A 72,089-nucleotide genomic window follows, 5' to 3' on the forward strand; every position below is an offset into this window, starting at 1 on the left:
TAGCTTAGAGCAGTTCCTATGGAATAAACAAACTCAGAGTTTGTTCATTTTTCTCCCACTATGGAATGAACAAACATGAAAAATGGATGTTCAAATCAACAGATTTGTTTATTTAAACATTGAGTCGGAACATCCAGCGCGCGTCTAATGGAAGAGCGCGCGATGGTGCCACAAACGCGGGCGTTGGATTTACAAACGCGGGCGCTCAAGCTTCCAACGCCCATAGCAAATTCTCTCTCCAAATACAGTTATTATGCGTAGGGTTTATATTTTATTATTTGTTTTATTATTAAATAATCCTGTGGGACCCAATTTATATTAATAAAATCATTAGTGGGACCCAATTTATATTAATAAAATCATTAGTGGGACCCAACTCTGATTAGTTTATATTAATAAAATCACTAGTGGGACCCTAAAACATCAAATTTGTTCATTTTGCCTTGTTTTCCATAATGGAGAATTCCGTTTGACCATCCACGTGGCTCAACAAACAACTTCATTTGAACATTGTGATAGGAATTGCCCTTAGTTAAGTTAGCCAAATTACCTTATATAATGTATAAATGTGAAATGTCCATCTACTCCAACGGACAAAAAGATGCCATGGAACCTTAAATGGCTGATCATGAAATGAAATGTTTAATAGCATTAAGTCACATTCTAACCTGCCTTACCTCTCCATACAAAAGTCACTAATTTGAACTACCGTTCTGCTTGCGGTACTTACCATTTGAACTTTGCAGTACGGCAATAACTACTCAGACGTCAGATAAATTAAGAAGCTGAAAATTGGAGACAGCTTCCCAATTGTACTTCACAAATATTTTTCTTTGCATATGGTCCAAGATTGTAAGTCAAGATAATCTAAACTATCTAGTGGGCGTCTAATATGGAATGGCATCAACCTAGATTCTAGAATTGTACTCTCATAATATAAGATCGATCCTACCTCTACTACCATCTTTTGGGAAGATCAAATCATCAAACTAGCTGGCTGAAAAAAAGTTTAGCCGTTGCGTTGGCTTGGTAAATATCGATTTTGGCTTCTCCAATACACCGAAGTAGGCTTCCATATCCTCCCGTAGTTTTACTCTATAAAGTGACGATTGGTACTAATTTCGTAAATGATCAACATCTTCATTACGCGTTCTCGTATTGTTAATCATTTTCGTCTCAATCATGTAAAAAGTCTAACAATTTAAAATTTCTTGACATTTTTAATTCACCTTAGGTTAGAAATTTCGGACTAGAGCATCTGAAGAGTGAAAGATAACCATTGACATTTGATATTGAAATTATAAGTATGCGCATATTCTCAGTTTTTTATCGACCAAAATAATTTGTCAACTTATTCATTATCATACTTAATATTGGATATAGCAGCTGACAGTTTCGTAAGAGCAACTACTGCAAGGTGGGATTCCACTAATTAAATTATCTCCATTTTGATATAGAAATGTCTGACATTGTCAAGGATTTATGGATGTACAATTATAGATAAAAATGTCGTCTGCAGCACCAATTAGGCTTAACAGTTCATTAATCGGAATTAGAAGCTTTTAAAAGCATAAAAAAGATTTTTCTATATGAGTTACGAGTATATTCTTTGATACTGATCTCTATATAATGGAAAGACTCTCTGCATTTTCGAAGTACAACCTTCCCTCAATTTTTTCAGCAACAACAACCATCTCTCTTGCTCTCCCTCTCTTGAACCTGAAAGAGAAGGGCAAAAAATAAAAAAACAAAGTTGGAGTTGCCGAGAGTCATCATGGGGAAGGAAGGATTAGAAGTGCTTAAAGCACTTGATGTAGCTAAGACACAATTGTACCATTTCACGGCCATCGTGATTGCTGGTATGGGTTTCTTTACAGATGCTTACGACCTCTTTTGCATCTCTCTTGTCACCAAATTGCTCGGCAGGATTTACTACACTGTCGAAGGAGCGGAAAAACCTGGGAGTTTGCCACCAAATGTTGCTGCGGCTGTTAATGGTGTGGCTCTGGTCGGTACACTTGCTGGTCAGCTCTTCTTTGGTTGGTTAGGTGATCGAATGGGTAGGAAGCGTGTCTACGGTCTTACCCTACTTATTATGGTTACTTGTTCAGTAGCGTCTGGTCTCTCCTTGGGGAACCAGCCAAAAGCAGTGATGGCTACACTATGTTTCTTCCGTTTCTGGCTTGGATTTGGAATTGGTGGTGACTATCCACTTTCTGCAACTATCATGGCTGAGTACGCCAACAAGAAAACTCGAGGTGCTTTTATCGCTGCTGTCTTTGCGATGCAAGGAACGGGAATTCTAGCTGGTGGAATTATAGCCATTATAGTTTCTTCAATATTTGAGAAGCAGTTCCCTGCTCCAGCTTATCAAGTTGATGCTAAGGGATCCCTTCCACCTCAGATGGACTACATTTGGCGTATAATTGTGATTTTCGGTGCAATTCCAGCCGCTTTGACCTACTACTGGCGTATGAAAATGCCTGAAACTGCTCGTTACACTGCTCTTGTAGAAAAGAACGCGGAAAGGGCAGCTGCCGATATGTCAAAGGTTTTAAATAAGGAGATTAAAGCTGAAACAGCAAGGGTAGAGAGATTAACCACGGATAATTCATTCGGTTTATTTTCAATGGAATTTCTTAAACGACATGGACTTCCTTTACTTGGAACCACAAGTACTTGGTTCTTGCTGGACATAGCTTTTTACAGTCAAAACTTGTTCCAAAAGGATATTTTTACCGCAATTGGGTGGATTCCACCGGCAAAAACTATGAGTGCTGCTGAAGAAGTTTTCAAGATCGCGAGGGCACAAACTTTAATTGCTCTATGCAGTACTGTTCCTGGGTACTGGTTTACAGTGGCTTTCATTGATATTATGGGGAGATGGGCAATTCAAATGATGGGTTTCTTCTTCATGACAGTCTTCATGTTTGCCATTGCGTTTCCTTACAACTACTGGAGTAAAAAGGAGAACAGAATCGGATTCGTTATTATGTATGCATTGACTTTCTTTTTTGCAAACTTCGGACCCAACAGTACAACCTTCATTGTGCCAGCTGAGATATTCCCAGCTAGGTTGCGTTCGACATGTCATGGTATATCAGCAGCCGCAGGGAAAGCAGGTGCCATCATTGGTGCATTTGGGTTCTTATATGCTGCACAGAATCAAGATCCTAAAAAGACTGATCACGGGTACCCGGCTGGTATTGGTGTTAAGAACTCCTTGATCGTGCTCGGAGTTATCAACTTCATAGGCATGATGTTTACATTCCTGGTACCAGAACCAAATGGTAAATCTTTGGAGGACTTGTCTGGTGAGAACGACGGAGACACGTATGAAGAAGAGATTGAAGGGCCCGGACAAGGAAATAACAGATCAGTGCCTGTTTGATTCTCTTGGTTTGTCTAAAATTTTTTTTTCTGGTTTTCAGCATGATAATTTTACTTGTGATGTATATGATGCTCAAACTCCCTCTCCATGTGTGCCAAAAAGATTGGGATGGGGAAATGAGTCAAATCGAAGTGGATGTATTGTAAATCAAATTATTTCTGTTATTTATTTAATATTTTTATTTGGATCTATTTGTTTATTTTGCATATTTCTCTTTAATGGTGTAATGAATTACTGGACTATGAGTTGTTTGTTGAAAACCAAGTGGGGTTAGCCCAGTTGGCCAGGAGTCTGACTCTCAAATAGGAGGTTAGCAGTTCGAGTCTCCGCTCAGACCTAATTATACTAACTTTAACATGGGTTTTAAGAGGGTCGAGTTTGCTCAGTGGGAGTAAGTCGGTGGCTACGCTGCCAGGGGGCGGGACGGGCCTATGCCTAGCATCAAAAAAAAAAAAGTTGTTTGTTGAATATATTCAAAGTTACCGAATCTATCTTCCATGAGGGACAAACCAGTACATAGAGGAATTGTTCAATTTTGACCATTGAGTATAAGCTCATGTGCAACAGAATTACAATAGCAGAGTTGATAGAAAAAAAAATACAATCTACTAAACTAGAAGAGAAAGGTAGAATATCCTTAAAGATAGCATTCGTTCTTAAGTTACCATCGAAAATGTCAGAAGAAAATTGATCAATGAGACCTTCAGCATCACTCTCAATGATGATGTGTGTGAATTTTTCCTCCATAGATTTCTTCAAGACTGCCAGATAGCTCTAGTTTCAGCTTCTTCAGCAGACTTTACTTCAAAAACCTGGGAAGCACAAAAGGAAGCTTTTCTTGCGAAGTCCCGCATCACATATCCTGCACCATTAGCTCCAGAGATAACATCATAGGTTCCATCAGTGTTACATTTAATCCAACCAAAAGAGGGGGGCATCCATTTGTCACACAGACTCACAGAAGTAGTAGGAGTGATAGTTAAACAAGATTTCCTGGTCAAGAGCATAGCTCTAGCTCTAGCTAAGACTGCTATGTGAGTTTCTTTAAGGTTTTGGAAAACAAGGTTGTTTCTACTACTCCAGATAGACCAAAGGACAGTAACAAAGAAACATTGATCCTCATAAGGAAGTTTAGTCAAAGGGTCAGTAAGCCAATAAATAAACCAATCAATGAAAGACTTATTTTGAAAGACTTAAGTGTTAACACAAAAGGAACTGAGAAACCAAACCCTACTAGCAAAGGGGAAGAGGACTAAAGCATGCATAACATACTCATGAGGATCAGTACATCTAGCACAATCAATACTATGCATGGGAATTCTAGTATGTAAAATAGTTCTGACAGGTAGAGCATTTCTAGCAGCTTTCCAAAGAAAGACTTGGATTCTATAAGGAACCCTGATTTTCCAAATGCGCTTCCAAAGATTGATACATGGGGAGGGCCTAAGACCTCTGATTCCCATGTAGGCAGACTTAGAAGAAAATCTACCATTCTTTGAAAGTTCCCATACCCTCATGTCAGGAGTGCATAACTGGCTTAAGAGAATATTGATAATATTCTTAACAGAAGCATCATCAAGATGATGATTTAGTCTATTAACATTCCAAGTTCTAGTCTGGTTATTAATGAAGTAAGAGTCGACTTTAACAATGGATCAGGTGGGACTAAGAGGTTTGGTGAGGCAGAACCCAAATCTGGGATCCATTTATCACACCAAGCATCAATAATTTGACCATCCCTTACAATCCAAGAGATAAGAGGTTTGATCAACTCCTTAATAGCATGCATACACTTCCAGGTCCAGGTACACTTACTAGTGCACTTGGCATTCAAGAAATCAGTTCTAGGAAAGTACTTGGCTTTAAGGACCGTGGCTAACATATAATTAGGATTTTCAATAATTCTCCAAACATTTCTAGCAAGCATATTTCTCTTTATCAGAAATGCTCCTCTTAGGTATAAAGGAACTTTGATTTTGGGAGATAATGTCATGACGGACAAAGTTGAATGCATAAAGTGGAGCTTGTATTAACTCCAGTAGCTGTAATTGTGTTATGCCTACAAATGAGAGATGGTTTTCGCAATACAGGGTTTGAGGTGTGCAATAATATACCCAGCTCATTTCAAGACATAGTCTGTTAGGAGGTGGCCTAGGAATGAGAAATTTTCTGCAACAGGACTTAAAAGCAAGCCCGTATACCTCAAGCTAAAACTTTTCCTTCCTATAAGTCCTTTCTCTGAAAGTGATTGTCTATGGACTGCGTCTAGACAATACAAAAAATCGGTTCACACTTCGTGTGATCGTCTATGGATACGAGATCAAGACAATACAACAACGAAGTATGTTTACTTGATACAAAGGTTCGGACTTAACCAAACACAATAGGATTTCTTATCAAGTAAATAGGAATTAACGTTTGTGTAATTTACTTTAATTATAATAAAACAATTATAATGCGGAAATATAAAGTAAATGACACAACAAGATTTTGTTAACTAGGAAAACTGCAAATGCAGAAAAACTTCGGGACCTAGTCCAGAATTGAATACTCTCAGGACTAAGCCGCTATACAAAATAAACCAACTTCGTATAGTTGAGACCAAGCAACTAAACCTATAGTTCACCTAGTTCCGTCTGTATTCCCACGCCTCCGACCTGTAAACAAGTCGCGTACTTGGACCAATTCCTTTGGTTCGTATTCCAAACAGTAAAAGAACAACATATCTGTTTGGTATCAACTCTCTTCAACCAAGTGATATGAGTTGGACAAAGGCTCTTCTGTTTATCTTAACATAAACTCCTTTGCCAGGTTCCAATATCTATCTTATATTCAATTACCAAAAGGTAATTGTTAAGATTTTGCAATCAATACCTTTAATCCCAAGGAAACATATTGATGCCGATCTACATAACTATTCTATCAAAATACCACAAGGATAAATCGATTATAGTTGGATCCTCTTTTACCGAAACAAGTATTGTGCACACCAAAGATTTATATAACCAAGTCAGAAATTTGTCTCTCTTCTTTGTCTTCAAATCTTCTTAGATCTTCAATAAACACCTGCACACAACTACTTGAATCTCTTGTGATCAATCGTACACAGAACGGAGTCTGTTAAAAATGGATTATCACAAGATCGTCTTTAGCACTAATAACAGTCTAAAGATCCCTGTCAAAACCTTGAACTAGTTTGAGTGAATCTTATATCAGAAGAGAAGATTCTCAAGCATAAACAAACTAGGTGCAATCAAATTTCAACCACCGTTAGTCAATCAAATCAATATGAAAACAAAAGATAAACCGCAATTATCTAGTTTCTCACCAACGGTACGCGCTAGAGCTTCTCAATCCCAAAGAAGACTTTAAACTGAGCGGTCGTAAGAGATTTCGCCTAATTAGGTTACTCTCCTCTCCGAATAGGCGGCTTCACCAGTAATAGTACAACAGAGGAAGTTTACTATCAAGAAGGATTAGTTTGATAGAAAGGAAAACTTCAAGTATTTATAGACAAGATAGTGTTTGGACACCACGGAATTTCCAAAACCAAAAATATTCTCAAGATATTCTATAATAATTTCCATATTCGGTTTTCATAATTCCTGAGAATGCTCTGTCCAAAATAATGATCGAAAATCTCCTTGGAAAATCTTTAACTAGCAAATGTACATTACTAATTATTATTTTCCATATATAATTAAAAACCTTAATTAAAAGATTCTTAACTTATTTAATTTCGATGTTGGGATTTACTTCCTTCTTAGTCGTTAAGGAATATCTTTGAACAATAAAAAAATATACGCATTACTGCATGTGTTCAAAGTGTGTCGACATCCTTTCTTTGTAAGTCCTCTTTCATACTTACTCACTTGAAACCGATTTACCACACTTCCAAACAAGTTTAGAATTGGTTCATCTGACTTTCAAGAGCTATGCGATTGATTAAGAACTTATCAATCACAAATCATGGGTTTAACGGTTCTACCTCCATGTGAGTACTGTGCATAGTCACACTAGCTTCCCAAAATTCGGTTGACTAGGTACTAGGATAGGTTCCCCACATATATATGGTATCTAACTCATATGTGTTGCACATGTCCATATGATCGGTTCCCCTTTGCCTAAAAACGTGTTGCATATATCCATAGGATCGGTTCCCCTTTCTGTTATAAACCTTGTTGCACCCCATACAAGGATCGATTCCCCTTTGTGATGTGTTGCACCTCTTACTAGGATCGGTTCCCCTTTACCCAGTGTTAGGCCTTACAAACTACACAAACTCGATCATACCAACAGGTGATTAGTTAAGATAGGTTTCACTAATAAAAGTCATACCAATACAAAATTCATGCCTCATGTGAATAGTTTTACCAAAAACACAATAAGTCATGAGCGGTTATACTAATCACACATATTGGTCGTTCATAAGATATACAATGAAGAACAACAACCATACTCAATATTTCTACCAATTGAAAAAGTGGGGGTACAACCATACCCAATATTTCGCTTAGCAATCTGTATGGACAAACTCCAATATACTTTCTAGAGAATCAACTAGACAGTCAGACTCAATCTAGATAAAAAGTATATCAAACAGTTTATATCTCAATCTCTCGATTTGATATATACTCAAGCAAATAGAAATCTGCGAGTCTTTATCAAATACTAGAGAGATAACTTGGATGGTACCAAAGACCAATATCCAAGTGTCAATCAATTTAAATCAACAACCAAAAGGTCGGATATTCTAAATGATTGAACAACGCACAACCTGTGATATTTCAATTATATAACAAAATATAATGCGGAAAAGAAATAACACAGACACCCGAATTTTGTTAACGAGGAAACCGCAAATGCAGAAAAACCCCGGGACCTAGTCTAGATTGAACACACATTGTATTAATCCGCTACAGACACTAGCTTACTCCAAATTAACTTCTGTCTGGACTGTAGTTGAACCCCAATCAATCTCACACTGATCCAAGGTACAGTTATGCTCCTACGTCTCTGATCCCAGCAGGATGCTACGTACTTGATTCCCTTACCTGATCTCACCCACAACTAAGAGTTGCTACGACCCAAAGTCGAAGACTTTAATAAACAAATATGTATCACACAGAAAAGTCTACGGTATTAGATAAATATGTCTCCCACAAATATACCTACGAGTGTTTTTCCGTCTTTTGATAAATCAAGGTGAACAGGAACCAATTAATAAACCGGACTTATATTCCCGAAGAATAGCCTAGTATTATCAATCACCTCACAATAATCTTAATCGACGCAGCGAAAAAAGATATTGCGGAATCACAAACGATGAGACGAAGTGTTTGTGATTACTTTTATATCTTGCCTATCGTAGATATCAATCTCAAGTCAATTATTACAATTGTACTCGTACGATAGAGACAACAAGATCAGATCACACAACTAAAAGAAAGTAGTATCGGTCTGGCTTCACAATCCCAATGAAGTCTTTAAGTCGTTAACCTGGTTTAGAAGAAGAAACCAAAGGTTAAAGGAGAATCGACTCTATCTTAGCACAACTAGTATCACACAGAAGGTGCGGGGATTAGGTTTCCTAGTTGTTAGAGTTCTCCCTTATATAGTCTTTCAAATCAGGGTTTGCAATCAATGTTAGCTTGGTAACAAAGCATTCAATATTCACCGTTATATGAAAACCTGATTAGATTCAAGCTAATATCTTTCAACCGTTAGATCGAAAACTAGCTTGTTACACACAAATGAAATGCACGTTTCTAGGCTTTTGTAACCGTACCCAAACTTGTACATTTGTTGGTTCAACAATTGTCAACCAAATGGTTAGCCATATGATCACTTTCATATCAACCATATTCTTCTTCACCATAACTAGTTCAAGTGACTCAAATGAACTAGTTAGAGAGTTGTTCAATTGCAAGGAAATCTTATGTAACTACACAAGACACAATTGAAGAAAAAACGATTTGATTCCCTCGAATCGGTTCATGAACTATATAGCCACGGTTTGAAATTTTCATTCCTTAGTTTATATAAGAATAAGTTCAGAAACATCGTTTTTAGATATAACGACTCAAGTTCGCGGACTGGGTTTGCGGACTTAAGTTCCCGGACGGAGTTCAAAAACTCCAGCAGAATTTCTCGGGTCGAGAACTTCCGCCAGTTCGCGGACTTGGCTCACGCCACTATTCATGTTCTCTTGATCAACAAAGTTCGCAAACTTCGGTTCAAGGAATAAGTACTTATACATATATGTGTTTCCACAACAATGCTTATATCCTCCAATGGTTATTTATCTAAACTCTCATTTCAGTCATTTGAAACATTCTTAGAGAACGTTGATGTAGATAGTGAATATTTGCCTAATTTAGAGGACGAGGTTAGAATAAAAGACACTACTTATTTAGATAAGGTTCAATCATCTTCGTACTATGATGATGAGGATAGCAGTAATGAAGAATCTGAAATATGTAGGCATAGTGATCAGGAATCTAGTAATCCAATTGAGCTGTATAGTGATTATATTATTTATAGTTCAAATCCAAATAATTTTTATGATTATTCACCTATTCAAAAGTACGAGGATTTGATTAGGGATACCACCGTTTTAGACGATGTAGTTTTTCCTTTTGATTACGAAGCCGATAGTGGTTTAGAGGAACGGGTTCAATTCGAAAATACTGTTTTAGAGTCTAGCGACTTAGAAACAATAGTCTTGGAAGAAGAAGATAGACCCGTAGAGATGAGTAAAGATGCACTACCTGATAATAACTTAGAAGAATCTCTTGAATATTTTAAGGACTCTGAAGATACGGAAATTCAAGAAATAATTAGAGGTCTATCTAGAGACACTGAAAACTCTAAGTTTGGGGGTGATTATCACTTCCCTAGTGCCTTACTTTTAACTCTCAGAAAGTCCCCACACTTAGGACTTGATATCTGTGCCTCGACCATTTTACAAGATTACCTTCATACTCGTTTTCCCGAGCCTAATGATGTCCATGAAGGAGTTCAGTTATTAGAAACCCATCCTCTGGTTGATGTGGTTTGGCCAGGCTATGATACCCAGATTGACTTTGTTTTCCCACCAAATAGTTTTCTTCCAACTGTGGGAACGTTTCAAATGAGTCGAATATTAAGTTCTGAGACTAAGCCTAAGTATTTTAGGTTAATAGAATCGACACATTTTCCTAAGAATGACCACTACTCTCACTGTGGTCAACTATGTAAGTCATATCTGATTGACTTAGAGGATCCGCAATTATTTAGGTTATTACTTCGTGATTCTAAGTTCGTATTTGAGTTTTTACAGACTCTAAGACCTAGTGATTCGGATCCCATCTATGAAGAAACGCAGCCAATGAAAATATTCTATTTAGACCCTTTCATAGAACCTGAACCTGAACCTGAACCGCAATTAGCGATAGTTTTCAGGAAACTAGGTAAGGGCATGTTATTCTTGCCCATTTTCTTGGTTCACTGCAGTTTCCTATGGTCAGCTCTATTTGGTTTTGAAGACCCACAGTTATTTCAACTGTTACTTTATGGTTCGAGTTGACCAATCCTTTTCTAAGTCTGGGTGAAGACTTTAAACTTAGCACTTCTTGGGAGGTACCCCATGCTCATGCAATACGGTAATATCTTTCCTTAACTCTTTCGCTTCAAATGGTAACAGTTTCTCCTTGTTCATGCTTTTAGTTTCATCTTTATAACATTGGGGACAATGTTAGATTTAAGTTTGGGGGTATGGGGGAAACTTTTTAGTTGCAATTATTAAACTCCAGAGCCTAGAAATTTATGCCTATTAAGGTTTGCACTAACCAATCTAAGTGGATGGGAACATCTTGGTTATAGGAGTTGAGGAACCAATCTGATTAGATGGAAACATCGAAAGAGTCTATTCATAAAAGCACAGAGCTCAGGTGTTAGAAATAACATGATAGTTTCACCATATCTCATTGAGTCCTTTTCATTTTTTTTTATTTTTTTTCATTTTAAACTATGTTTCTCTAAGTGATTAGGTGGGGCACACGATTCAAGTTGTTACCAGTGCTAGGGTGAATTAGAGTGACTGAGTTACTAAAAAAAAAAAGACTGGACCAGTTAGACCATTCGGAATAGGTATTAACACTTGGATAGCAATATGCGTGTGTTCTCCCTGTTTCCATCGCCTAAGCAAGCGTGGAATGCAGGACCCGTGGGAACTATCGTGTAATCTGCTGACAAGAAGCATGCGCTTGGATCAAAAAGATCTATTCATGCCGTTAAGTTAAAAAAAAATGGTTATTGTTTTGTTTAGTCAACTGCTGGTTCCCTTGTATTTGCCAGTTTGTTGATCTAGATTTAAGTTATTGACCACTGGTTCCCTTGTATATGCCAGTTGTGTTGATATTAGTCATACCAGTATCTCAGTCCATTAGGATAGGTTCATTCTGGCAGTGGCCTTCAGAAAGATATGTGAAACGTCGATCATTTGGTTAACATCAAAACCATCTACATTTTTCTATTTCCATCTCCTTTTTCTATCCATATGATTAGTTTGACTCCGAATATGATGTCCATAGTGCAACTATCTGAGTAGAGCTCTGTCACTTTATATGAATTTTAGTATGCTTGAGTGTAAACTCGTGTACAACAATTGGAATTTCGCATCAGGGTACTTCCTCCAGTAGTCAGTGATTGTAATCCAACCAAGGAGATTCTTTAGTTCCTTCCAAGGTTCGTTGTAGATAGCTAGGGTCTGGAGTAAAGGTTTTGTGGGTACACCTCTGGTAAACCCTCCGGAGACAACACTCCGCCACTAGGGCCACCTAGTGGTTTAACGGCTTGCTGCACGTGCTAAGTGTAGTCATTTTACTTTCTAGATTAGATTTGCTCGAGGACTAGCAAATAATAAGTTTGGGGGTATTTGATAGACACATTTTTGTGTCTAATTTTTCCTCAATGTACGTATTGTTGGAACTCTATTTTTGTACTAATATTGTGTTTTTATGTATTTTTAGGAAATAAACATTTTTGGAAAGATCTGCTCGAAAAATTATGCGGGGCATCCCCGGAGGACATTTGTTATTCGGACTCTCATTTTGGTTAAGGGGCAACCCAATTACTAAGGGTCACCTCAGTTGGGCATTTGTTATTTACACTCCACAGACGATTTGGGGCACTTCATCTCTTTAAATTCAAAAACTTTTTAAGGTTGTATGTTTTACTTTCTTCAGTTTACGATTCCGAGTTGTTCATGTACGACTACAAAATCTCGTAGAAGATTTCCTACCAGTTGTGATGACATCTGAACTGGTAGTTTGTTTTCATGATCAATGGCATGATAGCATGTTATAAAAACAGGATTCTCGTGAAACTCAATAGTCTTCCCCTTCTTGACTTCATCATCTTCGTTTCCTCCATTCATTGTGCACAACTAAAATTGGTAAGACCCTTTGACCTTTCAGAACAGTGTAACAAGGGATGACGCACAAGTGTATAAATAAGCTCCATGGAAAACCCTAGGAGGACTTGTACACGTTTGTGTGGGTCAGGAGTTCGTGCACTGGTGGTCACGACCTTAAGGTGTGACCAAAAGGAAGGAGAACAAAGTTCGTATGTCAAGACTAATAGTTGAGAACCAACTTGCAAACAGGTAATTTTCTCAAGGACGAATGATAATGATTATCTACAAGAGAAAAACTGGAGCGAAGCTCAACAGATTTTAAAGATCAAACAAAAAAAAACAAGAAAGTAAAACATACAACCTTGACAGCACTTCTCAAGACACACTTCTTGAGACTATGAGCATCCTTCTTAACTACAAGAAGAATGATGCATTCAATAGCTATCATGTTGTGTTTAGATGAGCATTTTGCTCACCAATGCTGACAACTTCTTTTTCTCCTTCAAGAGGATTTACAGAAGGAACACTTGACTTTCTTGAGGAAGTTTTATCAAGAGAAAAACAAGAAGTACTTGAGTTAGCTGCTTTCCTTGTCCTTTTGATGCTCCGTTTGAGTCTGTTTATGTTGATCTTAAGCTCTGAGACTCGATTATTGATATGAATGTAATCTGGAGCAGGAGTCTTGGATATGCAACCTTTTTCAAGGTGAGACAAGGAATTCGACCTTTCTTTCTTTTTCCTATGCCTTCTTCTCTTTTCAGAGTTATTTAAGAAGTCAGTTGCTCTACTGCCTTTCTTCCTTCTACCATTGTCGGCATTTTTTGTTTCAAATGCACAATTAAGAAAAGACTTATCACAGTATTTTTCTTGATTGTCAACAATGCCTTTTACTCCAACAATATGAGAGACGGGTTTAATAACTTCATTAGACACCCATGCAAGAATGTTGTGAAGTTTTTTATTCCTTAAACGAAAACGACATTTTCGCTCAGAATGTCCTTTATTTCTGCAATAATAGCAGTTAAAGGAATTATTCTTAGTTGTTCTCATGTCAGATTTAGAAGGAGCACAATCCTTGTTTTTAGACACATTATAAGCTGCAAACGGTTTGTCACATGAAGAATTATCAATAGCTTTAACGAAATTGATCTTACTAGTTTTTGGAGCGTCTATTCTTTTATAGCCCAGACCACGTGTATCACGATGTTCTTTACATGCTCCAATCATAGAAAACAATTTTGTAGAGCTAGAATTGAATCTTCTTAGACTCTCTTCCAGTGATTTCACTTTATCAAGAGCAGTTGCAAGGTCAGTCTCCAAGGATTTTCCTTTGGCAAGAAGAATGAGTTCTTTGTCATCAAAACATTTTTGTTGAGAGTCATATCTTTCTTCAGCTTCTGCAAGTATTTCTTTCAACACAAAGAGATTTCGGAGAAAATTATCACATTCAGACCTTTTTGTGCGTACATCTTATTCACGATCTTTAACGATAGATTTTAGGAGATTATATCTACCATCATATCCTTTAAAGAGTTTTCTCAATTTTCTGTTTTATTGACAAAGGGAAGTCATGTACTTACTCAAGCAAGTTGTTGACTTCTTTTCTTTCAAAGCATGGTCAAACATCTTGATATATTGAAAGACTTCCTCATCGATACTTTTTCCTTCTTATGAATCACTGTCATCCGAAATTTCATCCAACTTCTCATCAAGAGATTTTTCCCAGTCGAATGCAGATTCAGTCAAGGAACAGGAGATGAAGCTTTCCTCAGAAGCTTCAAGACTTTGAAGCTCACACGAGAGTCTCTGAATATTACTCTTGTCCATAGAGTCAGGTCGCCACAAACACATACTTTTGAGGTCTTGAACGTGTTTTCCTGCTCTGATACCAATTGAAAAAGTGGGGGTACAACAACCACACCCAATATTTCGCTTAGCAGTCTATATGGACAAACTCCAATATACTTTCTAGAGAATCAACTAGACAGTCAGACTCAATCTAGATAAAAAGTATATCAAAGAGTTTATATCTCAATCTCTCGATTTGATATATACTCAAGCAAATAGAAATCTGCGAGTCTTTATCAAATACTAGAGAGATAACTTGGATGGTACCAAAGACCAATATCCAAGTGTCAATCAATTTAAATCAACAACCAAAAGGTCGGATATTCTAATTGATTGAACAACGCACAACCTGTAATATTTCGATTATATAACAAAATATAATACGGAAAAGAAATAACACAGACACCAGAATTTTGTTAGCGAGGAAACCGCAAGTGCAGAAAAACCCCGGGACCTAGTCCATATTGAACACACATTATATTAAACCGCAACAGACACTAGCCTACTCCAAATTAACTTCGGTTTGGACTGTAGTTAAACCACAATCAATCTCACACTGATTCAAGGTACAATTATGCTCTTACGTCTCTGATCCCAGCAGTATGCAACGTACTTGATTCCCTTAGCTGATCTCACCCATAACTAAGAGTTGCTACGACCCAAAGTCGAAGACTTTAATAAACAAATCTGTATCACACAGAAAAGTCTACGGTAATACATAAATCTGTTTCCCACGAATATACCTACGAGTTTTGTTCCGTATTTTGATAAATCAAGGTTAACAGGAACCAATTGATAAACCGGACTTATATTCCCGAAGAACGGCCTAGTATTATCAATCACCTCACAATAATCTTAATCGACGCAGCAAAAAAAGATATTACGGAATCACAAATGATGAGACGAAGTGTTTGTGATTACTTTTATATCTTGCCTATCGGAGATATCAATCTCAAACCAATTATTACAATTGTACTCGTACGATAGAAACAGCAAGATCATATCACACAACTACAAAAAAGTAGTATCATTCTGGCTTCACAATCCCAATGAAGTCTTTAAGTCGTTAACCTGGTTTAGAAGAAGAAACCAAAGGTTAAAGTAGAATCGACTCTAGGTTTGCACAACTAGTATCACACAGAAGGTGTGGGGATTAGGTTTCCCAGTTGCTAGAGTTCTCCCTTATATAGTATTTCAAATCTGGGTTTGCAATCAATGTTATCTTGGTAACTAAGCATTCAATATTCACCGTTAGATGAAAACCTGATTAGATTCAAGCTAATATCTTTCAACCGTTAGATCGAAAACTAGCTTGTTACACACAAATGAAATGCACGTTTCTAGGCTTGTGTAACCGTACCCAAACTTGTACATTTGTTGGTTCAATAATAGTCAACCAAATGGTTAGCTATATGATCACTTTCATATCCACCATATTCTTCTTCACCATAACTAGTTCAAGTGACTCAAATGAACTAGTTACAGATTTGTTCAATTGCAAGGAAATCTTATGTAACTACACAAGACACAATTGAAGCAAAAACGATTTGATTCACTCGAATCGGTTCATGAACTATATAGCCACGATTTGAAATTTGCATTCCTTAGTTTATATAAGAATAAGTTCACAAACATCGTTTTTAGATATAACGACTCAAGTTCGCGGATTTAATTTCCCGGACAGAGTTCACAAACTCCAACAGAATTTCTCGGGTCGAGAACTTCCACCAGTTCGCGGACATAGTTCGCGGACTTGGCTCACGCCACTATTCCGGTTCTCTTGATCAATAAAGTTCACAAACTTCGGTTCAAGGAATAAGGACTTATACATATATGTGCTTCCACAACAATGCTTATATACTCCAATGGTTATTTATCTAAACTCTCATTTCAATCATTTGAAACATTCTTAGAGGACGTTGATATTCTATAGTTGTTATTCACAAACTATTTTTCGTCAAAGTAAGCAATTTTCAAAGTGATTGAAACTTGTCATGACTTTCGTCACTAGGTAAAGATGAACTTGGCTAAAGCGAAAGCTTACCAACACATATTTCTAGAAATAGATAGGCGAGATAAACTCGGCCCTAAATAGCAAATGTGTATAATCTAAGTCTATATAGCAAAACGACTTTTGTCTCAATATAGGAGATAAATAGACTTTTAACTAATAGATAAGTTCAAGTCTCTACATACCTTTTAGTCGATGAAGATCCACCGGTTCCTTGAGTAGTCCTTCGTCTTGTATGATGATTTCCATGGAGTTATTGAGCTCAACTATACTTTTTATCCTAGTCCGAGACCTTATCTATAGTAGACTAGAAATCAAGACTTATAGTTTTGATCACTAACATTGACAAACATGCTTGAGATAGAAAAACATGCGAGTTTGACCGAGCAATGCTCTAATAGTAGTATCAGCAGAGGGAGTAATGTTTCTGAAAACAAGATCACATCTTGTTTTCCAAATAAACCAGCAGGTAGTAGCAAAGGTTTCATTCCAATTAACAATAGGATTATTTGGGGTAAACTCATGAAAAGAGGAAAAACTACTAAATAGTTGATGACTGATGCCAAAGAGCTTTATCCAGACTGCAGAAGTTGCAGGGCAAGATTTCAGAACATGAGTGATATCCTCCTGAGCACAGTTAATATGATCAATATAAGCGAGAATGTTAGCAGTTTTGGCGTTAGTTGGAAGAATCAAATGAGAACATTTCCAGATGAATACCTGGAGAGGTATCCATGGTCCATATCTTCCCCCAAGGGGGAGAAGTAGGATCATTGGCATACTTGTCAGTGATTTTCTTGTCATATAGAGATTTAACAAAGAAAATCCCTTTGGTAGATAGGCTCCTAATGATCTGATCATCCCTCTCAATATTGTGAGAAGTGAGTTGAATGGAATTTTGAATATCCTGAGAGACCCATAGAGCCAAAGTGCTAGTGTTACAATGACCAGAGGAGTTGAGAAGTTGATTAAATGTACTTAGAGTACAATGGAAATCAGTAAGTTTGGTTAAGATATCTTTATGACCTTCTATCCATCTATCTTTCCAGATATGAATTTTGGTTCCATTTCCAACTTTCCAGATGTAGTACTTTTGAATATTAACAATGCCTTCAAGAATTCCCTTCCATATCCAAGAGTCAGAAGGTTAGGTTTAGTATCCATTATGATAGCATCTTGGTTAGGAAAGTGAGAAGCCTTCATAAAGCAAGACCACAGAGAAGAAGGTTCAGAGATCAATCTTCAGGTAATTTTTATAATCATAGCATTGTTAAAATACTCCATATTTTTGAATCCCAGACCTCCTAGCTCTTTTGGTTTATTAACAGCATCCCAGGAAATGTAGTACAAGCCTTTTGGCTTATCTTGTTCTTTGTTCCATAAGAAATATCTTTGAATAACATTTATCTCTTTGCAAGTGGTTTTTGGAAGCTAGAAGCAGTTTATTTGGTAGATACTTGAGGTGGAAGTAACTGACTGAATCATGGTGACTTTCCCAGCAACTGACAGATCGGACTTCCATCCAGCTAATCTAAATTTAAATTTATCAATACAAGAATGCTTGAATTTACTCTTATTTGTAAATAGAGGGGAACCAAGTATTTATCCTTTATGTCAATCCTTTGGACATTCATAAAATTGCTAATGTATTCTCTCTAAAGAAAATGTCAGATTTGGAGAAGTTGATCATTTGCCCAGAGGTTTGACTGAAGTCATGAAACATCTTGATTAAGTTAGTGCATTCCTCTAGATTAGATTTACAGAAGATCATGCAATCATCAGCAAATAGGAGGTGGCTAATGGAAGGAGAAGTTTCACTGAGCTTGGTACCATGTACAGTAGAACCTCTATATAAGAATACTCCATATAGAAATAACATCCATATAAGAATAAAAATTTCTGGTCCCCAATTGGGCCAGCTGTATTTAAGAATAAACTCCATATTGGAATAAGTCATATTTTTTTCCGATCCCGTCTTAATGAACATACCTCCATATAAGAATAAGTGACTTTGTGATATAAATAATACATGTCTTGTAATACATCACAGTTTAAGATGAACAAATTCTTATAACAATTTTGCAAGAACCTTTTACTTCTACATAGGTTTAATGCTTTGTTTTGCTCAACTCAATAAATTTTTATGTGTCGTGGTTGAGTTTTTTGCAGATTATGTTATATAACAAGCTTCATATATCCCTATTTGTAAAATTAAACAAAAATTAATCAGTACTTTTATTACCGGGGTAAACTATGATGTTTTCTATGCGTATGTATTAAAATTTCCTAGGTAGAATTTGTAAAATTAATACCAGTAAAAGTAATACATGACTTACAATTTTGTTTAATTTTACAAATAGGGATATAACAAAAAGAATGATGTATTCAAGGAAGACCGCCATATAAGAATAACCTCCATATAAGAGAATATTTTTCTATAGTCTCTAAGATATTCTTGTAAAAAGGTTCTACTGTATAAGGTTTTGAGCATCATCATTAATATGGCTTAAAGAAAGTGCTTCCATGAAGAAGAGAAACAAATAGGGAGGGAGATGATCACCATGTCTGAGATCCCTGGAGGGTTTGAAGAATTTTCCAGTGAGCCATTGACTAAGACAACAAGATTGGTGGTGGATATGCATTGGTGTATGAGATTGCGCCACTTGGAACAGAACCCGATTTGAGTCAAAATGTGCATGAGGAAATCCCAACTGACTCTATCAAAAGATTTATCCATGTCAATTTTTATACCCATAATACCATTGGAGCCTTTCTTTCCATTTCTGGTTTTCATATGGTGGATGAGCTCATGAACAATATCTATGTTATCTAATATTTGTCTGCCATGAATGAAAGCAGACTGAAAAGGGGAAATGAGCTTAGGAAGGAGAGGTTTAAGTCTTTGGGCAAGAAGTTTTGAAATGATTTTGTATGTAGTATTACATAAGGATATGGGTCTGAGGTGAGAAGGAGTTGTGGGGTTATCTATTTTTGGTATGATAGATATGAAAGTGGAGTTCATTTCCTTCAGGATGAAACCATAGGTGGAGAAATTTTGGACCATAATGGTAATGTCCTTCCCCACCACATCCCAGTTAGCCTGAAAAAAGTTTGCAGGAAACCATTTTGGCCTCATAGTTCTCGACAGGTCCATGCATCCTTATTTAGTACTAGTATAAGTTGAAAGAAAAAACCACAAGTGAAATCTTCACTCTGCCTGATGTCACTGTAGTATACGTGAAAAGAGAGAATAGATGGAAGTTTGAACCATTCAGACAGGAAACCTCTCTTTTATACATTGAATATGTGCAATTACAAGTATATCCTTATTGGCCATTATATCTAGATTACATTGCTCATGAATTGTTGTACACTATTTCTACACTACACAAACATATGTGCACAGACTAGATTCAACATTATCTTGTGAGCACATATTAGACTGCACTATATAATGTAACTTAACCATGAAACTCATATATCAACACTCCCCCTAAAATGGGTGCGCTAGATATCCAGCATACCTAGATTGTCAAGGAAATAGTTGAATGGTCGAATTGGAACTCCTTTTGTCAGAATGTCTGCAATCTGATTTTTCAGTTCTGACAAAGGGAGTGCTAATGACTCCTTCATTTGATTTCTCTTTGATGAAATGTATATCCACTTCCACATGTTTGGTTCTGTCGTGGTGGACTGGATTATGAGCAATACTGATGGCAGCTAGCTCTTTTTGTCGCAGTATAACTTCATAAGACCTGTAAGGTTCCATCCATCTCTTCCAACAGTATTTTTCACCATAAGAACTCATAAACTCCTTGAGGCATAACTCTAAGATATTCTTATTCACTAGACCTAAATACAACTGATTGCTTCTTACTACGTCAGGTTACAAGGGTTCCTTCGACAAATGAACAATATCCAGAGGTAGACATACGATCAATCACGAAGCCTGCCCAATCCACATCAGTGTATGCCTCAACCTCTATGTGGTTATTATGCGAAAATAACAACCCTTTTGTTGGTGCAGACTTTTGTAGTGAAGTATTTGATACAATGTATCTATACGTGTCTGTCGTGGAGCATGCATAAACTGACTTACAACAGTCATGCGGTATGCGATATCAGGACGAGTGTGAGACAATTAAATTAATTTTTCCCACTAATCTTTGTTAACTCTCTTTATCCACTGGAATGTCGTTAGTGTATTCTCCCAACTTCTGATTTGGTTTTACTAGTGTGTTAATAGGCCTGCCGCAAACGTCCCTGTCTCGTCTAGAATATCCAGAAGATACTACCTTTTGGAGACATAAATTCCCCTTTTTGATATGCACTTCGATTCATACGAAGTAGCACAAGTCTCCTAGGCCCTTTATCTCAAATTCTTTGGCCAAATAAGATTTTACCTTCCACATTTCTTCTACATCATCCCCTGTCATTAAAATGTCATCCATATAGACAATAGACCAAAAAAAGATTAGCCCAGGTGGTCACATCCGACACACCAATGATAACACCTGTATCCTTTCTGAGTAACTGAGCATCCTAATAAACACTACACCATTTTTGCGTATTAGCAATCCAGATTATCAACATTATTAGCTCCGTTGCTAATTAGTTCTGTTGCTAATCTGTAGCAACTTCGTTTTCCCTTGTGAAAACGGAGGGCATTTCACACATGCCGTATGCTCGTGTGGTCGGTAACACTATGAATAAAATTTCTTTTTCAACTTCAGAGCAGCGGGTTTATCTTTCCCTCTCTATTACTCTTTATCTCATTTCCCAGACACAAAAAATTTCTTCTCTCTTTCTTTAAATCTGGATCTGCTCTGGAGAACTCTTTCTTTAAACCTGGATCTGCTCTGGAGAAATTTTGGTGATATGGGCAACTCTCTATTCTTTCTTATTTTCACCAAAGTTTTCAATTAGGGTTTCCAATTTTCTGTGATTTTGAGCTTTTTGAATTGATTTCATGAACTCACAAATAGAAGGAAGAACCAGCTGAGGATGTTACGGTAAGTGGGTCAATCAATTTTTTTTCTTTCTTTTGGTCTAATTTTTTTTTTTTTTTTTTTTTGATTTTATTGATTGTGATTGCAATTGTAATTGTGATATTTGTAGGAAGGTGATGAAGTGGATGCTGAAAAGGGTGTAGAGAAAAGGGTATGAATCCTATCTTTGATCTCTTAATTAATTCTGTTAATCTTATCAATTGGATTCACCTTGACTGTTTGCCTGACTTGATTCAACTTGCCTACTTGCTGTGCTCAGAGTAAGATAATATGCGGATTTGAATTTCCAAGATATGATTCTTTATCATTAATGGTCTCATCGTAATGTTGTTCCAAATTTTGCATAAGCTTGCGAGTTTGCAGTTTCTGGTGGAATGTTGGTGCTACTGTTTCGGTTGGCTGTGTATGAATACTTTCGGGATCATTATGTCACACAGATAATGTCTCCTTTTTCATGTTGGCTACTGGGGATAGTGTAGATTTGTCTACATGAAGATAGATGCTTCCACCCTCATATTCATTATCGCAAATTCATTATCCTAAAATCAGGGATTCTCCCTGGCTAACTTTGTTAGGCGATCCTTTATTTTATCTCTCTTGGTTGCTAGTTCCATGCTTTACACTGTTTCTTTTGTTAATACAGGTTGAGTCAGAATTTCTGAACGAGGAGAATGATGATGCAATAGAAAATTTTGATGGTAATAAGTTTTGGAAAATCTTTATCGGCTTTCTTGATGATTCAAAAGGTTATTTCCATATGTTCCCTTGCCTATTATATGTTCATGAGTATTTTTACGAAGTGATGTTTTAGAAACTTATGAGTATTTTTGACGAAAAAGAGATAATCCTGCATAGGGTCATTGGTCATTTCTTTCTACTTTCTTGTCTGTGTGTATGGTTTTGAAAGATGTTTTACTTGGACTATTTTGTTGTGTATGTTACAGATCAAGCTTCAGACAACATCATAATGTTGTCTCCTCAATGGCTTTATGCTAAACCAACTGATATTAAGCCAGGTATTACCAATGCACTATGCGTAACGTGCTGAACCTTTTTGAATAGAAATTCTATTACCCTGATCCAAAGCCATAGATCAGGCCTGTGCAAAGTGTTGGTTTGGACAAGGCAGTTGTCGTGACTCAGCAGGAATCTTTCGAGGGATCTGGAGTGCAAGCCCCTTATTTTTCTATGGTGCGAAGAGGGTGCTCTAGAGAAAATTTTATGCCTCCCATGGTATGTGCAATCATCTACTCACATGAAAGTTCATTTATTTGTCTTTTACTCCTGAGTGTTACCTAAATTAGTTTAGCAAGACTACTGGTCTAACCCAGTTGCGTGTTGTGCCCTTTGCTAAAACTGGCAATTTTAAATCAAACTCCGCAATTGCTTTAATTTGAACGTGGTCTACTTGATTGACTAGCACAAAAATGACTTTCTGTACTAATCTGTTTACTTGTTTATTTGGCAGTACTTTTACCATGTATGGATGTGGATGCAAACATTTGAGCTTGGGATAATTATAAATCTTGACACATTGCAAGTCTAAAGATCCTAGATATGGGAGAGTTTCTCTAAGCTAACTTATTTATGTTTTGATTGCAGGGATCTTTCGAGCAATAATTTTTCAGGACGGGTGCCATCTTCTGTTGGTGATCTACAGCATCTCCTTACCTTGTAAGTAAAACTGCCCTGCTCTTTAGTTAACTTGTGCATTTTTCAAGGGAAATACTTTGACTTGTGCGTTTATCACATTTAGGAATTTGAGTAAGAACCATCTCAATGGTCCTATGCCGGCCGAATTCGGGAATATCAGAAGTATCCAAATTCTGTAAGTTCCATTCAAACAAATGTTGCATACCTAAGAGTTCTAGACTGCAGTGTTCTATATCAGTTCTCAGTATTGCATGGTTTCTGCAGGATTCTAATAATAACAGTTTTCAAGAGGAAATTCCATCTCAATTTACTTTACTATTTCTGATGCATTCATGAAATAACCTGTCTTTTCATTTTCAATATTATGGATTATAACATTTATCTAGAATGCCTTCAAAAATTTTGTAGAGATGGTACTTTATGTGTGTTCATGATCTTATAAACTTGTCATAGGGCTGCAAGTTTTTAGATAGGCCATTTTTGCTGGGTTGTTAGGAACTACATGGCCGTATCAGTTTTATCCCCATTGTTTGAGATCATTTACTTGTGAAATTAACGTTATTCTGAAAACCTTGGTGGAGTATTTTAATATTTCCATTCTATGGCAAGGATAAGATTGATTGTCCCTGAGTTTTGACGAGGTGATCATTTGCAGGTGTCGACTCAACTTGTTGACGTTGATGATCATTAGGGCCAGCCAGGTGCATTACGCCGCCTTATTTTTAATTTCCCCGTTGTGGTTTTGTACTTATAAGTTGGACATATTGTCTGGTTCAAACAGAACTGTATCTGAATCGTTTTTATCATGTTAATGGTAATCTGTGAGTGGCGGTTTTGTCTCAATAATTTATGAACTGGAGATTGAAATCTCTACTTCATTTCTTAGGTTTGGTATCTACATTACTTATATAGTAGTCATCTCATGAGGGACTAAAATCATTTGCTTATTCATTACCAAAATTTAAGTGTGTTCATTGTCGTCGTTCGACAAATGATAGCTTACCGATTCATGTTTAGTGCAATCATATACCTCATCTTTACTAATTCCTTTCTACTTGTATAAAACCATTTTTTCTTCTTTTGTGAGATTTAAACATCACTTTATGCAACAGGTATCTAGTGATGAATCTATTGAATCAGCAAAATAATTAGCACTTCAAGAGAGCCTAATGGTTTGTACTCTTACTGTTGTTAAAGACTTTGTATTATGTACTAGAATATGGGAACTTGATTCCATGTAGGGAACAGATATGCGGACTTTATATCAATGTTGGTTTTGAAATCTGAAGTAAACGTGCTCTAATTTTGTCACTTATCCTTGTAATTTTAGGACTACTGAATGATGATAATTTCTTTTATATTGATTTTTGTGCTGAGTTGATAGACATGTTGAGTTAACAGATAGATACATTGAGAAACATAATTTTCTGAGCTGTGGCTTAGAATCAAAGCCGTGGCTTCATTCTGAGCCTTTTTCATGTTGCTAAAATCTTTAGCAACGGCTTTCATCTGTTGTGAGATTCGCAACAGAGTTAGGCCGTTACTAAAGTTTGAGACGTTTAGCGACGGCAAATGCCTATTGCAAACTCCTTCAGCAACAGCTATGGTAGGTTGCTAATGCCATAAAACGGTATAGTGAAAACACACTTGAGAGGAGCATGAGGTTGAGAGGAAAGTCCAAGAGAAAGGAGCACAGCGGGTGTTTGAAAACTCAAAACTCGAGAAGGCATATTGTTAATCAGTTGTGTTGTAGTAAAGATAGCATCACGTCAATACATATTATGCACCCTCATTTTGGAGTAACAAGCAACTAGTGACTTCTAATAAGTAGCGATTTTTTCGCATAACAACTCCATTTTGCTCATGGGTATCAGTGCAAGAGGTTGGGTTGACAGTGTCATGTTCCAAAAAATCAATTAAGAAGAAAGATGTTGCTTTAGATACTAACCGCTCCTATCAGATCTTAACACTTGATTTTTTGTTGTTAAACTGGGTAAGAAAGAAATTATGAAAGATCTTGAAGACAACATGGACATCGCTCTTATCTTTCAATAAAAAACCCGACACACTCATCAATAATCATCAATTAAAGTAACAAACCAACGAAAACAACAAGAAGTAACGACACATGAATGACCCCAAACATCACTATGTAGGCCAGCAAAAGGAGACACACTTATATTCATGATTAAATGATATGGGACACGGTGATGTTTAGCTAGTTCACATGCTTCACAATGAAATTTAGATATATCAAGTTCTGAAAACAGCATATGGAATAACCTTTGCAAATACCGAAAAGAAGAATGTCATAATCGTTTATCCCACAACCATACTTGTTCTTCGAACTAGATTCACTTGTTGATTTATAAACTCTTGTGATGCTCTCTTGTTGCTCTTTTGCAATTCAGGTTGTAAAGTTCCCCTCCCTCCTTAACCATACCAATTTTCTTCCTTGTGCGAACTTGAAAAACACAATGTGTATCAAAGAAAGGAACACTACACTTCACCGTTTTGGTTATCTGTCTGATGGAAAGAAAATTGCAAGAGAGATCTGGGACATATAACATCGTAGAAAGGGACATAGAGCTAGTTATTGGGATATTCCCTTCACCGGAAACAATGTTTGGAGATCCAACAGTTGTCAAGATACACGGTTAATTGGGATTGGGATTATAAGTGGAAAACATGTTAAACTTGGTAGACATGTGATCAGTTGCTCCACTATCGAAAATCCATAGATTTATTACAAATGGATCTATATGCATTATCAAAAGTTCCTTTGTTACCTGATTGAGACATAAAAGTAGATCCAACAGAATTCTCCTTGGATGACAATATCCTCTTTTATCATTGGCTCTATATGGGCTTGAGATGGCTAAGGAGAAGCATTGGTTATGTAGGTTGAAATTCCTCCTTATTAGTTGTGTAGTATGCTTTTGTGACACCATTGCGACCTCCTTGTACTCCTCTAACACTGCCACTAGAATAGCCCTTTCTCATATGATCATTCTTCCATTGTGGACGACTACTGAGTTTGAAACATATCTCCATGGAATACATACGCTTTTGACAACAATCACAATATAAAAAGTTTTTTCGTCAGGATTTCAATTGTTTTATTGTGTGAATGTTGGGACATATGTAAAGGTCGTAACAGCCTTCAAGGTTGAACTTTCTTGAGATATTGGAGATGTCATAGCATCTTTGCGAAGTTCTTCATAACCCACAATTCCATGAACTCCCTGAAGTGTCCACAATAGATCCTGTTAGAGCACTGCTCGGTCAAACTCGCATGCGTTTTTATCTCAAGCATGTTTGTCAGTGTTAGTGATCAAAACTATAAGTCTTGATTTCTAGTCTCTTATAGCTAAGTCTCGGACTAGGATAGTAAATGTAGTTGATCTCAAGGACTTCATGGCGATTCATCATACAAGTAGAAGATCTACTCAAGGAACCGGTGGAACTTATCGACAAAAAGGTATGTGGAGACTTGAACTTATCTGTCACTCAAAAGTCTATCTATTCTATCTCCTACTCTTTGAGACAAAAGTCGTATGCTATATATATAGACTAGATCATACACATTTCGTATTTCAAGCCGAGTATACCTCGCCTATCTATATCTCGAAATATGTGTTGGTAAGCTTTTCGCTTCGACCAAGTTTATCTTTACCTAGTGAAGAAAGTCATGAATGTTTCAATCACTTTGAAAATTGCTTTGACGAGAAATAGTGTAACAACTATATAACGTCCTATAAGAATGTTTCAATTATTGGAATAAAAGTTTAGATTACATAACCAATGGATTCCTTGAACCGAAGTTTTCAAACTTTGTTGATCAAGAGAACCGGAAGTATGGCAAGTGCCAAGTCCGCGAACTGCCGAAGTTCTCAAACCCGAGAATTTCCGCTGGAGTTAACAAACTACTTGCGTGCGCCAAGTCCGCGAACCCAGTCCACGAACCAGCGTAGTTCTCGAACCCGAGATTTTCTGCTGGAGTTTGTAAACTCTATCCGGTGTCTTAATTCCGCAAACCCATTCTGCGAACTTGAGAAGGTTATAAATCTAAAGATGATTTCTGAACTTAATCTTAAAAGACTAAGGAATGCATTTGCAAACCGTGGCTATTAAAGTTCATGAACCGATTCGAGTGAATCAAATCATCTTTGCTTCAATTGTGTCTTGTGTAGTTACATAAGATTTACTTGCAATTTAACAACTCTCTTAACTAGTTCATTTGAGTCAATTGAACTAGTTATGGTGAAGAAGAACATGGTTGGTATGAAACGCTCATATGGTTAACCTCTTTGGGTAGACTATTGCGGAACCAACAATGTACATGTTTGGGTGCGGTTAACAAACCTAGAAGAGTACATTCATTTGTGTATGACAAGCTAAGTTTTCGATCTAACGGTTGAGAAATATTCGTTTGAATTTAAATTAGTTTTTCATCTAACGGTGAATATTGATTGCTTTGTAACTAAGGAAAAACCCTGATTTGAAAGGCTATACAAAGGAGACATCTAGTATTGTGCAAAACTAATCCCCACACCTTACGTGTGATACTAGTTTGCGTGCTAGAGTCGTTTCTCCTTTAATCTTTGGTTTTCTTCTTCTAAAACCAGGTTAACGACTTAAAGACTTCATTGGGATTGTGAAGCCATACCGATACTACTTTTATCGTAGTTGTGTGATCTGATCTTGCACCTTCTATCGTAATAGTTTAATCATATTGATTGGCTTGAGATCGTGAGAGTTCTCCGATAGGCAAGATATAAAAAGTAATCACAAACACCTTCGTCTCATCGTTTGTGATTCCACGACATCTTGTTTCGCTACCATACGATTAATATTGTTGTGAGGTGATTGATTAATCTAGTCTGTTCTTCGGGAATATAAGACCGGATTATCAATTGGTTCATGTTCACCTTGATTATTATCAAAAGACGGAACAAAAACTTTTAGGGTTTTTCTGTGGGAGACAAATTGATCCTTTGATAGACTAAGCTGTGTGAGACAGATTTGTTTATTGTTAAAGCCTGCGATTTTGGGTCGTAGCAACTCTTAGTTTTGGGTGAGATCAGCTAAGGGAATCAAGTGCGCAGTATCCTGGTGGAATCAGAGGCGTAGGGAGTACAACTGTACCTTGGATCAGTGGGAGACTGATTGGGGTTCAACTATAGTCCAGTCCGAAGTTAGCTTGGAGTAGGCTAGTGTCTATAGCGGCTTAATACAGTGTGTATTCAATCTGGACTAGGTCCCGGGGTTTTTCTGTATTTGCGGTTTCCTCGTTAACAACATTCTGGTGTTTGTGTTATTTATATTTCCGCATTATATTTGTTTATATAATTGAAATAATACAGGTTGTGTGTTTGAATCAATCAATTGGAAATCCGACCTTTGGTGGTTGATTGATATTGATTGATCCTTGGACATTGGTCTTTGGTACCGTCCAAGTTATTCCTTGTGTTTGATTATAGACTCGCTGATTTATATTAGCTTGAGTGAATCAAAACAAGAGAGAGATATTAACTCCTTGAGATATTGAGTCTGACTATCTAGTTGATTCTCTAGTGAATGTTTCGGAGTTAGTCCATCATTGAGGGAAATAACCTTGATAATCTTTCCAGAAATACATTGGTTGGAAAGCTAAAGATCTTTGATCATGAGCATACATCCTAAATCGGAAAGGATGTTGCCCTTAAAGCACAAAGGAACACTAAATTACTTGATAAAAGTAAAAGTGTATGTCTCTGAGGATGATCAGTCTGAGGATGATTTTTCGGATGAAAATCTTGACAAATCAGTCTCCTTGATCACAAGACAGTTTAGAGATCTTCTATTGAAGAGAAGTAAATGATTTTCAAGAGACAAACCTAGGTCGTCAGATAAACCTCACAATCGCGTCCCTCCTAAAACAGGGATGCTGACGAGGCTGATGACGAGGATATGCCACAGTGCTTTAAGTGTAAAGGTTTTGGTCATTTTGCAAACGAGTGCCTAAATCGTAGAAAATATACTGGGAACAAAGGTCTTGTTGTAACACTTGATGAGATGTCTGAGATCTATGATTCTGATGAAGATAGGAAATCAAGTGTCGGTCTTCTATGTGAAAACATTGATTTTGATAACGGTAGCAATACATATATCAATCTTGATGGTTTCGGTGAAGATAAGAAGCCAATCATGCTGGAAGAATCAATTGACCCAACCTTTGGAAACCCTGTCTGTAATGTTTCCGGATCTACCGTGTGTTTAGCTGCTGTTGCACCACAGATGCCTGATTATTATCCAAGATTGACGTGCTCGTTTTGTTCTCAGAAGGGTCATGAATTATCAAGATGTTACAAGTACAAACATCAATTGAAGCACGCCAACAGACTTCAACGAATAGCAAATCAGTTAGCAAGGAAGCTTAAACTTGCTCAGAAGACCGCTGAGGTATGTAGGATTTTATCTTCGACTAAGAAGTTAGTTTCCAAAGACAAAAAAAAAAAACCATTTGAGAAGAAAGTATGTTCAAATCGCTTTGATAGACAGAAGTCAGAGGATTCCTCTCATGAGGAAAATGGTGTAAAAATCATTGTTCACCACCGCACAAATTAATTGTGTTGTTTGGTAAATCTTGTCTCATGTGCATGTTCAAAAGAGACAAGGTTGTGAATGTACAGGCTTTAGGAAAAGTTTTCTTAGGTTTATTCTTTTTTGTTTATCAAATAAAAGGAAGAGTTACTTTCGACAATTCTACTCTTTATAGGGTTTAGAGTTGGACGTCCACGAACCTGTTTAAAGGTTTCGAACCCTACATTCCTTTTTCCTCTTTGATATTCTTTATATTCCAAGACTGCTTGTAGAGATTGTGAATTCCAATCACAAAAATCAGTTCGTTATAGTTGTTCTCATAAGCATCATGTCTTTGGACGGAAAGGATGTCAACATGATTGTTAAGCCATCAATCAAGGAAAAATAAAAATCTCCAGTAATTCCATCCTTGAAAAGAAAAGGGAGGAATACAAGAAAGCCAAGGGCTGTCCCTTCTAACTCTCAGAAATTTTCCGATGTTCTTGATGAGTTGAAGGAGGTAAGAAAGGAGATTCGTGATATAAAAGCTTGCATTTTAAGATCTTTGGAAATTCAGAAAGCCCTGGTTCGACATCATCAGCCAAGACGGTTTGTTGATATTAACTCCTATCTTCACGAACCTTATGTACCAATGGTTGTTGACGACAAGGAGTTCGGGAATGATAAAGAATTTCTCAAAGACATTGTTGCCTAGTATGTCTTCTTTTTGGCTTAGTTTGAAGAATAACTAATGCTTTGAATAGCGATGATTGTGACTACACATAGCTATTATTTTCATCTTTTTGTTTTTAGGTTTTTTGGTTTAAAATTCTAAAACTATTTGGAGGATGATTTTTTGCAATGTTTTTGATTTTGTTATATTGGAACTTGTTATAGGATTTCGGTGTTTACGTCTGTGAACTATATTGTCCCATATTTTGTCAAAAGTAAAGTCGTTCACGATCGGTATTCATGTATTGGTTTAAGAATGAATAGACTTTTGACATATTCAAAAGTTAAGCCTATATTGTCAACCCTTGACGGAAGATAGGTTAAAATATTTTGTATCTAAGGATTATGTCTATTAAATATCGTTATGCAAATAGTGATGGAAGATATAATGAATCCTTGTGTATTCCACGGTATTGATCTTCACTGATCTATATTTTATGTAATACTGTGAGTCTCCATAATGTGTCTTATGTTGAGCACGATACGACTAAGTTGATTAATTTTTGATTAGCTTGGTTGGTTGTTCCGTAAGATACTTTATGTTGAGCATTTGTGAACTAAATTAATCATCTTGTTTGGTTATTAGTTATTGCTCCGTAAGTTCTATTATGTCGAGCAAAACAAATTACAATTAAATTGATTACATTTATGATTAGTTTGATTGTGTATTCCAATTAGATTAATTATGGGATCTCTTGTAATTAGTCTAGTTGAGTTTTCATATATTCCATGAGTTTTTCTTGTGTTGAGTATATGAACGGCTATCTTAATCATTTTCTAATGGTTATGTTAGTCATATGTTCCGTAAGTTTTCTTATGTTGAGCACAATGAATTAAATTGATCACTTTTGTGGTTAATTTGATTATGTATTCCGATTAAATTAATCATGGGTTTACTTGTGATTAATTTGATTGAGTTTTGGATATAAAAATCATTCTTATGGTTTTGGTGTCCAATAAAAATCCTTATTTTCTTTGGAATTTAAGGTCGCTCTTGTTGTTCCCTTGGGAATGACATCTAATGGGGGAGAGTTCTTTTGAACTTGTGCTTAATGGTCATATCTTGAGGGGTGTGCAGCTGTGGAGTTTTAGAGGGGTTATCTTGTATCTTTAAACTCCTTGATGAATGTTGTTAGCTTCGGCTATATGATTGCATCTAAATAAGATGATGTGTGTTTCTTTCTCTCACTCATGAAATGTCTCTTACGGAAATTTCATTATGATCCCGTTCTTGTACCTTTGCCAATTTTATTGACAAAAAGGGGGAGAATTAATATGTAGTTCACACTACAAATACATATGGTCTTCGGGTCATTATGTAAGGGGGAGTGGTTTCCATGTGAGATGGAGTATTGACTAAGGGGGACTGATACATATCACCATAGTATTATTGTTGAAGTTGTGATACAATTGAACTTTGACGTTGTGTAATAATACTATGACACTGTATAACAATGATCGAGACCGATGCTTTCTCATTGTTATAGCTACGGATCTTCAACAGCGGTGATGCTAAACTTACAACCTTTGGGATCATTGGAGTACTCGGAAGTGACGAAGATTTCGATGAATGTTGAAGATTAGACATGTGGAATAGGAGCTACTTAAGTTTCTTTATCTTTTTTATATTCCATATGTATTGATAGTTTTGTCACTAAAATTGACAAAGGGGGAGATTGTTAGAGCATTGCTCGGTCGAACTCGCATGCGTTGCTATCTCAAGCATGTGTTGTCAATGTTAGTGATCAAAACTATAAGTCTTGATTTCTAGTCTCTTATAGCTAAGTCTCGGACTAGGATAGTAAGTGTAGTTGAGATCAAGGACTTCATGGAGATTCATCATGCAAGTAGAAGGTCTACTCAAGGAACCGGTGGAACTTCTCGACAAAAAGGTATGTGGAGACTTGAACTTATCTGTCACTCAAAAGTATATCTATTCTATCTCCTATACTCTTTGAGACAAAAGTCGTATGCTATATATATAGACTAGATCATACACATTTGGTATTTCGAGCCGAGTATCCTCGCCTATCTATATCTCGAAATATGTGTTGGTAAGCTTTTCGCTTCGACCAAGTTTATCTTTACCTAGTGACGAAAGTCATGAATGTTTCAATCACTTTGAAAATTGCTTTGACGAGAAATAGTGTAACAACTATATAACGTCCTCTAAGAATGTTTCAATGATTGGAATGAGAGTTTAGATTACATAACCAATGGATTCCTTGAACCGATATTTTCGAACTTTGTAGATCAAGAGAACCGGAAGTATGGCAAGTGCCAAGTATCCGAACTCATTCCACGAACTGCCGAAGTTCTCAAACCCGAGAATTTCTGCTGGAGTTAACAAACTACTTGCGTGAGCCAAGTCCGCGAACCCAGTCCGCGAACCGGCATAGTTCTCGAACCCGAGAATTTCTGCTGGAGTTTGTAAACTCTATCCGGTGTCTTAAGTCCGCGAACCTAGTTTGCGAACTTGAGAAGGTTATAAATCTAAAGATGATTTCTGAACATAATCTTAAAAGACTAAGGAATGCATTTGCAAACCGTGGCTATTAAAGTTCATGAACCGATTCGAGTGAATCAAATCATCTTTGCTTCAATTGTGTCTTGTGTAGTTACATAATATTTCCTTGCAATTGAACAACTCTCTTAACTAGTTCATTTGAGTCAATTGAAATAGTTATGGTGAAGAAGAACATGGTTGGTATGAAACGCTCATATGGTTAACCTCTTTGGGTAGACTATTGTTGAACCAACAATGTACACGTTTGGGTGCGGTTAACAAACCTAGAAGCGTATACTCATTTGTGTATGACAAGCTAAGTTTTCTATCTAACGGTTGAGAAATATTAGCTTGAATCTAAATCAGGTTTTCATCTAACGGTGAATATTGATTGCTTTGTAACTAAGGAAAAACCCTGATTTGAAAGGCTATATAAAGGAGACATCTAGTATTGTGCAAAACTAATCCCCACACCTTACATGTGATACTAGTTTTCGTGCTAGAGTCGTTTCTCCTTTAACCTTTGGTTTTCTTCTTCTAAAATCAGGTTAACGACTTAAAGACTTCATTGGGATTGTGAAGCCATACCGATACTACTTTTATCGTAGTTGTGTGATCTGATCTTGCACCTTCTATCGTAATAGTTTAATCATATTGATTGGCTTGAGATCGTGAGAGTTCTCCGATAGGCAAGATATAAAAAGTAATCACAAACACCTTCGTCTCATCGTTTGTGATTCCACGATATCTTGTTTCGCTACCATACGATTAATATTGTTGTGAGGTGATTGATTAATCTAGTCTGTTCTTCGGGAATATAAGACCGGATTATCAATTGGTTCCTGTTCACCTTGATTATTATCAAAAGACGGAACAAAAACTTTTAGGGTTTTTCTGTGGGAGACAAATTGATCCTTTGATAGACTAAGCTGTGTGAGACAGATTTGTTTATTGTTAAAGCCTGCGATTTTGGGTCGTAGCAACTCTTAGTTTTGGGTGAGATCAGCTAAGGGAATCAAGTGCGCAGTATCCTGGTGGAATCAGAGGCGTAGGGAGTACAACTGTACCTTGGATCAGTGGGAGACTGATTGGGGTTCAACTATAGTCCAGTCCGAAGTTAGCTTGGAGTAGGCTAGTGTCTATAGCGGCTTAATACAGTGTGTATTCAATCTGGACTAGTCCCAGGGTTTTTCTGCATTTGCGGTTTCCTCGTTAACAAAATTCTGGTGTCTGTGTTATTTCTATTTCCGCATTATATTTGTTTATATAATTGAAATAATACAGGTTGTGCGTATGAATCAATCAATTGGAAATCCGACCTTTGGTTGTTGATTGATATTGATTGATCCTTGGATATTGGTCTTTGGTACCGTCCAAGTTATTCCTTGTGTTTGATTATAGACTCGCTGATTCCTATTAGCTTGAGTGAATCAAAACAAGAGAGAGATATTAACTCCTTGAGATACTTTTATCTAGATTGAGTCTGACTGTCTAGTTGATTCTCTAGTAAATGTTTCGGAGTTAGTCCATAAAGATTGCTAATCGAAATATTGGGTGGTGTTGTTAGACCCCCGCTTTTTCAGATCCTTTCCCAATATTTGAATCCTAATGGGGTAAAAATCATAGTCTAGACCACCAAGGAACTCAATGATTCGAACATTTTGAATTCTCTTTTGTAACTTGGTTGTATCAGCTACACACTCCATGTCACATCGATGGAGGAAATCAAGTTCTTTCCATAGAGCTTGAAGAGAATTATACTAGGCCGACAAGATTCGATTACTCTGTCGTGTCTCTATAGTTCGACGATTCAAATCATAGATCTGTGCAACATCATGACTTACTGATAGACACATTTTTTGTGTCTGATTTGTCTCAATTCTATATATAGATAGTGCTAATTTTTTCTACTTATTACAGTGTTTTATGTGTGTGTATTTTTGGAAATTAAATATGTCTCAAATAGTGTTAAAGGAACACTCACTTTGGATAAGGGCACCGACATTACACGTGCTAAAGGAACTCTAGTAGCGGACAGGGGGACACCATCTTCTTTTCCAATTTGAATTCGGATTTTGGCGGGAAACCAGGTTGTAGATTTAGGGTTCGAGTTTTGGAAGAGTTTTTGAGAGACTCAATCACTGATTTTCATGGGTTGGACTTGTTATGGATATACAATGCTGGCATGCATGGGTGTTTGATTGGGTTGGATTTGGCTAGATAATCGAGTTGAAGCAGAAAAGGGTAGATAAACTTTCTCAGGTTTTTCTGTTTGATTTTGTTGGAAACTCCGAGAGGTTTAAGGAAACATAAGATTTTTAAGATACGTATCTAATAAATAGTTCGGGAGGAGCTGGACAATCCAAAAACGCGTGAATCAAATTGGCAGAGAGATTATTGTCGTGACTTGGACAGAAAGAAAAGAAAAAATTTAATCGGAATTTTTAAGTTTTGTGGGGTATAAAAAGCGTGGTCGAGTCTCGGACAAGGTTACAAAAGTTATAGAAGAAGTTTGGCGGAGTTTAGAGTCAAGAACATGGAGAAATCAAGAGTTGTAGCAAATCTTTTCTGCTGCTCAGGGCTGTTGTTCATTCCGTGGTCTATTCATTCAAATTTAACAGTTTTGTAACAATGTTTGCAAGGTTTATCTTCGGGGTTGCAACACTTAGTTAAGGTTTCCTTTGTAACACTCGATCTGTAGCGCCTCTACAGCGTTGCAGAATCCCTGAATATTTTAAGCAAGTGATTAATATGAGGAGCTAAACCCCTTTGATGAAGCGGCGGGGGAATCCATTGTTCTAAGAAAAGTGGTATATTGTTTGCTTTGATTAAAAACTGATTTAATGATTTTTATTAAGCAATTGTTACTTTGAAAATCTACTTTTGCAACATAAAAGTCACTTTAAACATAAAGAATTGCATGAATAACGATTATATTGAACCACTTAACTGGTTAATGGTGAAATCCCGAGTCTCGGTGCTTTATAGAATCTTAATACCAACGTTGTTTTGAGTTTTTAGTTTAATTATTAGGATTTGAGTCTAAAAATCATCTTTCACAAGTCTGAGAAACAAACTTTTTCTTATCACTTCCAAAACCACATCGCTCACCACATGGATCTGAGCAATTGCATTCCATACTTGTTTTGTTGTTGCTAGGCGCATAAAACTACTCCTTAGATCAAGAGACATTGAATCTCATTTTTAGGGCTTTTTCTTCCACCCAAGGCTCATATACAGGGTATGTGGTTGTTGGACATGCTTCCAGTTAAATAATAAGACCAGCGATTTAAATAATAAGACCGACCAAACAAGATAGTCGGTATCATCCAACTTACAAGATGGCATGTCATCTTGACATTCATATTATCAATATGAAAAAAATCTAGAGATGCTGAACTCTTAGAATGAGACAAACTACTATTTACTACTATTTTCAGAAGTACTAGCCACAAATCTCCTTTTAATTCAACAACAAAGACGGAGAAACCCACTTGCAAACAACAATACATTTTTCAAGAACATCTCACAGCTTTAAGGATGTAACTCAAAAATATGAATATCAGATTTAGGTCGGGTTTTCTTTTCTCTCTTGCTTGAGCTCTAAGTTGTTTAATCAAGATAGAGTGAGTGAAAGAGTGTGACCAGAGGAGAAGTCCTCTCTTTTATACAAAGACCCTGTTATCACCCATGTCTGCTTCTCCTCTCTTTTATACAAAGACCCTGTTATCACCCATGTCTGATCTACGGACAAAATTGTTGGTTTTGTTGGTTTACATTAAAGCAACCCAAGTACTGCCACCGTCCTAAAGAACATTCTTAGTACTTTCTCAAGAGCTCAGTCTTATGCTCTGTACCCAAGTATATCCAAACGCTAATGACCACAGGTACCTGGGTGGTCCGCCAAATGTTCAATGAGCAAGGTGCCCTTCCAATAACCTTTACCATTCACTAATAAATTAACTGTGGTAGGAGTGAAGTGCTAAATAACTGAAACTACACTACCCAAATTCAAAACAGCTTCTTCAAATGTCCTGTCAGGACAAAATCAAGGCAAGAGATGTTACTAACTCCGCAAGCGAACATTTTTCTTTGAATATAAAATAAAATAAACTAGAAATTCTGTAGTTGAACAGCACAGCCAAATCCAAGAATTTCTGATCCCGTTTCGATATATAAGCTTTTGCAGTAAGCATTTTGCAAGAAGATTATAATCCTTTACAAACACCTAAAGCAGATAAGCCTAGTAGGGCTCGGGAATTTATATGGAAATGTGCCACCAGGTTAGAGGAAACACCGAGGCCAGGCATTTTCCATGCATCATTAATCCATCAGTAACATCAGCATATCAACTAAGAATAATAAGTTCTGACTTTAACTAAAGATACACAAGAAACAAGTTCAGAAGAAAAGAAATTTACTGGAGACTCCAAAAAAGGGATGCTACATTACAACTAAAGAAGGTGAAATGCTGACAGGGATGAGGATAGACCTACAGCGATCCAATCCATTAGACTACGCTAATTCATAATAGTTAGGAATAATAACTTAATGAGAAAAGCCCAAACCTCAGCCCTTATACTTGGATCAACACCCTAACTCCACAACGAGAAGTAAGAACTAAGAGCAACAAGTATCAATAGCAGAAGGGTCTGCACTTAAGGTAATGTCGTCTTTAACAAAACCATAGCGCATATGGAAGATCTGAAATAACTCGCACTACTGATGTTGAGAAGCTAAGATACTTCCACCAAATATAAACCCTTAAACTATCTTAAGCTTCCCTGCAACTACTGGTGTTGAGAAGCTAGATACACAGGAAGACATAAATATGTAACCAAAATGACTATCACAAAATACACCTGACAGGCAGAGTTACAATTAGCATAGACAAATATGACTATCGCAATATACACCTGACTATCGCAACATACAACCAGCATAGACAAAAACATGGCGAATTCGCGATACACGCATGAATCAACAAACCCTTTACTTAAATCCAGGTAAATTTTTTGAATTCTAAATAAACCTCTAACTTAAAACAACATAAATCTAACTCATGTTTCCACCATATCGCTAACATGGTAACACCTGAACAGCTTACTCTCTAAGAAGCACATGACCGCAAAAGTTGGGACAAACAAAGAATCATTATCCCCACTACAGCTAACAGCTGATTGCGCCTCGCCATGGTCCAATATCAGATTCAGCTCTTTTATCATCTTCATATCAAAGAAACACCAGTCTAAGAAGGGTGTAAGGATATTCACAAACACTCAGGGACATTATGAATACAGAATACATAGACTAAATTAGAACGCTTAGGACTTCATCGTTCATAATAAAGAGGCCAGCAGCCCTATGGTACGTGCTACCTCAGAAAACCAGGTTGATTCCTTTTTCATATCAATGCATAATGATTGAATTAATGATAAGACAGCTTACCAAGGTAAATGCACATATATGTGGCAGTTACTAAAGAAAAACTAAATCGTAATTTCAGAAAATCTGAATTCAGGTATGCTAGTTTCAATAGTAGTTAATAGATAAATAGGACTAAGTGATCAGTCAGGATCCAGAGAGTTAGTTTGGCATATGAGCACAAAATGATTTTGAGAATACACAGGGATTCACAATTTAAGAATTACCTGTTCCAAACAAGGAGCGCGCATTTACACCATCTGATGTACATATCAAGCACTGTTAAGAAAACCTCAGTCACACCATCTGATGTGCTTATGATGTACTATAAACGAGTGTGAAAGAATGATTGATCAGTATCAGCGACACCCTGCGTAGACACATACTTCCAATGACTAAGCTACAGAATTATACACATTACAGAAGTATATTAAATTGATCTTAGAAAGTGTTCTTTGAGGCATGCTAGGAATGTACCATTAAATGTATAATTTGGATCCAGTATAAAAGGACAAAATAAGGATCTGACAGAAATATATCTACGTAGACAATGCAGAACCCAAAGAGCATACAAAAAAAGCAAAGCAACCCAGGTAAAATCCACTCAATAGCGATCTTGAATTTTTTAGAGGTATTCACGGTGCACACATGACTCACATTCCCCTCCATAACCCAGTATCATTTGATGATAACATAGTGAAGCGCAAAATACCAAAAGAGAATAGAACACAAGTTTGAATGGCAAAACTTTTGTTTAATCTGGGTGCAACTTACTGGTTCAACTTGTGCAGTTATCACAAGACGAGTCTGTGCATTTGCAACAAAAAGAATTGAATTGTCGTGCTGAGCTCTTGACAATGATACTGTCATTCTGCACACAATGATTTCGAAATAAAATAAAATACAGATCAAGGATTGACTACAAATATATTTCCTTAAAGAGAAACCAATGCCATGATATATCAAAGAGAGAAACCTTGCAAAAATATGTTCATAAGGGTTTTTTCGTTTCTAGCCTACCGTAACTTGTTTGGGACTAAAGGCTTGGTTGTTGTTGTTGTTGTAAAAATGACTACATTTGGAAGGCAGATATGCTATGCATGAATAGAATCAATAAAATAAACGTAACTTGCCGCTACATTTAGTTACGAGAGAATCGAGATAGTAGTGAAAAATAATAATTGCCGCATATGTTAAATTTCGCATGGATCATTCAGCAGATCTTGGTAGGATGAACGTTATTGGTCGAATTTCTGCAGTAGTTACTCTCAAATCATCATAAGCTGGGAGAAAAGTAATTAGCCTATGTACACTCTAAAGATGAAAAACAGTTCATAAGCACCCATTCCAACAACATAGCCAAGCATGAGGTAAATATGCCAAATAAGTATAAATAGTACTAGTAGAAGCTTGACAATGAATATACGGAAAATTTGTGTACTCGCTGACACAAGTACCTGGAATCCAAAAGCATATTCCAAGAGATCTCTAAGCCCAAAAACCTCAAAATCAGCAAGTTGGTAACAATTCAGTGAATGTCACTGAAGATGACCCAGGAAGGGTAACAACCATAAAGAGAAGCTGATCACATAAAAGATTTGAGGTTATATTTGAAAGTTTTCATCGCTTAATGAGTAAGACGGACCAACCAGTAAGCCTATACATACCTTTTCACCACCACCCAAACTGAAACAACATCAACTCATGATATCAGAAAACCCCTAAAACCCAAATTAAAGATACAAAGACAGAATTCAAATGTCAAATCTTTCCATTATAACAAACTAACGTCACCTCAAATCTTTCATTTGAAAAAATTATCCATCACCACCACCACACCATCATCACCAGGAATCATAGGACTTTCTGATACTATCATGTCTTTTGTATCATCACAATAGGAACCAGATGAAGTAAATCGCAACCCTAATCAATAAAAACAACAGTTGAATCGAAACTTTTAACGAGAAAATCAAGAGCTTGAAAATTTACCCTAAGAGATCGAAGATGATGAAGAACAGTCATACATAATTACCCAATTAATCGCGAGAAGGATTTTGTCATTGACAGCATAGATTACCGTTGAAATTGATTTTTTATTCGAGGGTATTGACTTCTACTTCACCATCACCAGAGCCAAAATCGAACAACTTAATCGATTTGTTCAGAAATGTATGAAACATGTTGAGAAAATTTTGAGAGAAGAAAATGAGGGAAATCTTGAGATCAAATAGTTGAAGGAGTTTTTCTAGGGAGGCTAAGCTAGGTTTTCCTTTGTGTTTGAATCTTCTTCTGAGAAAAACCGAAAGCAAGATTACAAATCCAAATTCTAGGGTTTACAAAATCAAAGATACTTTTGATTTTTGAAAAACGGGTTTTTCATACCTGAGATTATAGATTTGTAGAACTTATACATGAATTATACTTTGATTTCTAGGGTTTTATGGGTCTCTTGTTTCACTTAGAAAAAAACTAGTCTCTCTTCAAAAAGAAAATAGTACTTCCTCCGTTACTTTTTAATAGGACCAGTTTCTTTTTATGATAAAATTAAGGAAATTAAGAGAACTAATTATTGAAAGTGGTTTTCTAGACACTTGTCAATAAAAGAAATGAAGTGAAATGGTCCCCATGACACTTGTCAGCCAAAGAAATAAGTGAAATGATCCACATAACACTTGTCATCAAAAGAAGTTAAAAGAAAAGTGGTCCCAAAAAATTAAAGTAATATTTGACTTTCTCAATTAGGAAACTGACCTATTTTTTTGAAATATTTATTTATAGAAACTGACGTATTAAAAAGTAACGGAGGGAGTAAGTTTTAGTTCTTAGGCCGAGTCTATTAGAGCAACCACAGCCATGAGACGGACCAAATACCAAAAGTAAGACTAAAAACCAAAAAAATTTGGTATTCTGGGTGTTCAAGCGCAGTGGTAGAACACCAAATTTGGTGAAGCGTAACTTATACACACGCCCGATGTCAGACGGAAATTATATTCACGTTTGTTGATTAGGCGGCTTTATATTATGCGTTTGAGTGAAACGTAGGTATAATGCGCGTTTGATTGAGGCGTAGGTATAATTAACGCCGAATATGGGACGGGGATGGAAAGTGCGTCTACAGGGACGGGGATTAAAAGTGCGTCCCATTCATACGGAGATATAAAGTGCGTATGTTTCGGGCGTTAATGGCTTATGCGTCTGGGTGAGACGTTTATACAAGATGCGTTTGATTGGGGCGTTTATAGAAGGAGCGTCTGAATGGGGCGTGCATTGAAGAAGCGTCTGTGTGGGGCGTGCATGAAAGAGGCGTCTGGTTGGGACGTTGTTAATAAGTGCGTCTAGTTGGGACGTTGTTAATAAGTGTGTTTCGATGGGGCGTGCACAGAAATAGCGTTTGTGTGGGGCGCTTTTAGAAAGAGCGTCTGAATATATACTTCTTTTATCCTCTTCTCCTCCTCTTTTTACATAACCTACGTTTTTACAGAAGAAAAAAAAACGACGAAACCTAAGTAAAAATCTAGGGCAATACCTAAATCTCATGTGACGGCCATTTGATTGGGTGCGGAGAAACGAGTTCTTGTGAAAGAAACGACTAATCTTATTCGTTAATCGGGTGCGGGCAAATTTGATTGAAGATTAAAGGTATGGTTTGTTTTGGGGTAATCTGTTTTTGGTTGGATAATTTGATTAAAGATTAAAGTTACGATTAATTAGGCTGTGTTTGGGTGGAATCGGTGGATTGCATGTTGATTTCATTAAGCATACCGTGAGGTTACTGTTTGTTTGATTATGTACTGTTTATTTGATTACTGTTTGTTTGATTACTGTTTGTTTGATTAGTTTGTTTGTTTGATTAGTTATATACTTCTGCATCATCATCTAATAGCGAAATAACACACTGTAACATGATTGATAGAATACAATAATTCTAATTTATCACCTGTAGTAGTTCACTCAAATCCATTAAACATGTATTGTTGTTGCTCACACAAGGGGAGATACAAAATTTTAAACAGTTCTGTGATATAGACGGTGTATGTAGTGAGATTCAAACTCGTTTAATGTAATTTTCGTATTTATTACTTTAAAAAATTTTGATCTTCTATACTGTAAGTAAATAAAAAATAATCTTTACTGTAAATTTTTTTGATCTTCTATACTGTAAATTTTGATCTTCTATAATATAGAATAGAACTTCTTATGGATGCTGTAAACTCAGAAAAAACAATTACTAACTTGTATTTATATCGTGCTCAGATGTTGAGCAGAATAACGTCGAGATTTGCACAAGGAAAAAAGATGAATAATAAGAAACGCAAAGGTAAAGGTCCAATGGAGCCTGAAATAGACCCTAATGTTGGAGATTTGGAAGTTCCAGATACCGGGTTCGATGAAGATAGCGAAGATGAAACAACACCGTCCGTGGTATCCCTAGATAACTACAATTGCCTGGAAGATAGTGACAAACACGCTTCTACAGATATTACATATTCAAGCGATCCAAAATTCAGGTACCAACATCGTGGTTCACTCTTTTCGGTCATTGTTTATTATAAGGAGATAACAAAACATAGTCCAAAAATTAAATACATTATCGACAAGGCAGGATGGGGACGTTTATTAGCCATGGAAATAGGAGAAGCATCACACCCAGTGATTGATTATCTTGTTGAACGTTGGTGGGATACAACGCATACTTTTCACTTCCCTTTTGGTGAAATGGGATTCACGCCGCTTGATTGGGTAGTGTTGACAGGATTGAGTATTGGAATTGGGGATGATGTTCCGTATAACCCAGTCAAGTACAAATTTGATTATGTCCGTGAGCATGTTTTTCCAGAAAGAAGAACCCTTAGATTATGAAGATCCCCCAATCTCTGGAAAAAAACGCCCCCCGGCACAGTGGATTTCAGATGCAATCACAATTAAATTTTTGACTACGTATTTCAAAGAAGCTATCTTGGTTGCAGCTAATTTGGATGACAAACTTGCAGAAAAAGTGGCGAGGGCCTTTTTTATGTATGTTTTGGGAAATTTTTTCTTTTCCAATGCAAAGAACTACATTGATGCGGCTTGGTTAGCTGCTTTTGAGGATCTAAATGCAGTTGATATGTATGACTGGGGTGGTCCTGCTTTTGCAAAATTGTATGTGGCACTCAACGCATCTGGTAGGGGACAGAAGTCATTAACTGGGCCGTTCCAAATATTAGAGGTAAATTATTATTTATTTTTATTTCATTTAAATGTATATTTTTTGGCAGTTGATTTATTTGGTTGGTTATGATGGAGTAGTTTTGGGGATATGAATATCTGGGCATATGTAGACCGTGCGACCCAACTAGTGAAGAAAAATGGCCAAGAACTTCCCGGTGGAAAGCGAAGAAAAAGACTATCGATATTGTTCACTGTAGGAATGCGCTTAATCAGTTGACTGCAGACATCGTGACATGGAGACCGTGGGAATCCGCCATTGGTGTTCTTGACTCTGATGTTGGTCGCAGGGCTGTGGAGCTTTCAAACAAAAGGGTTATATTTACTTGGATTGGCAAGGTCAGTTAGTACTTTGTTTTTATATGAACATTATTACTTCAAAGTTATCATTTTATCCTAAGTTGAAGAACTTATTTTCTCTGATTACTGGTAATTTGACAGAATATGTGGTACCTAGGAGAACGATCTTGGAGGCAAAATCATCCTACTTTTGGAATTCCTAGAAATCCACCATTTAAAATTGGCGAGGTCAGTCATGAGAAAGCAAAACTTGTGAAAGAAGCTGGATGGGTAGATGCAAATATGTTTGTGAAAGCTGTTTCATATAATATGTATCTGCGATATTGGCGACATGTAACTAACTTCCATCAATTCGTGACCAAAGTCGATTGGGTAGTTGAATTACACGGGGTTGATGGTGACCGTGTTAAACACCTTATTCAACGACCTGCTCAGCATGTACCTATTCCACCACCACAACAATTATCATACGTAAGTACATCCCGTCATTATATTAAAATATATGGTAATCTCATTTCTTAATTATTTTTTTTTAAACGACAGCCTGAAGCTTATAATCTGGTTCAAGAACATGCCGATTTTAATCGTGCGTTTCGCGAGTTTGTATTATATGAAACGGAAGACAGGATGATACGTTTAAAGGCAAAAGATGAAGTAATACGAGGCCTTGCAGCTCGTAACAATTACCTGGAGGATCAGATGCAATTCCGTATGCAACAAACGCCGCGTCCCCCTATTGGATTCGGCAGTTTTTCTGAAACTATCCCACCAGCGGTGTGGGCTCCAGTGAGTCAAGCATCAACAATGTCGTCTGTTAACCCCCTCCGAGAATGACGTTTATCCCACCACGGCAAACACCATCGCATACTCCTACTGATGAATAAGTAACTTTTTAGCCTCCACTTTGGATACGTACTTTATAACCTCCGTTTTCAGTAAGTCTACAATATCCTATCTTATCTCTATATAGGGTTACTTTTTAGCCTCCATTTTCAGACTCCATTTTCATTCTGACATGTTGATTTCTTTTCAGCCTCCGTTTCGGTACTTGTAGTTTAATTAGTGTTATTTCTTTTTAAGCCTTCATTTTCAATCGGTCAGTGTCGCTTCTTTTTAGCTTAGTCTTAGTCTTTGCAGTGTCAATTCTTTTCACTCGCATTTTCAATCTGCAATGCCATAAGTGTCTATCATGTGTCTATAAAACCAATACTACATATCTCGGTGAATACAAACCAACACTGCAAATATTCTTCTTCTTCGAACTCTCCCAATCACTTCTCAAACTATACATTCCAATGGAATACTGTGACAATAACGCTGAATCTTCTTCTTCTTCGGACTCCGAATTTTCTTCTACTTCTTCTTCTGCGATCTCTGATAACAGCTTTTACTCATCAGATGAAGATGCGGTTGCATTGAGCCGAAATAATCTAGCAGTTAGTTTGGGAACTGCCATTACAAGTATGACATGGTCTCATACTCGTATAAAAATACCAAGAAATCGTGAAGCCGGAGATATACTTCTCTGGAATGACTACTTTTCTGACAACCCCACCTACCCAGCTAACATATTTCGTAGGAGATTCAGAATGCGGCGAGAATTGTTCAACCGAATATTGGCAGATGTGGTGTCTAGAAATCCTTATTTTGCTCAAAAAAGAGATGCTTGTGGCATTCTTGGATTATCCCCTCATCAGAAAGTAACTGCAGCAATCCGAATGTTAGCTTATGGATGTGCAGCAGATGCAATAGATGAGTATTTACGCATTGGAGAAACCACCGTTTTAGAAGCAACCCGTCGGTTTTGCAAGACGATTGTGGTATTATATGGGAAAGAATATTTACGCTCACCAACTGCGGGTGATGTTGAACTGTTGCTGAAAGAAAACAAAGACAGGGGATTTCCTGGGATGCTGGGGAGCGTGGATTGTATGCATTGGAAATGGGATAGATGTCCGTCAGCAGAATCAGGAGTATACACCGCGTATAAAGGGAGTGAAAGTATTGTGCTAGAGGCAGTGGTGTCACATGATCTCTGGTTTTGGCATGCGTTTTTTGGTATGCCCGGCTCCTGCAATGATATTAATGTAATGAATCGTTCTTATATTTTTCGAAAACTTATCAACGGGAAAACACCACCGGTGAACTTTGAAGTAAACGGGCATGCATATGATATGGGATATTATCTCGGTGATGGCATTTATCCACAGATTGCTACTATTGTGATGGCCATTAAACAACCAGATACACCGAAAAAATATAAATTTTCATCGATGCAAGAGGGAGCACGGAAAGATGTAGAGCGTGGATTTGGTGTACTGCAACAACAATTTGCCATTGTCAAACAACCTGCACGAATGTGGAACCCGGATGTGCTTGCCTATATAATGAAAACGGTTATTATTTTACATAATATGATAGTGGAGGATGAGCGTCTTCCCGGTGATTGGCCACATGAATATGACTCACGTAGCAGGTCGGCACCGGTGAATATATCGAGGGTAGGTACTGAGGAACTTTCCAGAATGAGAGCTGCACATCGGCGTCATGCTATACACAATAAAGAAACACATTTTCGCTTGCGTCAAGATTTAATCGAACACATATGGTCAAATTTTGGAGATAATTATTAAGTTGGGATGGAAATATGTTGTATCGTATTTCTTCATCGGAAAATATGTTGTAACGTTGCTTACTAATGTACTATTTATCATATAAAAATTAAAATTCACTAAAATTGACTAAAACTCACTAATTTTTTTATTAATGATAAATATTAAGGTTCAACTAATTCGGTCATGCTTTAAGATTGGTTTCTTTTGCGTTGTAGTATTTCCATCTTTCGAAGTTCGAAGTACTCTCTTGTTACAGGTCCAATGTAGAGACATCCTTCAACATTATGGCCAAGTCATCGTCCGCTTCTTTCTTTAAATCGAGTTTTTCTTGCCTAGCTTGTTTCGCCGCAAACTTTGCCGCAGACTTAGCTTGTATTGCTTCAAACTCAGCTTGTCTCTGTCCCATCTTCATTAGTGATTGTGCTTTGTAATGTTCATTGAAACTTTGCTGCTCCTTAATTATATCCTCTAGCATTTCCTCCTGGGCATTGGATTTTGCTCTCCCTGTTTTCTTTAGTTGTTTCGATGCTTTCTTCCCCAACTGACGCTTACGTGTGTTCTCTATATCTCCAATATCTAGATCATCACTGGACTCGCCTGGAATTGTTTCCTCAATATCAGCGTTTTCCTCACCACTCTGAGAATCTTCCATTTCTTGGCCTGAATCAAACACAAACGTCGACCGTCCTGAATATTTGATACTATCTTTTAGAATTTCGTAGCACTCTTCGTGCTTAAATTTTTTGTTACCATTACTTTCTTTGAATCGCTTTCTTATCTCTTCAACCTGTTATTATTTTCAATACTCATCAGTTCCAATTACATGTATATAATTATTAAGGGTGCAAAAATTGACGATTACTTACCCTCAAGACTTCATTCCATCTGCTATGATATTCACCATCAACTTCCAACACTTTTGCAGAATAAAGTGAAACCTGTCTACTTATTCCCTGAAATCGACTCTGGATAGAAGTCCAAGTACGTTTTGGTTTACAAGGCAGGGCTTCTTCCAACTTATCTTTGATCCGACTCCATAATACTCTTTCTGGTTGATCGGTTCCGGTAGCAGAATCTTGAGATATGGCTAAATGGATTCTACATATCATTGTATCTTCTTCTGTTGTAAAATTGGGACCGCGTGGTGCCATATTTCTATATTTCTTGAAATAGAAATTATAAATGATAAGATTATGCAGAAATAAATTTGTCAAATGCTATATATAGATATACGAAAGAACCGTTGCAATCTATCAAACGGTCGGAAAATCAGAAAATCAATTGCAAAATCAGAATTCCAAAATATAACCGTTATCAATTGCAAAATCAGAATTCCAAAATATAACCGTTGGCGCACATCTGGTTCTACGCCTGGTAAGAGACGCCCGTAATACATGCGCTGCGAACAAACGCTCATAATACGTGCGTCCATCCCAGACGCTCATAAAACATGCGTCTCATACAGACGATCATTCTACGTGCGCCCAATACAGACGGTCGTCATACATGCGCCTAGATCATACGCTCGTAAAACATGCGTCTCTGTGAGACGTTCATAATACATGCGTCTTCGACAGACGGTCATAATACATCCGCCCAGACCGGGCGTTTTTAATAACTGCGCCCAACCCAGGCGTGTTTAATAACTGCGCCTGCTATGGGGCGTAGGTTTTATCTACGTATAGCCCGGCGGTGTTTATAATAACGCTTAACTAATACGCCCACTATACTTCCGTCCCAATATCATACGTTATTTATACGTACGCCCCATGTGAAGCGCTCATTATACTTCCGTCTGAAATCATACGCCCACTATACTTCCGTCCCACTATTGATGTTTTTAGTCTGGGTTGGCGACCACATTTGGTCGCAAACCCTAATAAACCAGACTAAATATGGTTTTAGTCCGTTACATTACGGATGAATTAGGGACCAAATTTGGGTATAGTCCCCAAATTTGGTCACCACTGTGGTTGCTCTTAGAGAAGTAGAACGGTGGGGGCAATTCCTATGGGAACGAACAAATCCATTTTTTTTTGGTTCAGCCTGGTGGATGGCCAAACTGGCTTTTTCACTATGGTAAAGCACTGGGCATTAAATAACCAAGCGCGCGTGCTTGAGACAAACACTGGAGTTTAAAGAAAAACGCGGGCGTTGAGAATACAAACTCTGAGTTCGTAAAACAAACTCGGGCGTTGGTCCTATCAACGCGGGCCTGAGATACAAAATCTCCAACGTTCATATCTCCAACGGCCATAATTCCAACGTCTATATTTCAAAACCTACAAATTGGATTAAACTGACTTCATTTCTGTCACACCACTACTATTTCCTTCTTCTAAAACTCTTCTAAATCAAAAAAATTTGATACAATATGAGCAGCCTTTTAAGAAAAGCGGACAATAGTGTAAAGAAGAAAAGAGATCGAAGAAATGAACCGGCACCGCGGCCTACCACAGGTGTAAATTTTTCTCAAAATCGGGAAGCAGAGTTTGTTGCGCCGAGTGTTCGTTGTTGGTCCATCATTAGTCCAAGGTCATATGTCGGGGAATCAAGATCAGTCTGATGATTATTTTAGAATGAGAGGTGGATTTTCAGACTTAAAGGTTATTTATGAAGTTTTACCCCCTCAAGTCCGAAAAAGGGTTGACAGATATCGCTGGCGTGCACTTTATAGTGTGAAGCCTAGAAGACACAACAACAAAATTCCGACAACAGTGGTAGAAAGGTGGTGGGCGACGACGCACACATTCCATTTCATTGATTTTGAAATTGGTAAGCTTGTTTAACTTAACTTAAATTATATTTTTTAAATAATCAAAAGAATTAATCATAGTTGATATTATACTTGTAATAGGAATTACGCCTCTTGATTTGTATTTCATTTGTGGGATCCCAAGTGGAATAGGAGAGCCGTCACCGTTCAACCAAGATGAATGGATATCAAATAGTAAATGGGAGACGCTTTTTCCCTCGTTTATAGATTCAGAAATACCTAAAGATTATAAACAATTGAAATGAGGTGGGATTAAATGTTCAACGTTGAAGTATTTCCTTAACCAACCCAGAAACCCAGAGCATGTAGATGACTACCCTGAACTCGGAAGGATGTTTATCTTATGGGTACTGGGTCAGACATTATTTCCAAACTCAACTTCTGTTGCTCGTGTTGGTTGGCTTCAAGCGTTAGAAGATCTTGACAAAGCACCAGATTATGACTGGGGATCTGCAATTTTAGCAGAATTGTACTGTGGGCTGGATCATGCGTCCATGGGAGGAGATAACTACGTACACTGGTTTCTGGGGCATCATAGAGGTAAATATAAAAATTATTATTTTAAAATTTAAATAATTTTTATGAGCAAATGTAGATTAAGTCAAAATACTAAAATTATGGAGTAATTTGCAGTATTGGTGGTATACCTACTTCCATGTTAGAAAACCATTCCTTAAAGACGATACCCAAAGATTTTCAATGTTGAATATGTACATCTCGACCAACTTAGCGAAGGGCACTGGCAGCGACATTTCGGGTTCCAGTACTGTTCATAGGTTTCATCAGATGACTCGGAGCCACAACAACGTCGTTGTTCACCCTTACATTGATTTTCCTCAGTATGATGATGATGTTGGACAACGTATTCTTGATTATTCTCTGCGTAGAGTTGTTTTTTACACTCCACCATTGGATAGAGGGGTTTGTTACATGGGAGAAAGACTGCAATACCAAATGCAACGTATATATGCAATTGCAATTAACCCGCGACAACAGATGCAAACCTCTGGATCATATTTTGAACGGCTGAGAAGAACCAATTGGGCGAGGTGTGAACTAAATACAAAGAGGAATATTAGTGAAGCAAAGTATGTCAAATGGTACGAGTCGATTGCGAATACTGTAATTGGGAAACAAAACATGCACATCTATGAGTTTGATCTCCCGGCGTTATCACGCCTGTCCGATGATGCAAATATCGTTCCTAACCAACCACCTCCAAAAGAGCCATGCTTTATGACTTAATCCACCACGGATGCAAGTTCTTCATCATCTTCGTCAAATTTTCCTGAAATTCGTTGGGAAATGCCAAGTATTACTTCACAAGGTGAGCTAACCACGATCCTCATTGTTTCCCAAGGTATGGAACGTGATTATCCTTACTACAATGTGACTGCCAGTGAGATAGAGTTGAGGATCCAACTGAACGATTGGTATTGGATGACTCGGAAAATGGGGGCTACACACTAGGATGTGTGTCGGAAATGGCACGAGAACGCAATGTTTGGATTGAGTCCAACTGTAAATGATGATGGGCGGCGGTCACAGGATTCTGATTCCACCAGATCATGGCACGATAGTGATGAAACAGTGGTCGGAGAAACACAAGTACGACAGAGTTCTTCTTCACAACACATACGGCACAATACTTCTTCACCACAAACTGTGCATGTATCTCAACCTCAAGTATTTCTGATAGATCCTAGGCTCATTTCATCATCATTTCAACCTACAACCCAAATAATTGCTATACACCACCACCACCACAACCACAAACATCTTATCTCCTTATGAAAATTTACTTAATATGTTGGCAATTGGGGATGTCCCAGGTCTATCCCCGTGTCTTGGAGAATTCTTGACTCCTGAAGATAACAATGGGAGAGCTAGCGATGAGCGACGTTAGAGAGATTGTTTGTAATTTTTAATTCTTCTACATTTGTAATTTTAGTTTTAAAAGTACGACGATCTGAATTAAATGAAATTAATTATATTTAAAATTAAGCGTTTTACACTAGCTTCACTGAATTACGGAGGATTACATTAACTTTAAAATTAAGCGTTTTACATTAGCTTCACTGAATTACGGCGGACTACATTAGCTTCAAAGAAGGAGTTGAAACTGTTCAATACCTTAAGGATTTCAAAACATCTTTCGAAAGGAAAAGCCACATTTTTCCATCTTCGCGATTCATTCAAAGATCTTGTTACCATCTCAGCATCGGTTTCACCTCTCAGTATATATCGATTGGCTTGTAGGTTAAAGATACAAACTCACTTAATTCTTTCTTAACTGTACGAAAACGATTTTTTATGTCGCATATAGCACGATGACTCGGATTATGGGTGTCACTGCAGAACCCGTCGTGGATAACCGCCCAGAAATTCACCCATGGATAGTTTGTTGAAGCAAGTTGAGTAAATAAAAAAAAACATAGTTTCTGCAAAAAGATTCATCTTCTTCTTTAGTATACGGAGCGCGCCGAACTAACAAAGGTCGAGACATGTTTAAAAATAGAAAAATTCAAGAATTGAAAATTTTGTTGAAGTTGAAGAATTTTTTTAAGATCAGAGAAGAGTAAAGAAGACTAGATGTGTGAATGTGAATTTGGAATTGAAATGAGGAGTATTTATAGAACTCAAAAATTATAGCCGTTAGATAACAAGAGTTCTCAGCCGCCCAGATTCAGCCGTTGGCGCTTCTATGAAAAACGCGACACATACAGGAAAGACGATGGCACTTTGATCAAGAGCGCGCGCTGGAAAGACAAGCGCCAACATTTTTGGCTTAACCGCCAGCGCTGGAGCGAGGCTCGCCCGACCTTTCATCAAACGCGCGCCACATGTTCCAACCCAATGAACAAACCAACAAATTTGTTGGTTTAAACATCCTTTTTCATGTTTGTTGAGTCCATAGTGGGAGCAAAATGAACAAACTTCAAGTTTGTTCATTTCATAGGAACTGCTCTGAGTAGCAGTTGCGACACATAAGCACAGGGGATGGTCTAAGGCCTAGTTTGGTAATGTTGCGCCTTCTGTAAAAGTGCTTTTATGATGTGCCGCGCTGTGTAAAAAGAACAATGAAAATCCAGAATATACCATTTCCAAATTATATCCAGAATAAAATATAATTTTTTAATCACAAATTATATCTATAATAAAAAATAATTACTCATAATATATTATGTTTAAATCCCATAAAATAGAATAAACTATATTAAAAATTTATGTTTGTTTTTATCATTTGCTGCAACTATAATAAGTGATCTAAAATCAAATATTTATTTAATAATGGTTCTTATTTATTTTATTTTTTTAATAATATAATAAATGGTTTATAAATAACATACAAAAATACAAATTAAGTAATCTCATAGATCAAGGAAATGGTATATAAAATATAATTAACAAATTAAAATAATAATCTTTAAATTGTGACATAGATTTAACAGAACACTCCGTAAAGAATAAGAAATTGATTATTAAAAATTAAGGGCAATGTTGGTCAGTTATATGATATAATAGGAATATAAAAGAAAATCATGCATTAAAATAAGGTGGGACCAAAGCATATGCTTTTAGAGTTTTTAAAAGCTCATCTCCCCCAATTTTTAAAAATTGAAGAATTTTGGAAACACTTTGGGTTAAAAGTACATTGAAAATATTTTACCAAACACTGATATGAAAAATAAATTACTATATATATTTTTTGAAAGTGCTTTATTGATGTACAATTATGCGTTTAACGGAGAGACACGTGCGTCTGACATGGACACGTGACCATTTTTAAACGGCCGATGCTATGTAGAAGTCAAGTAAGGCATTGTAGCTAACGCGTTAACATAAATGAAGACCCTACATAATCAAAATGGATTGGCCGTCCATATTGGTCAAAATCTTTTCTTAAAAGTTGATGGCCCATGAACTGGACCAAAAAAAAACAGTTGTGCTAGATTGACTGTATTGTAAACCACACAAAAATCGTATACATATAAAAAAAGAAATGGTGAACACTTTTTGGTATTGTGAGTCGAGTTTGAATGTCATGGGACCTACCAACTTTAACTTGGGAGCAGGCGATTTTTTATTTGGTTCCTTACGGGTTCATAAAGAATTTTTGAAAAACAAAACTGATGTTGTAATCATGTGAAATACTTTTGAAAAACAAAAGACCTAATTCTTTCCATCATGTGAAATACATGAAATGATTTTTTTGCTTCATTCTCAGGTTTTTTGGTGTTTTTTTTTTCTTTACGGTTCAGATCTCCCTATTCGTACAATTGATTTTGTGGGTTAAATCCTAATTTCAGAGACAAACTTTATAAGTGGTAACTTGGCCAGCAAGACATTTAAAATGTTTCCAGAACTTTCTCCATAGCAACTCGGTCAGTAAGCAATCCAAAAACTTCTAAAACCTTTTTTTAGGGTTTTCGCATTGGGTCATGGAAACTGGCCAAACTGACATGGGCTAGCAGATTTGACGGGCAGGCCTTGCGTCTGTCAAGCTTTGAATGGCAGAACTTTCTGAAAGATCGGCTTGACTGGACGTTAGGCAGAATGAACTGGTAGTCTGGATGACAGAGCGGTTGGTAGTACGTACAGCTGGCAGCACGACTAGAAAACTGGATATATGGCTGGAAAACTGGAAAATAGACTGGCTGGCAGCATGGATGAAATATTGTTTGGGAGTGTAAATGGACCTGATCAGGATAATCAAGTCTATGGACCGAGTTGGGCGAATCAGGTTGCACAAACTGAACGGTGAAATACCCCAAATAAAATGGATCGGTAAAACGAAATTGATTGGCGGACCGGGATGGGAAAACTGGATGGACTATGGCCACTTGATGTTGACCGATGTAATCATTGACCGATAGTTGATTTCGACTAGCAGTTGACCTTCTGGCAGACTGGACTAGCCAGGAGATTGAGTTGGTTGTCTGGATGGAAAACTTGGATAATAGCCAAAAGGCGGTCAAGGCAGCAACACGACCCAGTTATGTGGAAACTTTACACAGAGATTTTTTCCGCCAAAGGACTTAGAAAATCGTCCACTCCCGCGTATATGGTCAACGTACTGCTGAATTCCAAAAACAACATACATGACCAAAAGGGAAAAATATGACCAAAAAAATGACGCCCATGTCCTTGTACACGACTGCACGATGAATGCAGTGGGAACATTTTTTACAGTGCATTAATAGTGCGTTCAAAATATTGACCAGTCAGCTTGACTCATGTTCGTGGTCAACAACACTCGACACTATTTAGTGAACGGTCAACACTATATTTTTCGAGTGTCCAGTAGGAGTGCACCCGCGTATTTGGGTCAGTCAACTCGAATAGTCAATGGTCAATGGTACGTTTGTGGGACTCAAAAAGTCCCGTTTGACCAAAACGGTTGCTAAAAATCTATTTTCGAGGGGAAAAAAAGGTATAAAACGGTTACTAAAATTCCAAAATTTTACCATTGGAATTTCTGATCACAAATAATAGGTGCGAGAATTTCACCTTTTTTAAGTCCTGTCCCGGCCAACAGCTCCTTTACACATGGTACAATGTCTGCTCCACCTGACACTAATTTGAATTGACGTACTATTTGAACTTTGCAGTACGGCAAACAACTACTTAGATAATTAAGAAGTTGAATATTGAACAGCCTCACAATTGTGTTCTAAAAAAACGAATTGGCATCTAATAGAATCTTTCTCATAATCAGTAGATCATAGATGTATGCATACAGTTGTAAGCGTAATTATTTTCGAGTTGTGTGTAATCATGATATGGCATCAACCTAGATTCTAGAATTATACCCCCAACAATAATAAGTACGATTTTACTACTACTGTCTTTTGAAATGATCAAATCATATCTGAAAAAGACTTAGCCGTTGACTTGGTTAGTACTTAATAGTTCTTTAATTTAAGGATAGTTCTTTTGAAATTCGGTTGGACTTTTAGTTGAATAGTTCTTTTAAGGATAGCTAGCTGAAATTCCTTGACATGTAAAAGATCGTCAGACTAATCATCTTCGTTACACATTCTTGTTTATTGATTATTTCTCGTCTCAATCATGTAAAAAGTCTTAACGATAAAATTTCTCGACATTTTCCACTTGAAGTACTAGTTTGCAATTTTGGACTAGAGCTTGATATTCGACTGCAAACTTCTATGGAAATCGGTCCAACTACATCATGAGTATGAACTTGCAGCCGTTCAGTTATAGCCCCGTGATCATCTATCCATATTAAATCACAATCATTTTCCAGTTACATAGGCCTAGTTGTCTACATTTATGTTATACAGTATAGATTTCCATAAGTGCAGGAGTTTAAGACGTGATCAGCAATACACATCTAGTTAATATTCAATGTAATTAAAACTCCGAACTAAATAATTATGTGTTTCTCTTTTGCATCTGAAGAGAAAACGATATCCGTTGACATCCGATATTGAGATTATAAGTACGCGCATATTCTCAGTTTTACAATAAATGAAAATAGTTTGTCAACTTATTCACTTATTCTGATATACTTAATGTTGGATATCAGCTGACAGCTTTGTACGAGCAACCACTGCGGAGTGATGGGGTTCCTCAAACTAACAAATTAATTCTGTGAATATTCCACCTATTGACATTAAATTATCTCCATGGTGTAGTTTTTCTTTCCTTTTTTGCATTTTTGATATTGAATTATCTGACCTTGTCAAGAATTTATCTATGTACAAGATAGAGATGTTGTGTAAAGCTGCAGTTAAGACTTAACGAATAGTAAATAAAATATACTAGTAGTTGGGATAAAGGATAATTTGCGAGTATATTCTTTGGGACGGATCTCTATATAATGGAAACTAACTTCAATTTCAAAGTACCAACACTTGCCTTCCTTACCATTTCTTCAGCAACAACAACCATCTCTCTTTCTCTCACTCTTTTGAACCTGAAAGAGAAGGGGAAAAAAATAAAAAAAAGTTGGAGTTGCCGAGAGTCATCATGGTGAAGGAAGGACTAGAAGTGCTTAAAGCACTTGATGTAGCTAAGACACAATTGTACCATTTCACGGCCATCGTGATTGCTGGTATGGGTTTCTTCACAGATGCTTACGATCTCTTTTGCATCTCCCTTGTCACCAAATTGCTCGGTAGGATTTACTACACGGTCGAAGGAGCAGAAAAACCCGGGAGTTTGCCACCAAATGTTGCTGCGGCAGTTAATGGTGTAGCTCTGGTCGGCACACTTGCTGGTCAGCTCTTCTTTGGTTGGTTAGGTGATCGAATGGGTAGAAAGCGTGTCTACGGTCTTACCCTACTTATTATGGTCAGTTGTTCAGTATTTTCTGGTCTTTCCCTAGGAAGCCAACCAAAAGCAGTCATGGCTACATTATGTTTCTTCCGTTTCTGGCTTGGATTTGGAATCGGTGGCGACTACCCACTTTCTGCAACTATCATGGCTGAGTACGCCAACAAGAAAACTCGAGGTGCTTTTATCGCTGCTGTCTTTGCGATGCAGGGAACTGGAATTCTAGCCGGAGGAATTATGGCCATCATAGTTTCTTCAATATTCGAGAAACAATACCCAGCTCCAGCTTATCAAGTTGATGCGAAGGCATCCCTTCCATATCAGATGGACTACATTTGGCGTATTATTGTTATTTTTGGTGCAATTCCAGCCGCTTTGACCTACTACTGGCGTATGAAAATGCCTGAAACCGCTCGTTACACTGCTCTTGTAGAAAAAAATGCGGAAAGGGCAGCTGCCGATATGTCTAAGGTTTTAAATAAGGAGATTAAAGCTGAAACAGAACGGGTAGAGAGATTAACTACCGACAATTCATTCGGTTTATTTTCAATGCAATTTCTTAAACGTCACGGGCTTCCTTTACTTGGAACCACAAGTACTTGGTTCTTGCTAGACATTGCTTTTTACAGTCAAAACTTGTTCCAGAAAGATATTTTTACTGCTATTGGGTGGATTCCACCGGCAAAAACTATGAGTGCTGCTCAAGAAGTTTTCAAGATTGCGAGGGCACAAACATTAATTGCTCTATGCAGTACTGTTCCTGGGTACTGGTTTACAGTGGCTTTCATCGATATTATGGGAAGATGGGCAATTCAAATGATGGGTTTCTTCTTCATGACAGTCTTCATGTTTGCTATTGCATTTCCTTACAACTACTGGAGTAAAAAGGAGAACAGGATCGGATTCGTTATTATGTATGCATTAACTTTCTTTTTTGCAAACTTCGGACCCAACAGTACAACTTTCATTGTACCAGCTGAGATATTCCCAGCAAGGCTGCGTTCGACATGTCATGGTATATCAGCAGCCGCAGGGAAAGCAGGTGCCATCATTGGTGCATTTGGATTTTTATATGCTGCCCAGAATCAAGATCCAAAAAAGACTGATCACGGGTATCCAGCTGGCATTGGTGTTAAGAACTCCTTGATCGTGCTCGGAGTTATCAACTTCATTGGCATGATGTTTACATTCCTCGTACCAGAACCAAATGGTAAATCTCTGGAGGACTTGTCAGGTGAGAACGACGGAGACACGTACGAAGAAGTGATTCAAAGGCCTGAACAAGGATACAACAGATCAGTGCCTGTTTGATTTTCTTGGTTTGCCTGATTATTTATTATTTTCAACATAAGAATTTTTTTATTTATTATTATGTAAGTGTGGTTGTCAAACTCCGGTTCGGTGTGTGAAAAAAAGTGTGGGCCGGGAATAATGAGCCGATTTGAAACTTCTTATTTTTTTTAGTATTTTTTTCCTAATCAGACGGGTGGGGTAAAACGGGACCCAAACAAAAGCAAGAAAAAAAAAACAAGAAAAAACCTATTCCCGATAGTACAATTTTTCCTCTTTATCCTTCCTAATTATAGTAAGCAGTTTAGACGAGAATTAGCTAACAAGTCTGCAGTCATGATAGTCTCGCGAAAACATGAGATATCTTAATCCTGTCAAAAAGGTTATATAGAATAATTATTCTTCTCCATACTTGCAAAAATCTCCAAGGAGGTTTTTCCTCCCTCTTCCTGAGGAAATTGCAGATGATCATCGAGTCCAGGGCCGTCTTAGGGTGCAGTTGAGCTAGGCGGCCGACTATGGCCCCAAATTGTTGGGGCCAAAAAAAAAAGTTTTGTTTATAAGTCAATTGTAACAGTCGTAAATGTTACTAAATGATTTTTTCACATTTATTAATGTAACATACGCTTGTGACAATTATAATTGTTACGAACTATTTTGTTACATCTATAAGTATCACTAATTATCAATTGGTTGTGGATTTTTGAATATTAAGGCCAAACACTAGTAGAAAATGGGTATTATATAACCCACATCCGAGACCCTCATTGACCGTAGTTGGATCGCTGACCAAATATAGCGTTCTCTGATACGGTAAAAATTGGAAAAAATCTGAGAGCCTATACAGCGGTCTCTGAATAACTAAATAGATTTACCATTCTGCCCTCCGATTCAGAGACGCTTAAACTGCGATGTTGATTTGGTGATTTTGTGTCAGGATTTTTGGGCCCACACTATGTATGGCCACGATGCAATCTGAGATTCTGAAGTGAGCGGGCACGTGGAAGAAGAAAAAACCTTATCTCTTCACCCCACCTCATATCTTTCCATCTCTCTCACCTTTGTATCCCTCTCTCCCTTGTTTTTTCTCTCGTTTGCAGATAACTAAAAACCCAAACTTTCTCGAACAAAGATTAATCCAAGAAGAAACATCCCACCATGATTAAATCATATTAATAGTGAAACCCTGAAACCTTTAATTTCGATATCCATCTCAATTGAATCAGTGTGAAGAAGTTTTTTCGATTTAGAAATTAATGTAAGGGAAAATCTTCTTGGGTTTAAATCATCTACAATCGATTTAGAACTGTCATGTAGAAGATTTCTCAGTACATTTTTTCAACGTTTTGTGATGTTAGTTTGCTACAATCTAGGGATTTATCTGTATTCTGTCTTTTTTTTTCAATTTGGGATTTAGGGGTTTCTTGATGAAGATGATGTAAAGTCATTAGAAGTTCAATTTGTAGAAACTTTAAGGGCATCAAGGTAGTGTTAATGGAGATGTTCTTCCAACTTCTAATAGAAATAGGGCTTTTACTTCAATGGGTTTTTCTTTAACGTTATTTTTGATCAATTAGTGATTAGGGTTTTTAATGTGATGTGTGTGTTTTGCAGATGGAAGTTATATCATGAATAAAAGAGTAAAACATCTTCCTGGTGCAGAAGTTAATTAAGATCGAAATAACGAATTCGATTTTTCCAAGATCCACATCTGAAATTCAAGTATAAATGTTTTTATTTCTCTCTTTGCTTAGATTTGATTTTGAGTTTTGAAACCCTAGATCTTTATCTGCAGATTGATATTTGTTTTTTTTCTTTGCAGGTGTTGAATATTATTTTTGTTCAGAAAAAATCCAATGAAACGATGAGGTAATTTATTCAATTTTCTTAAGTGATTCTTCAATAATTGGGGAGTTACATATGGGTTTTGTGAATGGAATGTTGAAAATTATTATTTTGGGTTATACATTTGTGGATGAAGGTGAATTGAGAAATTGTAATTTGAGTAATGTTATGGGTTTGATATGCTTTTCATGTAGTACTATTAATTGAGTGGTGACCCCGTTTTTCATTAGGTGCTATTGGAAGAATGGATGCGCTCTTGATTTGGCAGGAGATTCCATCAGGGTTTCTCTACGTGTAGCCATTAAATTTTCTTCTTTATATGTTTGCGGTAAGAACAAGAGTATCTCCAGATGAGATAAGGGTGTAATTATACCTATGTAAGGGTGTTAAAATCAAATAACTCTTTTGGTGCTAGTTTTCAAAATCTAGCTCATTTGAAACAACATATGCAGAGTCATTCGCTTGGTGCTAGTTGGTTCTGCAGCTGTTGGGGGTGGCCTCGTGTTAGCTTTGGTATCTTTGATCCTTAATTCATATTTGATTTGACATTGTAATATATTTCTACAGGGTAGTTCAGGAGTTTCCATAGCTATTCTTTTGGGAGTCTCATGTATGCTTATAACAGAGCACAGGTATACTTTGAACTTATCTTGTTTTACATGTCAATTTACAGCTACAGCAACAAAGAATGTCTGTCTGTTGCTTTACTATCTTCAATATGCTGTAATCGAATGCTCTTTCTTGCTTCGATCCAGATTTTTCTTATTTTTTGGTTTGAAGTAGCACTACTTGTTGTTTTCATAGCTTTTTTTTCTTCAGATAGTGATGGTGATGGTTGTCCTGAATGGTGATTGATATTTCTTCACAAGGCTTACCTCGTCTGATGGCATTACTGTTTTGATGAGTTTTGATTGTTTAAACCATCGACAATGTCTTATGAGATTTTCTCATATTGTTGTTTGAGTTTCCTTTCCAGGGATATGATATTTATCAAATTACAGGACTGTATCTTGGGATTAGCTGAGTTTGACATTCATCTATGTGTATGTGTATTAATTTTTGAGTGGTAACAGGCAAGAGTGTTAACGAAGCATTTGAATAGGCTCAATGCGCTTAAGCATTGGATGCTTGACAAGATTGGTGGTATCTTCGTAAGAATCAATAGTCCCTTTCTTGTGTCTACAACGAATCATTGAACCTCATGAAGTAAGTTCCGCAGACAAACTTTGATTATCTCTCTACCTCTTTCCATTTATGCTTCTTAACTTTGATGATTCAGCTAGATTTATGCACATGTATTTCTACTTGCAGAGATTTTTACACAGTATGATGGAAACTCAAGGAATCCTGATTGTAGCTGTAAGTTTACATATCATACTGGGATATAGTCAAGTATGGGGGCTTTTTTCACGGTACACATTCAATTTGTTTCTCAAGATTGTGCTGGCATATGCTCTAATTACATCTTATTTACTTAGTTCTTCGTGATTGAATCACAGGTTTTTCAACCTTCTCGGTATGTCACCTGTAGTTGGATTGGTTGGTTTGGGGTTATTTGAGCGTGTTAACATGGGTTAAGATACCGTAATTACTCTTCTTCTCCACAACTTCTATAATTTTTCATATGAATTCTATTCGTAGAAAGTTGGTTATGAAATTTATTGGCATGGTTTATCTCTTTGATATGCATGAGGTATGAATTATATTCGTCATCGTAACCCGTCAATTGTTCATTGTGATTTGAAGTCATCGAATCTGCTGGTTAACAAGAACTGAATTGTGAAGGTGAGCAGCGCTTTTCTCCCTTTTTGTTACAAAGTGAAAAACACAACCGAGCCTGAGCAGTTAGAAAAGATTCCAAAATTCAAGGCTAGGCCACTGAATAAAAAGGTCAGTTTATAGATTTCTTAGTTTTTGACGCCACCATGTGAGGTTGAGATAACATTTACTTTTAGTATTAACGAGTTTAAGTATTTAATGTTACTCAAAACGTCATGTGATGAAGCATCGGGAGTTCCACTTTGCAACTAATGAATGGATTCCTCCTACAAGAACAATTTTTGAGTTGTTTGAAAAGGTACAGACAACATAATCACTTTTCTCTTCTTCTTATGTGAAATTATCTATCTATAATTGGATAATCATTATCTAAAATGTTCTCTTACAACTTTCACTAAACTCAGAAAGCCATCACAATGAACAGCTGCTTCCAAGGCTTACAAAACCAAACCCATTTCATCTTCAGAGGTACACAATGAATTGTAGCCGCCGCATTGAGGTTACTGTGTACCAGATGGTTGGAAGTTCATGCATTTGTACAAGTACCATGGATACTGCCTGTACCTGCAATAACGACTATTGGTAGAGGTAAATAGCTTGTCGTTGTCCGGTAGCGTTTAAAGTTTTGCAAGTTTCGCGTCTTGTGTGTATTTTGTTATGTTACTAATACTAGGTAGTTTCTATCGCAGGAAAATCATAATAGGAGAAGATACTCGGACATTATGGAGTGACAAGTGACAACAGACTATATAAGAAGCAGAAAGCTCAATGATAAACGGTAAGTTCTGTGTCTAAAAGAGCCTCTTCATCTTTACCTAGCTAGATCCTTATTTGTACTTACTTATACTTAATCATCTTGTTAGTCAATGTATCCTTATTCAACCCACCTGGTGCTCTAAATGACACAAGTTTGGTGTATTCTATGAAGCATATTTTATAATATTAAAGTTTTACAATTTCATAATTCTGTTAGAATGCGAATCTTTAGTCCTTAGGTACCCAAGTGTTGGCATTTTTCCGATTGATAATTAATTACATGAGTTTCATTTTGTGTTTGTCTTGCAATGGTTACTTTAGTGTTCATACTTAAATTCTGAGCTTCATTATGGAAAATGTATTTTGATGCAACCTTTCTTGATTATATTACGCTTAGCTTTTGATGTCATTGTGACATTCTATTTCTGTTTACAACACTGTATTTTTAAGCTAAAGGAGTACCAAACATCTAAAGCATCATTGGAAAGAGGTGTTTACTTGTCTCCCGGTGATGCAAGATTCAACAATTTGATCAAAAAATTTTATGCCAAAATTGCTGGTCTATGCTTTTATTTTCTTCAAATTTGTTCATTCAGTAGTTACGATAGAGTTGGAAGTACCAAAAATGTTGGAAAATTGGCTAATTGCTTAGGATACTGAAGGTGTTGGTGGTGTGCTTGCTTATTTTTTGGGGGATATATGAACTGGTCCCTCTATTTTGTAAGGTGAAGCTATGTAAAAGAATTTTATGTTCAATAATGAACTTAGTGTAAGTTTTCATACTTTGAACTTGAATAATTTTGGTCCAGATTGTAAATTGAATTTGATGAGATAATTTTGAGTCAAATTTTGAGTTTAATTTGACTTGATGTTGACTTGAATTTATTTGAGTTCTATTTGACTTGACTTTAATTTGAGTTCAGTTTGACTTGACTTTGATGGAGTCAGATTATTTCAGATTCAGCCATTCAGGCAATTCTGCAAATCTGAATATTTTTTTTTATATTATAATTTAAATCTAGGACCCTCGGTTGGGGGTATGTACCTCGTTACGCTTAAAATCAGTCGTCATTCTGAAACCCACTGCTAAGGGTCGTACAAAAAAAAGACGCTTTATCAGCGACTCCATCAGAGACCGTTAGAACAGGTCGTTTAACTCGTATATATGACCTGCCCTGACGGTCGCGGAACTTCTATTTTCCACTAGTGAAATTGAAAGTTTGCAACAGGGAATCTAACCTAAAAAAGATGGGAAAAAAATCGATGGCCTTCCAACCGCCAAGCTAAATGAAAATTATCGCTTTAATAGTATAAACTTATCTCCCAAACTAAAATTTTGCCTCCATTGTTGACTTCATATCACATAAAAAGGCCTCAAAATTCAAGTTCGCCTAGAGCACCCCGAAACTGTAAGACGGTTCTGATTGAGTCCACGACTATATGTATCTTACGAATTACGACAATTATTCTATGTGGCATATTTAGACCCAATTCCACCCCCTGTAATTCTTGAACATTAGTGGTCAGAGAACCACCCCCCATATCAGCAGCAATAACACCTACCTCTTTCCCCCTTAGAATAGCTCCCCATCCGCCCGAGTTCTTACCTCTTGGCTCATCTATATTTACCATGGATCATAATTTGGGGCCAACCAAGGAAAGAACCTTCCATTAACCTGGAAAAGTGTACAATTAAGCATCCATATGTCCACAAAACTCCTAGCATCAGGAGAAACTTTCACAGGAGTCTTGATTGAGAATACTTTATTCTTCACTTCTTTTACCCTACCTGATTTTCAGAGTTGTACTTGCTAGTAAAAATTCTGGCATTTTTTTCTTTCCATATGTGATACATGAAACAATTAAGAATTAACTTCTTTATCCCAACCACTAAGCGTTTCCCTGCGAAAGCATTAACACACCATTTAACTTCCTCCAACCAACTACTACTCACTTCTCTTACATAACCCATTTCCAAAAGGAGACTTGTCCATATACTCATAGCAAAGCTACAATCATGGAAAATATGCTCAGTAGTTTGAATACCATTCTCACACAAAGAACAAGGAGCAGACTGCATCAAACCCCACTTCACCACTTTATCTTTAGTCTTGAGCCTACCATGAAAATCCAACCAAGTTATAAAAGAGTGTCGTGGCACATGGTATTTGAACCATACAAGACTCTGTCAAAAAAACGTATCCCCAGCACCAGCCAAAGCATTGTAAGTATGCTTAATAGTAAAGTCCCCAGAAGGAGATGGTTTCCACACAATAACATCAGACTCTGTCCTATTAAATTCACTATCTTCAATTTGTCAAGAATGACCACATGCTCTTCATACACAGATTCAGGCAAACACCAACCACTTCCATCTAAAAATGGACTTACTTTGCTATCAAGATTAGGAAAAAGCTTTTCAATAATATCAGTTCTGACCCAATCCACAATTCTGCCAAAAGGGTGCCAAGAGTCATAAAGCCAAGAAGTATTAATGTTGTCATCACAAATAATATGAAGTAAAAACTTCCTAGCCACCTCCCTCTGTTCTAAGATTCTCCTCCAACACCATGACATGAGGCATCTTGAGGGGTAGTCAGAGCCCAAAAATTTCTCTGTTAAATCAGATTCTTGGACACCCAATCTGTCCATATGCTATCTTTCCCACTCACCAAGTCCCATAAATATCTTTGAAAAAGTGGGGGTACAACAACCACACCCAACGATTCGATTAGCAATCTGTATGGACAAACTCCAATATACTTTCTAGAGAATCAACTAAACAGTCAGAATCAATCTAGATAAAAGTATATCAAAGAGTTTATATCTCAATCTCTCGATTTGATATATACTCAAGCAAATAGAAATCTGCGAGTCTTTATCAAATACTAGAGAGATAACTTGGATAGTACCAAAGACCAATATCCAAGTATCAATCAATTTAAATCAACAACCAAAAGGTTGGATATTCTAAGTGATTGAAAAACACACAACTTGTGATATTTCAATTATATAAAAAAATATAATGCGGAATAGAAATAACATAGACACCAAAAAATTTTAAACGAGGAAATCGCAAATGCAGAAAAACCCCGGGACCTAGTCCAGATTGAACACACACTGTATTAAGCCGCGACAGACACTATCCTACTCCAAGCTAACTTCGGACTGGACTGTAATTGAACCCCAATCAGTCTCCCACTGATCCAAGGTACAGTTGTACTCCCTACGCCTCTGATCCATCCAGGATACTGCGCACTGGATTCCCTTATCTGATCTCACCCATAACAAAGAGTTGCTACGACCCAAACTCGCAGGCTTTGACAATAAACAAATCTGTCTCACACAGACAAGTCTGTCAAAGGATCAATCTGTCTCCCACAGAAAAACCTTAAAGTTTTTGTTCCGTATTTTGATAATAATCAAGGTGAACAGGAACCAATTGATAATCCGGTCTTATATTCCCAAAGAACAGCCTAGATTAATCAATCACCTCACAACAATCTTAATCGTATGGTAGCGAAACAAGATGTTGTGGAATCACAAACAATGAGACGAAGATGTTTGTGATTACTTTTTATATCTTGCCTATCAGAGATATCAAATCTCAATCCAATCAATCTGATTGTACTCGTAAGATAGAAGATGCAAGATCAGATCACACAATTACGATAAAAGTAGTATCGGTCTGGCTTCACAATCCCAATGAAGTCTTTAAGTCGTTAACCTGGTTTTAAAAGAAGAAAACCAAAGGTTAAAGGAGAACCGACTTTAGTACGCAAACTAGTATCACACGTGAGGTGTGGGGATTAGTTTTGCACAATACTAGATGTCTCCTTTATATAGTCTTTCAAATCAGAGTTTTGCCTTGGTAACAAAGCAATCAATATTCACTGTTAGATGAAAACCTGATTTAGATTCAACCTAATATTTCTCAGCCGTTAGATCGAAAACTTAGCTTGTTATACACAAATGAACTGCACGCTTCTAGGTTTGTTAACCGTACCCAATGTGCATTGTTGGTTCAACAATAGTTAACCAAAAGGTTAGCCATATGATCGTTTCATATCAACCATGTTCTTCTTCACCATAATTAGTTCAAATGACTCAAATGAAATAGTTAGAGAGTTTTTCAATTGCAAGGAAATCTTATGTAACCACACAAGACACAATTGAAGCAAAGATGATTTGATTCACTTGAATCGGTTTATGAACTTTTATAGCCACGGTTTGCAAACTGCATTCCTTAGTCTTTTTAAAGTTTAAGTTCAGAAATCATCTTCAGATATATAACCTTCTTAAGTTCGCACACTAGGTTCGCGGACTTAAGCAACCCGCAGAGTTTACAAACTCCAGCAGAAAATCTCGGCAAGAGACCCTTCCGCCGGTTCGCGTACTGGTACTCACGCAACTAGTTTGTCAACTCCAGCAGAATTTCTCGGGATGGAAATTTCGGCAGTTCGAGGAATTGGCAACAAGCCATTCTTCCGGTTTCTCTTGATCAACAAAGTTCGCAAACTTTGGTTCAAGGAATAGGGCTTATACATAAATGTGTTTCCACAACAATGCTTATGCCCATCATTGGTTATGTAATTTAAACTCTCATTCCAATCATTGAAACATTCTTAGAGGACGTTATATAGTTGTTACACCATTTCTCGTCAAAGCAATTTTTAAAGTGATTGAAACATATCATGACTTTCGTCACTAGGTAAAGATAAACTTGGTCGAAGCGAAAAGCTTACCAACACATATTTCGAGATATAGATAGGCGAGGTATACTCGGCTCGAAATACCAAATGTGTATAATATAAGTCTATATATATAACATACGATTTTTTGTAGAAGTAGGAGATAGAGTAGATAGACTTTTGAGTGACAGATAAGTTCAAGTCTTCACATACCTTTTTGTCGAGAAGTTCCACCGGTTCCTTGAGTAGTTCTTCTACTTGTATGATGAATCTCCATGAAGTCCTTGAGCTCAACTACACTTTCTATTCTAGTCCGAGACTTAGCTATAATAGACTAGAAATCAAGGCTTACAGTTTTGATCACTAACATTGACAAACATGCTTGAGATAGCAACGCATGCGAGTTCGACCGGGCAATGCTCTAACAATCTCCCCCTTTGTCAATTTTAGTGACAAAACTATCAATACATATGGAATATAAAAAAGATAAAGAAACTTAAGTAGCTCCTATTCCACATGTCTAATCTTCAACATTCCTCGAAATCTTCGTCACTTCCGAGTACTCCAATGATCCCAAAGGTTGTAAGTTTAGCATCACCGCTGTTGAAGATCCGTAGCTATAACAATGAGAAAGCATCGGTCTCGATCATTGTTATACAGTGTCATAGTATTATTACACAGCGTCAAAGTTCAATTGTATCACAACTTCAACAATAATACTATGGTGATATGTATCATTCCCCCTTAGTCAATACTCCATCTCACATGGAAACCACTCCCCCTTATATAATGACCCGAAGACCATATGTATTTGTAGTGTGAACTACATATTAATTCTCCCCTTTTTTGTCAATAAAATTGGCAAAGGTACAAGAACGGGATCATAATGAAATTTCCGTAAGAGACATTTCATGACTAAAAAGAAAGAACACACATCATCTTATTTAGATGCAATCATATAGCCGAAGCTAATAGCATTCATCAAGGAGTTTAAAGATACAAGATAACCCCTCTAAAATTCCACAGCCGCACACCCCTCAAGATATGACCATTAAGCACAACTTTAAAAGAACTCTCCCCCATTTGATGTCATTCTCGAGAGAACAACAACGAGCGACCTTAATTTGAAAAGAAAAGAAGGATTTATATCCAAAAACTCAATCAAATTAATCACAAGTAAACCCATGATTAATTTAATCGGAATAAGCAACCAAATTAAACACAAAAAGTGATCAATTTAATTGATTATGCTCAACATAAGTAAACTTACGGAGCTACGACTAAGTTTAACCATAAGGAATGATTAGCTTAACTGTTCATATACTCAACATAAGAAAAACTTATGGAGTAATAACTAAATAACCAAACAAGATGATTAATTTAGTTCATAATGCTCGACAAATAGTACCTTACGGAGCAACAACAAAGCCAATCAAAAATAATCAACTTGGTTGTTTAGTGCTTAACATAAGACACATTACTGAGCCTCACAATATGACATAAAATATGGATCAGTAAAGATAAATATTGTGGAATACACAAGGATTCATTCTATTTTCCATCATTATTGGCATAACGATATTCAATAGACATAATCCTTGCAAACAAAAGATTTTAACCAATCTATCATCAATAATTGACATAATAGGCTTAACTTTTGTATTTGTCAAAAGTCTGTTCATTCTTTTATTAATACATGCATATCGACATACGAAAGACTTTACTTTTGAGAAGGATGGGACAATCATAGTTCATGGACGTAAACACATATATCCCATAACAATATTGCAATATATAAAACCATAAAGATTCATACTGCAAAAATCATCTTCCAAACAAATTTAGAATTTAAATCAATAAATCTAAAAACATGAAGATGAAACCGTTGGACATAGCAATGTGTAATCACAATAATGGCTATTCCAAACTCTAGTAATCCTTCTCAAAAATAAGAATAAATTCTCATAAGAAGTTTCCTAGGCAACGAGACAAACTCGTAATGCACATACAAGATGATTTGTCCTTATAGGGTAGAATCAATCTTTTTTGCACGGATTTACACCAATAATAGCTACCGAAGGAGTATAAAAAGATTTTATTAATCAAAGAAGAACATACAAAGTCAATAACGACTATGAACCATAGTTCACAAAGGATGATTGTGAACATTCAAGAATTCCATAGCATTGCGTACTACTTTCCATTCTTGAACTTACTTCTTTGTGATTCACCAACAACATTCTTGTGAAAGATACAAATTAGCTTAGAAGAGTAGTACTCCAAGAATCCAAGTGCTCAAGTTCAAGAGAAGTGGAACAAGTGCAACGAAACGGAGCAAAATACTAAAAAAAAAAGAGAGACAGGACAAATACCAATCTTAATTCATCCAAATTCAAGGTTTCTCATCTCTATTTTGAATATAATTCAAAGAGGAACAGATTGCAAAAAGAATGAGGTCAATCCGAGTTCGGACGAAGAAGTTACGACCAAACAAAATTTACCGAATATCGACGTCAAGTATGTATACGGGTTTGCAAACGAATTTTCGTATCCTGGAGCAGTATGCAGACGAGGTTTGCGAACTTAAACCCCTGTATTTTGGTTTTAAATGATGTTATGCATACTTGGTATGTGTACCATGAATTCCAAACATCCCGAACTAATGTTTTCAAACCTAAACATTTAAGAACCTTTTTAGAAAAGTCCAATTGAATTCTACCTCCTTACCGAACATAATTTGTGTGCCCCAATTCTTGTGCTTCCCTCACCGTATACATAACAGGGCATTCCTTGGTGAGGATGCACTTACAACACAATCAAGTTGTGATGGGGTGAACAATGTCATTCTCACCACAAGTGACCTTTGGATTATCATGAAAGAGATCGCTTTTAGAACTTTTCGCTTTGGGGTGAACATCATGGATACTGCCTTCTCCATAGTCATGGAATTTTCTGGAAGATCATTCCTTTTCACACTTAAAGCATCATTGGCTTTCTTTGGTACCCGCTCCTGAGTGCGCTTAGGAGCAACCGGAACCTTCTTCCCATTACTCTCTTCAAGATTTCTCGGAAGAGAATTGGATTGACTATTCTTTTGCAGGTTAGTCTTTCTCCAATTGGGAGCATCGGTTCTTGTCTTCTTCTTTACAAAGTTATTCTTTTGATAATCATTACAATTGTGAAAAGACTTCGTATGACATTTATAGGAAAGTCTAGGATTATCACAACCCTGATTAATTTGCCTAAAGGTTGGACGTTTACAACCCGTAATGTCAAAAGTGTTAGCCTTAACATATGATCCCGGTTTAATAACTTCTTTTGACACCCAAACAAGAATATCATGAAGTTTTTCATTCCTTATACGAAAACGACTTCTCCTTTTCAGGTGACCTTTGTTTCCACAATAATGACAAATATAAGGAACGTTCTTACCCGGATTCATGTGTGCTGGTTTTGGAGGTTGATATACTTTGCTCTTTTGAACCTTAACTGCCGGTGAAGGTATTTCACTTTTTCTATCAGTGGAAACCTTTTGTTGAGAAGAATCACTAGACTTGACAAATTTTACCTCTTTGCTAATACTTGGAGCATCTATTCCCTTATAGCCCAATCCTTGTGTATCACGATGATTTTTACTTGCTCCTAGCATAGTGTTTAATTTGCTTGAACTATTATTGAAATTTTTCAAGTCATCTTCCAACATCTTGATTTTAGCAGCAACTAAATCATCCTCAAGGCATTTTTCTCGAGCGAGATAAGCGCTTTCTCTGTCATCAAAACTTGTTTGCTGAGAGTTAAACCTTGCTTCAGATTCTGCAAGTTTCTCTTCCAACAAAAAGTACTTTTGATAAATATTATCACATTCAAGTGACTTGATACGTAGGTTTTCCTAAGAATCCTTGAGGATCAATTCGTTAGAACGATTCAAAACTGGTGTGAAAATGGGGTTGCACACAAAACTTGCAAGTATACAAGGTCAAGTTTTAGTATAGAAGGTGAGAGAGGGATCAGTCCACAGGGAGTAGGAGTGCTTAAAAGTTTAACCTAAGCTGTCAATGAAGGAAGCAGACAATATGGCAGATGGGAAAGATGGGAAAACAGTTAACCAAGCAAGCAAATGACATGTAATAAAAACAGCAAGGAACCAAGGTTGTAAGCCAAGGGCAGGGGGAAGTTTGTGCACTGATTTTAGTGCACAACAGCTACAAATTGCAAGGAAATTAAACAAGAAAAATAGTAAATTTAGCAGGGAACAAAATAGAACTGAAATCAAGTGATTGTAAAAGGATTTGTGGTTAAGCCAAGGCTTAGGATCCACCTTGTGTCCTAATCAAACAACATGTTTCTAGGTTGAGTTGAAAATCCTATGCATACATCTAGAATGGGAGGAAGACTAATTTGCTCACTAGTTTTCCCATAGCATTGACTGTCTTTTGACAGAACAATCAATCACAGGCACTATGAGCATTAACCTCTTCCCATTGCTCAATCAAAACATACATCAGGATAACTATCCTAGCAACTTGTCAATTGACAGTGCATAAGGCTTCAACTGAGCCTTAGCTTAGTGCTACTTAGCTCATGCTCAACATAAGTATAACAACATCATTCATCAAACAAAATAGTTCAAACACAACACACATAGCATTCAACTGTCAACTGTGATAAAGAGAACTGGAATTGAAATTGCATAAAATTTGTTCTAATTCTCTACTGGCTAGTCCAGAGATTCCCAATTTCTCAACCCTTAACACCTATTTATACACAAACCAATTTTTCCCAAAACAGGACCACATCAGTCCAATTAGGGTTTGGTGAAAATACAAAAGAAAATCCTACCTAACTCTGATAACAACCCTAATAGACTATCCCATACCTCAATTTAACATTCAATTGATTTCCCCCAAAAATTTCCCAAATCAGAAAAATTAGGGTTTTAGAAATTAAAATTAGAAATTTACCTAATCTCTGACTCCAATCAAACTTCGACCC

The 72,089-nt window shown here is 36.9% G+C and overlaps 6 protein-coding genes and 1 long non-coding RNA gene across 9 annotated transcripts; 5 read left to right on the plus strand and 2 right to left on the minus strand.

Annotated features, from left to right (window-relative positions):
* Positions 1-1,633: 1,633 nt before the first annotated feature.
* Positions 1,634-3,582, plus strand: LOC113335515 (probable inorganic phosphate transporter 1-3). Its single transcript, XM_026581550.1, has one exon. The coding sequence runs from the start codon at positions 1,775-1,777 to the stop codon at positions 3,389-3,391; it is 1,617 nt and encodes a 538-aa protein (XP_026437335.1). The 5' UTR covers positions 1,634-1,774; the 3' UTR covers positions 3,392-3,582.
* A 19,303-nt stretch (positions 3,583-22,885) lies between these two features.
* LOC113335509 (LRR receptor-like serine/threonine-protein kinase ERL2) lies at positions 22,886-24,559 on the plus strand. The gene is made up of 6 exons (XM_026581544.1): positions 22,886-22,889; positions 23,125-23,136; positions 23,259-23,330; positions 23,413-23,484; positions 23,965-24,010; positions 24,422-24,559. Coding segments are annotated over exons 2-6 (228 nt in total). The 5' UTR covers positions 22,886-22,889; positions 23,125-23,134; the 3' UTR covers positions 24,458-24,559.
* Positions 24,560-36,519: 11,960 nt separating this feature from the next.
* Positions 36,520-41,002, minus strand: LOC113335506. Of its 3 annotated transcripts, none has more exons than XR_003353387.1 (7): positions 40,571-41,002; positions 40,330-40,461; positions 40,203-40,221; positions 39,993-40,116; positions 39,310-39,406; positions 38,763-38,905; positions 36,520-37,145 (listed from the first exon to the last, which is right to left on the minus strand). It is a non-coding gene; the product is annotated as an uncharacterized LOC113335506 (long non-coding RNA). The 3 variants fall into 3 exon arrangements; XR_003353389.1 differs by having other exon boundaries at positions 40,563-41,002; XR_003353388.1 differs by lacking the exon at positions 36,520-37,145 and adding an exon at positions 37,161-38,336.
* Positions 41,003-41,920: 918 nt separating this feature from the next.
* On the plus strand, positions 41,921-44,880 carry LOC113335731 (protein MAINTENANCE OF MERISTEMS-like). Its single transcript, XM_026581746.1, has 6 exons — positions 41,921-42,177; positions 42,793-43,357; positions 43,506-43,747; positions 43,828-44,085; positions 44,188-44,517; positions 44,590-44,880. Exons 2-6 carry the CDS (start codon positions 42,793-42,795, stop codon positions 44,878-44,880), a joined length of 1,686 nt encoding a protein of 561 aa, XP_026437531.1. The 5' UTR covers positions 41,921-42,177.
* A 629-nt stretch (positions 44,881-45,509) lies between these two features.
* Positions 45,510-46,679, plus strand: LOC113335732. Its single transcript, XM_026581747.1, has 2 exons — positions 45,510-45,906; positions 46,012-46,679. The coding sequence occupies exons 1-2, from the start codon at positions 45,510-45,512 to the stop codon at positions 46,677-46,679; spliced, it is 1,065 nt and encodes a 354-aa protein (XP_026437532.1).
* A 232-nt stretch (positions 46,680-46,911) lies between these two features.
* Positions 46,912-47,812, minus strand: LOC113335733. Its single transcript, XM_026581748.1, has 2 exons — positions 47,528-47,812; positions 46,912-47,448 (listed from the first exon to the last, which is right to left on the minus strand). The coding sequence occupies exons 1-2, from the start codon at positions 47,810-47,812 to the stop codon at positions 46,912-46,914; spliced, it is 822 nt and encodes a 273-aa protein (XP_026437533.1).
* An 8,520-nt stretch (positions 47,813-56,332) lies between these two features.
* Positions 56,333-58,211, plus strand: LOC113335647 (probable inorganic phosphate transporter 1-3). Its single transcript, XM_026581672.1, has one exon. It carries the CDS (start codon positions 56,431-56,433, stop codon positions 58,045-58,047), a length of 1,617 nt encoding a protein of 538 aa, XP_026437457.1. The 5' UTR covers positions 56,333-56,430; the 3' UTR covers positions 58,048-58,211.
* Positions 58,212-72,089: the final 13,878 nt, after the last annotated feature.

The sequence above is a fragment of the Papaver somniferum genome, unplaced genomic scaffold (assembly GCF_003573695.1).
Source record: "Papaver somniferum cultivar HN1 unplaced genomic scaffold, ASM357369v1 unplaced-scaffold_15, whole genome shotgun sequence".
NCBI classification, from domain to species: Eukaryota; Viridiplantae; Streptophyta; class Magnoliopsida; order Ranunculales; family Papaveraceae; genus Papaver; species Papaver somniferum.

Bases quoted from the DNA above. Each gene is read 5' to 3' on its own strand.
- LOC113335732 (XM_026581747.1), top strand. From the start codon at position 45,510: ATGACATGGTCTCATACTCGTATAAAAATACCAAGAAATCGTGAAGCC. The intron at 45,907-46,011 runs GTGATGTTGAAC...GTCCGTCAGCAG, and splicing joins TTTACGCTCACCAACTGCGG to AATCAGGAGTATACACCGCG.
- LOC113335515 (XM_026581550.1), top strand. From the start codon at position 1,775: ATGGGGAAGGAAGGATTAGAAGTGCTTAAAGCACTTGATGTAGCTAAG.
- LOC113335733 (XM_026581748.1), bottom strand. From the start codon at position 47,812: ATGGCACCACGCGGTCCCAATTTTACAACAGAAGAAGATACAATGATA. The intron at 47,449-47,527 runs GTAAGTAATCGT...AAATAATAACAG, and splicing joins GATGGAATGAAGTCTTGAGG to GTTGAAGAGATAAGAAAGCG.
- LOC113335509 (XM_026581544.1), top strand. The intron at 23,331-23,412 runs GTAAGTAAAACT...TATCACATTTAG, and splicing joins CTACAGCATCTCCTTACCTT to GAATTTGAGTAAGAACCATC. The intron at 23,485-23,964 runs GTAAGTTCCATT...GATCATTTGCAG, and splicing joins ATCAGAAGTATCCAAATTCT to GTGTCGACTCAACTTGTTGA.
- LOC113335731 (XM_026581746.1), top strand. From the start codon at position 42,793: ATGTTGAGCAGAATAACGTCGAGATTTGCACAAGGAAAAAAGATGAAT. The intron at 43,748-43,827 runs GTAAATTATTAT...ATGATGGAGTAG, and splicing joins GGCCGTTCCAAATATTAGAG to TTTTGGGGATATGAATATCT. The intron at 44,086-44,187 runs GTCAGTTAGTAC...GTAATTTGACAG, and splicing joins TATTTACTTGGATTGGCAAG to AATATGTGGTACCTAGGAGA.
- LOC113335647 (XM_026581672.1), top strand. From the start codon at position 56,431: ATGGTGAAGGAAGGACTAGAAGTGCTTAAAGCACTTGATGTAGCTAAG.